This window comes from Furipterus horrens, unplaced genomic scaffold (genome assembly GCF_987537825.1).
Source record: "Furipterus horrens unplaced genomic scaffold, mFurHor1.1.pri manual_scaffold_10, whole genome shotgun sequence".
Taxonomy (NCBI): Eukaryota; Metazoa; Chordata; class Mammalia; order Chiroptera; family Furipteridae; genus Furipterus; species Furipterus horrens.
Window position 1 is genome coordinate 80,503,753 of NW_028327180.1, and position 71,527 is coordinate 80,575,279.

At 45.0% G+C, this 71,527-nt stretch overlaps 2 protein-coding genes and 1 long non-coding RNA gene across 3 annotated transcripts; 1 reads left to right on the forward strand and 2 right to left on the reverse strand.

Annotated features, from left to right (window-relative positions):
- Window positions 1-24,473: 24,473 nt before the first annotated feature.
- LOC150000825 (uncharacterized) lies at window positions 24,474-25,800 on the reverse strand. The gene is made up of 3 exons (XR_016513558.1): window positions 25,369-25,800; window positions 25,070-25,214; window positions 24,474-24,659 (listed from the first exon to the last, which is right to left on the reverse strand). It is a non-coding gene; the product is annotated as an uncharacterized LOC150000825 (long non-coding RNA).
- Window positions 25,801-28,819: 3,019 nt separating this feature from the next.
- LOC150000826 (unhealthy ribosome biogenesis protein 2 homolog) lies at window positions 28,820-37,430 on the reverse strand. Its single transcript, XM_090290257.1, has 4 exons — window positions 37,133-37,430; window positions 34,387-34,474; window positions 31,326-31,465; window positions 28,820-29,017 (listed from the first exon to the last, which is right to left on the reverse strand). Exons 1-4 carry the CDS (start codon window positions 37,163-37,165, stop codon window positions 28,820-28,822), a joined length of 459 nt encoding a protein of 152 aa, XP_090146383.1. The 5' UTR covers window positions 37,166-37,430.
- LOC150000827 (F-box only protein 38-like) lies at window positions 37,347-55,703 on the forward strand. The gene is made up of 8 exons (XM_090290258.1): window positions 37,347-37,453; window positions 46,589-46,689; window positions 46,928-47,030; window positions 49,956-50,122; window positions 51,441-51,586; window positions 53,144-53,247; window positions 54,631-54,744; window positions 55,525-55,703. The coding sequence occupies exons 2-8, from the start codon at window positions 46,618-46,620 to the stop codon at window positions 55,701-55,703; spliced, it is 885 nt and encodes a 294-aa protein (XP_090146384.1). The 5' UTR covers window positions 37,347-37,453; window positions 46,589-46,617.
- The last annotated feature ends 15,824 nt before the right edge of the window (window positions 55,704-71,527 follow it).

Consider the following 71,527-nt stretch of genomic DNA (forward strand, 5'->3'; position numbering starts at 1 on the left):
CAAGAAAAAAGTTACTAGACTTCTGAGAAGCATAAAAACATGACACATAACCAGTAGAAAAATCTGTCAATAGAAAAAGACCCAGAAATAATAGAGAAATGGAATTATCAACAAAACATTAAACAAATATTATAAATGTGGGATAGCTCAAAGAAAGTCAAAAAATAAAAGTGAGCATAGTAAGAAAAGAAGTGAAAGGTATTTAAAAGGAGCAAATGAGAAATACAACACCCAAAATAAAAGTTTTACTGAGTGAATTTATAGATTAGACATCCCAGAAGAAGAAAATCAATAAATTTGAATTCAAAATGAAGCACAATGAGAAACAATAAAAGGATTCAAAGGAATGGCAAGGGCCCCCCGCCATCTGTGAGACACCATCAGTCTGTGTAGCATAAATGTAAGTTGAACCCAAAGAAGAAAGAGGAGGATAGAAAAAATTACCTGAAGAAATCATGCCTGGAATTTTTCCAAAATTGATAAAAACTATAAACGCACAGATTCAAGGGCTTAACAAACCCCAGCCAGCACAATAAACTCAATGGGAACGACACCCAGGCACATTATAACCTGTGATAAAGAGAAACACCTGAAACGTAGTTAGAAAAAAAAATCAGTGCAGATACAGGGGTAAGGTTATGAATTACTACAAACTTCTTGTCAGAAATTATGTAAGCCTGAAGACACTAAAGTGCTATCTTTTAAGTGCTAGAAGAAGAAAAAAAAAACTGTTAACCTAGGGCAAAACTAAAAGTGAGAGACTTTCAGGTGAGCAATAGCTAAGAGAGTTCTTCAACAGCAAAGCAGCACAGGAAATGTAATTCTTCGTGGACGTCAGGCAGAAGGAAGCTAGCTGGAACTTGGGTCTACACAAAGAAATGAAAAATGCTCAAAAACTGTGATAATGTAGGTAAAATAGACTTTTTAAAATTTTAATATACTTGAAAGATAATGGGTATTTAAAGTAAAATAATAATAATGAGTTTTGGAAGTCCAACATATGTAAAAGTCAGCTATTTAAAAATAGCATAAAGGATAGGAAGGAGGAAATGGAAGTAAGCTATTGTTAGTTTCTTACACTATACTTGAAGTAGTCTAATATTATTAGAAAATAAACTGTCATAAATTTAAAAGCATATTTTAATCCTTACAGCAACAATTAAACACAAAACAGAGGAAAAACTAATAAGCCAATAGTGGAGATAAAATAGAATCCTAAAAATATAACCAGTTAATCAAAAAAGCAGCAAAAAAAGTAGAAAAAGAACAATATGGGATAAAAAGAAAACAAATAGCAACACGTTAGACTTAACCCCACCACATCAATAATTATATTTACAGAATCTAAACACTAATATCAAAGGGTAGATATTGCCAGACTAAATTTAAAAATGAAAACTGAATTATATGCCGTCTACAAGATATTCACAAGTTAAGTTACAAATAAAAGAACGGAAAAAGTTAAACCATACAAACACTACCCCCCAAAAAAGGCTGGAGTGGCTATATTAATATCAGAAAAGTAGACCTCAGAAAAAGAGATAGTACCAGGAATAAAGAGGGACACATTAAGTGATAGAGGGGTCAATTCATCAAGAAGACATAACAATTCTAAATATGAACTACCAAGGAAACTAGAGACAGACTCATAGTGAGAGGGCAGGATGACAGCTGGGGCGGGGGGCTCGGGGGTGCAGGGACTGAGCACAAAGGAAAAAGTTCTCATGGACGTGGACAACAGTGTGGTGATTGCAGGGGGAAGGGGTATGAGGGGACTAACTGGTAATGGAAAAAAAACACACAAATTTTTTTTAAAAATGAGCACTGTGAATCAAAGGGCCTCCGGTTCTATTCCCAGTCAAGGCACATGCGTGAGTTGTGTGACTGTGTGTGAAACGTCTAACCTCTCCAGACTTGCAGTACTGTACCCATAAAGTAGAGATGATGGTAGCAGGCTAACGGGCTATCACAGGATTAGCTGAGAGTGTCACCGACTTGCTGGTTTAACCACCTCTTTCCTGACCTAAGCCCACTGGCTGAAGCCAGCAGCTTGCTCGCAGCCCACAAGCCCCTCCCTATTCTTCTGTCCCAACAAGTGGAGTCAGAGACGGTCCAAAATGCATCGGGTACCAAACCTGCCGGTTAGTTGTACTTTATGTTATAATAAGGTGATTTAACTAAATATTACTTAAATCCATGAAATATGAGTGCAAGTAGAAAGGATATTATTGTTTCTATGAAAAATAATTTGAATGCCTTGGAAAGTCTCCAGAAAGGCAAGTTAAGATAAATTACTATTAGATTACATGCATGTGAAAGAGTAAAGGGCAAACCGTGAAAATCTAGAAACTGTTTGTCCCGTTGCTTCCACATACCTTTAAGACTTCGGTCTAATTTAAAAGATTCTAAACTGGAAATCTTAGATAATGGGTCACAGGTGTGATTTCTGCAAGACTAATGATTTAGAACTCGGTCAGGCTCCGTCTTCAAAGGAGGGATCTCAGTCTTAAATCAAAAGGTCAGCAAAGAAACGTTCACATTCATGTTTGAAGTTAAAGTAAAATGGTTCAAGTCCAAGTACATCACTTTGCATGATGCCCCACTTCAACTGACCTTTTAACAGACCTGAAGACCTGTCCTACTCACCTCGGGAAGAAGTGCTCCCAGTACCTGGCACTTGCTAAATGTTAGTTCCTTCTCCCCCACCCCCATCGCTTTGGAAGTTCCATTTGGTTTCACACCCAAATGCCATTTCTGTTCTCTAACATTTCACCCGCAAACACGCACGGCTGAAGTGTCTTCATGTTGCACCAAACTGGTGCTATTTGCAGAGAACATTTGAGGCCCAGGACCTTTCCATTTCACGCATTCCAGAGACCTCCCCCCCACAACTCAGCAGAATGCAGGGAGGCCTGGGGAAGGTGGGGTGCAGGGGGCACTCATGGATTGTCATCCAGCTTCCAATGAAAATAACACCCCGCAGGCCACCTAGCCTTTTCACAGCATTCCGGTGAGCCTTTTGAAGATGTAGGTGTGTCTCCCAGCATCCCTCTGAGCTGGTCAATGTGGTTCTTTTCCACTTGGAAGCGTAGGGGGTGGAGCACAGAAGAGTGAACAGAGTTGCTTAAGTCAGTACCATGAGTTAATAGAAGAGATGGGTGAGACTCCCAGTTGCTGAAGTCCCCAGCTGTCTGCCCTGGCCTCTCTTTTTTTGGTTTGGTTCCCTCCTTAAGGGCTTATGTGTGTTTGCTGACCACAATCATACCTGCATATAAAATGTGTGTGTGTGGACATGTGGGCAGGTGTTTATGCAATTATCCATATGTATCTTTGCTCCTTTGTGAGAAAACCTGGAAAAGAAATTGCGTGGGTAAATCACACTTCATTTTCTTCCGTCCCTCCATTGACTGGAAAGTGATCAGTCCTTCCCCAGGCTTTCTGCATTCACTGATAACTTGGTTCTCAAAGGAAGCAGCAGGTGCGGGGCCACTGCCAACCTTCCCAGTCTGGCCACAACCTTGGGGAAAGCCTAGAGGAACAGCGCCCTGGGTGAAGGGCCACAGCCTACAAAGCAAGTCCCCAGAAAGCCTGGCTTCTCTTGCCCTCAGCAATTCCCAGACCCCCCATTGTCTGTAAACAGGGTTCCCTGGTGCCTCTGCTCAACCCTACCCACCGCTTCGCACCCTTAGAGGAGGATCATAAACTGGGACATGGCATGAGGTGTTTTTTTGGAGGAAAAGTTAAACAAACATCAGGTCAGTTTGAGAAGCAAATTCAGGTAGGCCAGACAGCATACAAACAGGAAAGACTGTGAAGATCTTGTCACTTCTTCCAGGGCCAACCCTGAGCCTCCGAGGCCAACATTCACTCATCCACAAATGTCTCTCCAGCCTCCACCATGCACCGAGGACCGATGCAGGGACCCCAGTAACCAGAGGATGGAAGAAGAATGAGAACAGAGTCGGGAAACAAACGAGGAGACCGAAGGCAACGCTTGAACTTGGCACAGTTTCTGTGGCCACCTAGCATCGGCCGGCCGTCACTGGGCTGGCATGTCACTGCGTGCTGTCCCAGGTCTCCATACAGGCCCAGAGCTACTCCTCCAGCTCCTGTGCATCCTGCTTCCCTCTCAAACCTTAGAGACCTTCCAAGGGGGGGGGGGTGACCTCACCCCACCAGGCAGGTGGGAGTCTGTGTCACATAGAACGAGCCAGAACAAAATAAAATCACTGCCTCTGGTCTTGGCTGCAGGATACTGGGCGTGAAGCTCAACTACTTTGTCTCTTGATTAACTCCGATTTTACGTGGCCTACTTGTAATTTGAGATGGATTTAAAGTGGAGCCAGATCACTATTACAAAAAGAAAAAATAGCAAGTGTTGGTGGGAATGTGGAGAGAAAAAGAAACCCTTGTGCCCTGTTGCTGGGAATGCAGACTGGTGCAGCCACTATGGAAAACCATATGGAGGTTCCTCAGAAAATTAAAAATAGAACTACCATTCTACATATGGGTATTTATCCAAAGGAAGTGAAGTCAATATCCTGAAGAAACATCTGCACCCCCGTGTTCATTGTAGATTCGTTAACAACAGCCAAGACATGGAAACAACCTAAGTGGATAAAGAAAATGTGAGCTAAATACACACACACACACAGTCACACACACAGAGGGATATTATTCAGCCACAGAAAATTCTGCCATTTGCAGCAACATGGGTGGACCTTGAGGGCATTATGGAAAGTGAAATAGAACGAAAAATACTGTATGGTCTCACTTATATGTGGAATCTAAAAAGCCCCAACTCAGAAAAAGGGTAGATTGGTGGTTGCCAGGGGCTGGGGAGACAGGCAGATGTTGGTCAAAGGTTCCAAACTTACAGTGATTAGCTGAGTAAGTTCTGGCGACCTGATGTCCAGCCTCGTGACTTAGTCAGCAATGCTGTATCGGACACCTGAAGGTCTCTGCCAGTAGATCTAAAGCGTTCTCATAAGAACAAAAAAGATTAAAATTATGGGGCGGGGGGGGGGGGCGCTAACTAACATGGTGGAAAGAATTTCCCCATACACACATATATCAGATCATCACATTGTACCCCTTGAACTTACACAATGTTATATGTCAATTATATCTCAGTAACTCGGGGGCAGGGGACAGAGTGAGCCATGTCCTAGAAAGCTAACATTCACTAATGTGTCCTCCTTACTTTTTAAAAATAAAAACCACACATTTTGAAGGCAGCATTGGGGAGCTGATGAAATCCTGACCATCCTCAGGTTTGAGAAGACCAGGAGTCCCCGCTCTGTCCCAGATTAGTTCTGGGCCGGTTGCCTCCTGACGCGCAGATGCCTCAGTTTATTCATTTTCACCCCCACACGCCACGTGGGCATGTCTGCACTCCGCTCTGGATGGGAAGCGAGCAGCTGGAGAGGTGGTCAGGCAGCTGCCCACATGCACTTCTGTCGCGTTTATGTAAAAGGGCAACAGCCACGTGAGGGAGGCCATGGTGCCCCCAGGTCTGACCTTCTGGGTCAGGGCTTCAGGACATCGGCTGCTGAGCGCCCCACCTGAGGACTGTCCCTTTGTGAAGGAAGTGCCAGGGCGCCCGCTGACATGCCCCCCTGGAGACAGCCTCGCCCTGTGGGTCCAAAGGCCTCACTTTAAGGAAACTCAGAGGGTGGCCCCAGGAGCAGAGCCTCTGTGAGAAGAGCGGGGGCCTCTGTTACAACACCTCTTCTGCCTCCCACATTCCCTCCCAGGGCTGCCCCTCCCCGGAGCGCCCCCCGCCCCCCGCATCCCTGCTCCAAGTCTCCATCTCTGAGCCTGTCTCTCAGCAGAGAATCTAAGGCAGCTACCCAGGTACCCCCAGTGACAACAGGACATGTCCCTCCTTCCACACCTTTCAATGAAAGGATGACTAAATCCCTTTCTAGGTTCAGCTTTGGGTGTGCGTGCGTGCGTGTGCGTGCGTGTGTGTCCATTCCAGAGGATCTGAGAACAAACCAGGTGATGTCCTGTATGTCACTGGCTATGAGATTAGGTCAAGCTGGCTAATTGAGGCCCATTCACTGCCATCTCCCCAGATGAAAGCTATAGGGGTCCTGGCATGCAAAACAATTAACCCTACTTGAGTTCAAACAGCTAAACGTGAGGTGGGAGACCCCCTGTTTCCCTTCTGGAGCCATTAACTAATGAGTCTATTCTTCCCTCACCTTCCATTCCCGTTATAACTTCTTCTGATTCGCATGCTGGGCCATCCCCAGCTGACAGCACGAATGCCAATTTGGAGAGAGGATCGCAGGAGAGGGCGCGCTGTGCCCGGGGATGTTAGCATCTGCTTCTGTGGAGTTGCCCCTTTTGCTTGGAAGCATATCACAGCCCAGCTAACGCAGGAGCAGCTGTCTTGAGAGATGCCAGCGAGGGACCCAGAGGCACTGCAAATCCTCACTAATGTAAATGAGTGCGGCTTACACTTGGCAGGCTAAGTGAAACGGTGTGTTTGTAAATGAGAAGACCTAAAGCATTGTGGGTAAAATGAGACGCCTCCTTTCACAGGGATGCAAAGGGACCACTCAGATCCTGGTGATGGATGCGAAGGGCTTGTACTTGTCCACATCAACAGCGCTTTTGAATTCACCCGGTTATCTGCAAACAGGGTCACTGACAGGCACTTTTTCCCACTTTTCTTCATGCCTCTGGTTGTGATCTTGGATCTCTCCAATGCAGAAATGGAGAGCAAAGAGAGACGGTGGAAGGCTAGTTCAGCTGGAGGCTTCCAGGGATTCTGCAGAGCTTGGACCAGTCTCTCGGGGGACTAAGACACACCAACTAAGGCCACAGGAGACTGAGTTATAAAGGACAAAGCAGCAGATGCACAGCTAGGGAGTGAGAGAGTAAGGAGGGAGCCAGGCATCTGTACAGACAGAAACATTCAGATCCACGGTGCATTTCCTCACTAGCAAGTTGTCTGAAATAGTGGCTGGAAGATTAGCAGAGAATTAGAGCAAAGAGAGTGTTGTAGGTTATTTTACTCAGTCTAGGTAAGGTCATGGAGAATGATCTCAGAGTCACCTTAGAGCTTACTGTTCAAGAAACTGTCATTTTTTACCTCTTCTAAATTCCAAGTCTCCTTCTCTCCCCATTAGACAGTCCTAGATAAACACAAACCCTTTGCTTCTGAAATCTTCTTTTTCTAGGCTCCCTGTAAACTACCACTGTGTAGTTGACATTTACCGTAAAAACGTTGCTATTACCAAGATTACTGTTTATTATATAATAACTAATAAATTGACTTTGAATAATGACACTATCCCCGTTCTAGACTGTAATACTTGGACCCATGTGGTGGTCTTCAGAATGAGAAAGTAACATTAGAACTCCAACTGAGGAGCTAAGACAGAAAGGAACAGCATATTTAACAATAAGAAAGGGTAGTGGAGAAGGATGAATAGACAGATCAGGGGATATGTTGTTGAGAAAATGAGCCAGGATTCACAGTCACATGTTAAAGGAATTTGGAAGACAGAATGAAGAGTAAAGTGTGAAGAAAACCTTGGGATAGGACAGAGCAGGCCATACCACTGGCTGAAATTAGGAAGTCCAGAGTCCCCAGACCCATTCTCAATGGAGTCCCAAAGATTTCTATAGAAGACTGTTCAGACCCACACAGATTTTAACTCCGTCCTTAATTTTTTCCTATCTAGAGAACTAGGCTTTTCAAACTCCTTTAGATTCAAGACACAACAGGTTGAAAGTAAAAGGATAAAAAAGATATAACATACAGATAGTATCCAAAAGAGAGCTGAAGTAGCCATGCAGACAATATAGACTAAGACAAAAATTGTTACTAGAAGAAAAGAACATGTTATAATGATAAAAGGAACAATCCATCAGGAAGGTATAATAATTATAAACTTCTATACACCTAATAAGAAAGCTCTAAAACACAAAGGAAAACTTACAGAACTGAAAGGAGAAATAAACAAGTCAGCAATAATGGCTGAACAGTTCAATAACCTACATTCAATAATGGATGAAACACCGAGGCAGAAATGGACAAAGAAATGAAGTACAGGAGAAGAGATATTTCTTTCCTGGTTAGAAGACATTCTGGATACACCTTACCACCCACTCATGCCCCATGAGAGGGAAGAGAAAAAAGTGTCCTAAAGCAGAAAAGGGGTTCAGGAGTACTAGCAAAGGGGTTCAGTTCACAAACGAGTGCTTCCTTTTGAAGGAACAAAATGTTTTAACCTCTTCGTTTCTCTTGGGGAAGTCTGACCACCCCCCCAGCAATCAAGCTGTTTGCTGGTCCTTAATCCATCTCCACACTTCCGATCAGTAGGGTAAGGTGGGAGTGGGATCCTTAAACTTCCCTAAAAAATTAAAGCATGTCTTATCCTCATCTTTCTCAACAAGACTAACTACCTGTTATTTAGACAAATGGGGGCACAAGAAAATGACATCAGCCTCCCAGCGCTCCTGAAAATATCATGGCAGGACCATTCACCTGGGAAGGTAGGGAATATCTGGAAGTAATTATCAAACTGCCACCTTTCATTTAGATCCCTCAGTGTGATATATATGTTTTAAAGTGTATGGAAAAAGGACAGTGAACAAAATTTACTTGGACACCAATAGAAGAAAAATTAAAGAATTAATTTAAAGAATACTTCATTTTTACTAATTAATAAAATTAAAGAATTTTTGTCCCATTTAAAGAGGCCTAAATTTTTTCTCTTCATAAATACCTGAAAAAAAAAAATCTGGTGCTTTTTTTCCCCTCAAAGATTACACACATTTTTGCTACTTAACTGGGCAAACAATGACGAATTAATTTAAGTTTGACATTCCGCTGGGAAATGCATTGCCACATGCATTAAACCTGAGCTTCTGTTACCTTGTAATTATTGACTAATTCCTTCAATCAAGTCCATTTAAGGGCTTTAATAGATTTCTAGTATAGCTCACTGACTTCTGCTGGTGCCCTCCTAGAATAGTAATTTTTAGCATTCTTTAAACAACTTTACAATTTTTCATTAGTTAATCTCCACAATACTCCAATGAGGTTATAGGAGAATTATTTCGTTTTATAAGAAACTTAGTGGAGTGAGCCCTGGCCCGTGTGGCTCAGCTGGTTGGGCGCCATCCCGGAAAGTGAAAGGTCACCAGTTCGACTGCTGGTCAGGGTACATACCTGGCTTGCAGGCATAACCATATGGTACTTCTCACTTGGGTTTGCAGGCCAAATCCATACTATCTGTGTAATTTGAAAAATGTCAGACTGAGGGTATATATCTCCCCGGGGTTCCCAGTAGGGTCCCATGTGAGAGGCAATCAATCAGTGTTTCTCACATTGATGTTTCTCTCCCTCTCTTCCTCTCTCTAAAAAAAAACAATTAATGATGTTCATATAAGCATGTGCATCAAAACAATCAAAATTAGTTGTGAAAAAGTACTTTGATTCAATAGGTCTGATTAGCCCTAGGACCCTATACTTTTAAATAAGCAGCCCTGATGAGGATAATAAAGAACCACATTTTGAAAAACACTATCTTAACCCACAAATCTCCAGACAGAGAAATCTTTTGTTTCTGAAAATATAGCAGATTATCTACCTTGAATTCACCCCTACAACCCTCCTTTCATGTTATGTCGTAAAATAGCTTCGGTTCTAGATGCTATGTAAGACGACTTCTAAGCACGACAACTACTGGGAGAAATTAAGTGATGCCTGAAGGGCAACAACTCAAGAAAGTGAGAATTAAAGAGGAACTGAAACCAGTTTCCACCTTGGAAGCATTTGCTAAACCCGTGGATTTTAGTCTCAGTTTTCACACCCTCCAGGGACCACTAGACACAGAAGACAAAGACCTGGGTCTGCCCACAGTGGGAAACTTATTAGAAGATACCCCCATCATGCCAGCATCCCAAGGGGCTATACTCTCAAAGCAAGGGCGAATCAGAAGGAAACCTGTGCTCACCAGCAACATACTATGAGGAGGAAAACTGCTAATTCACATTGGCTCTGGATGCACAGGGAGGAAAAATACTGTCTGTCCTAAGATTCATAGCCATATGGTACTTCTCCCTTGGGTTTACATATATATAAACAGGTCCCGGGTCAATCCAATAGGAGGATATAACATTTGTAAATATTTATGTACTCAAAATAGAAGCACCTGAGTATATAAAGCAGATGTCAACGGATGTAAAAGGAGAAACAGGCAGCAATACAATAGTAGAGGGGGGGCTCCAATAGCCCACTTTCAACAATGGGTAGATCATCCAAACAGAAAATCAAAAAGAAAACATTGGCCTTAAATAACATGTTGGGCTTAACATATGACTTAACATATACAGAACATGCAATCAAAAGGCAACAGAACATACATTCTTTTCTAGCACACATGAGGCATTTTCCAAAATAGATTGTATGTTAGGCCACAAAACAAGTCTTAATAAATTTAAGAAGACTGAGATCATATCACATGTTTTTTCCAACCACAATGGTATGAAACTAGATATCAATTACAAGAAGAAAACTGAAAATTTTACAAGTGGAGCTTAAACAGCATGCTACTGAACAAACTGTAGATCAAAGAAAAATCAGGAGAAATTAAAAAAAAAATACCCACGACAAATGAAAATGGAAATACGGTACACCCAAACTATGGGATGCAGCCCAAAGTAGTCCTAAGACAGAAGTTCATAGCAATAAATGCCTACATCGTGAATCAAGGAAGTTCTCAAATAAACCACCTAACTTTATACCTCAGGAAATTAGAAAAAGAAAAACAAATGAAGCCCAAAGTCAGTAGAAGGAAGGAAACAACAAAAATCAGTATAGAAACAAATAAAAGGAGGACTAAAAAGAAATAGAAAAAGATCAATGAAACTAAGAGCTAGTTTTTTTAAACAAAGGTAAAAGATAAAGACTCACCAAAATGAAAGATAAAGACTCGTAAAAAAGAGAGAGACAGAGAGAGAAAGGACTCAAATAAAATCAGAAAGGAAAGAGGAATGTCACCAAAATACAAAAGGTTACACTACTATGAATAATTATATGCCAGCATATTGAACAACTTAGAAGAAATGGATCAATTCCTAGAAATATACAACCTTCCAAGACTGAGGCATGACGAAATATAAAATCTGAACAGACCAATTACTGGTAAGGAGATTGAGTCAGTAATCAAAGCTTTCCAATAAACAAAAGTTCAGGACCAGACAGCTTCACCGATGAGTTCTACCAAATTTTTAAAGAATACCAATGTTTTTCAAACTCTTCCCCAAAATAGAAGAGGAGAGAATACAAGGCCAGTGTTACCCTGATACCAAAACACCACAATAAAGGAAAATTACAGGCCCATATCCTTAGTGAGCGTAGATACAAGAAACCTCAACAAAATATTAGCAAAGTAAATTCAACAATACATTAAAAGTACCATACACCATCATCGAGTGGAATTTATTCCAGGGGTGGAAGGATCATTCAACATACACAAATCAATCCCTGTGACACACCACATTAACTAAATAAAGGATAAAATCATATGATTATCTCAAGAGGTACAGAAAAAGCAATTGAAGAAATCAACATCCATTTATGATAAAAACTCTCAGCAAAGATGGTTAGAGGAAATGTACCTCAACACAATAAAGGCTACATATGAGAAGACATTAGCCCACATCATACTCAGTGGTGAGAGGCTGGAAGTTTTTCCTCTAAGATCAGGAACAAAGCGAAGGTGCCCATTCTCGCTATTTTAATTCAGTCTAGGATTGGAATTCCTAGCCAGAGCAACGAGGCAAGAAAAAAGTAAATGACCTCCAAATCAAAAGGAAATAAATAAAACAGTCTCTATCTGCAAAACCCTAAAGACTCCACCGAGAAAACTCTTAGAACTCAACAAACGCAGTAAAGTCGCAGGATACAAAATCAATATGCTAAATTCTGTTGCACGTTCATACACCTCTGCACCAAAAGAGTAACTTCCTACCACTTGCCTTTTCAGGTGCTGGGGGCAAACCTTGAAACTAAAGGCCTGACTTCAGCTTTAATGGAAAAACCCAAAGCACTCTGTCTCCACAAGACCAGACAGAGGTTCATCAGATCTGACTGCCTCTCCCAGGTGCGCTGCTCCCCAGGAGGGAGGGTCTCATGGGAACAAAGGGAGGAGGGCGATAGCCACTGTGGCCCCACACCCAGTGCAAATTAACCCAGGCATTGCCATGGCAACTCACCGCCTGGCCGCCAGGCCCCAGCAGTCGCAGCCTGTTAGTCCTGATGACAGCAGTCTCCTTGTGGTCCCCAACAGTGTGACCAGGAAAGGGGAGCATGAGCGTGCGTCTGTGTCCAGCCCGACTCTCTGGCTCATGCTGCGTCTTCATTCAGCTCTGAACTCGCCGTCCACCTGCAGCCGACACAGGCCAACCTCCCCAAGTCCTGCCCTCGTGGAGAGAGGGGACGCCAGACAGGTTCTCAGCCCTGGCTGCCAGGATGGCCTCGGGAGCTCTGGTCCAGAGACTGGGTGAGCCCGCCCCCTCGGCTGTGGCCCGCTTCATCACCTGTCTCGCATTTGCCTCCAGCTGTCCTGCGTTGGGCCTTTGGAAGGACATTCGGGAGAGAAGTTAGCCCCTTCCAGCTCCCGCTAGCGAAATAAGCTCTTCACATATGCCAGCATTACGCACTCCGTACTTTTCCAAAGAGCTTTCCCACGCTTGTCTCGTGGGACCCTGTGCAGGAGGAAGGCAGGCATCAAAAGCCCCCACTGAGCTGAACGCCACTGGTGCCTCCAATCAGCAGCCAGTTCGAGGCAGAGCTGGCACCGGGCACCTGGTGTCCCTGGCTCAGGGTCGGCTCGTTTCCCAGTCTGTCGCTATGCTCTAGGTGGACGACAGAGTCTGTAGCCAGCTAGCAGGTGGCGAACCCCCCGCTTCCGCGGAACAGACCTAACCCCGCAGAGGCTTCTCCGCCTCCCCAGGAGAAGCCGCAGCTGGGAGGGGGACCGCTGCAGCAGGCAGGCTATCCTTCAGTCGGAGATTAAATAACAAACGGGGAGAGCATCTGGGGGGAAACATCAGCCGAAGAGCCTGGGGAGAAAATGATGCGGGACTGCTGGAACCTGGGACACTTTTGGTTGAAGGGTCAGAAACTCACACAAGCTACCTCAAGCCAAAGGTTTACCTTTTTCCTTTAGAATGTAAGCAATCTAACAGGCACAGCTGGGCCTCCAGGAAACCAGGGAATGGCTGAATGAACCTCTCTCTCTCCTGTCTCAGCTTCTCTCTGTATGCCTGCCCCGCCTCCCTGCTCCCCCGTCTCCCGGTATGTGGGTCTCCCTGATGGCTCACGGTTTCTGCTCCCCCATCATATCAGCCTGCTTCCGTCTCACTAATCCTCACCCTGCGTCTGGCTCCATCTGCGGACATGCCAAGTAGCCAAGTCAGACCCTGGAGGAGGATGTGTCCCAATTCCAGGTGCTGGGAGGCAGGATCTGACTCTGCAGCTGGGCTGGAAGGGTCTTTCCCCAGTTCAACTGTCTGACTCCAGGGGGACTGACTGGGTCACGAGGGGGGCTGCCTACATCTGCGCCTCCAGGAGAGACCACTCCTTAGAACTAAGCCTAGACAAACGCTCAGATGAGTCTGTCTCATGAAAAAAGGCAGGGCCTCACTTATAGAAGCCACAAAACAAATAGTTTACTAGCATGTGTTGGAAAAGGGGTTAGGAAGATGAACAGTTTGGTGGGAAAGACCAGGACACAGAATCTGTTAGACTACATTCTCACCGGGGAAGTGATGGTCTAGAGCACTGGTTATATAGCCATTAATAATAGAAGAATCTTCAAGTAGAGGCAGATGCCTCAATTCCCAACAAAACTTACTAGAAAAAGGCCCCACCAGATTCAATGAGATGATGAGCCTGGAACGTGGAGAAGAAAAACCCTGAATGGAACTCAGGAAACCTGGGCTTTAATTCAGGTGCTGCTAGGAATTTTCCGTCTGGTGTCCCTCCTTTTCCATTTTGCTAACCGCTAATGTTCACGACTCAACTACGAAAGTCGCTGCCCTGTGCTCGCACAGGATTCCCTACATGCCCCGTCCTGCGACCTCGCTTATCCCGAAATCATTTGCTTACCATCTCACTAGAATTAGGTTTCTCTAGCATGAAGCGGTCTGTTTTATCCTCTGTTAAATCTCACGCCTTCCCCAGTACTTGACAGCCCGTCAGTACTCAGTAAATGTTTTTCAGCTGAACTGATTTTACCACGAGCCTATCTGTGCTGCAAATAAAGGCCCACACACAGCTACCTGGCTGGAAACCCTGGGGCTTGTGATGGGAGAAGGGTCACCACCCTATGGACGTTGCAGGGATGACAGGGATGACTGTGGAGCAGAGCCAGCCATGCCTGGGACACTGATGTCTCCACCTGCCATTTTAGAAGAAACTGCATATTCTTCTACTGGGAATCAATACAGCCATGCTCTTTCTTGCTCTCAGATGCTTTTCCAGGCACGTTTTATTACAAACGGGAAGCCTGGATGTGAAAGCAAATAGCGGAATGAGGTCAGCAAGGTGGCAGTCTAGGAAGCCACGGGCTGTGGGTTTGGTCCCCATCAGGACATGTACAGGAGGCAACCGGTAGATGAGTGTTTCTCACACTGATGTTTCTCTCTCTCTCTCCCCAGCTCTCTCTCTCCCTCCCTACCCCTCTCTAAAATAAACATATCCTCAGGTGAGTATTAAAAATAAATAAAAAACAAGCAGAAACTGTCAGAAAATAGTTTTTTAAGGACTCTGGAAAACAGAAGTTTACAGCCACCAGGTGAGTGCTGAATCAAGAAAAGGGCCTCCAAAAACGCAAGAAGTTTTTCTAGCTCTTCTGAATGCCCTTCCCCTACCCCTTCTCCTAGTCACCCTGGTCTTAAAGTGGCATCTCTCTTTCTGAACATCCGCTTCCTCCTTCTCCTGCTCATGGACTGGCTTTGCCACTCTTCCCATCTGTATTGTACAAAATACAGCCAATGACGTTAATCACGTTTTCACATTACTGGTCTAAACCCCACTCTCTCTGTCTTTGTCCCCATTCCAAATTCTAGGAAGACACATCTGAGGATAAGTATCTGCCCATAAATTCTACAACTCTGGCCTAAGTAAGGGATAATAATTGACCTGTACTAGCTGCCTACTCCCGGTCTAATTAATTGTAACCCCGGGGACACAGTCACAAAGCACAGATAGCTGCTAAGAGCCCACCATGGCTTCTGTGCGGATGTAAGAGGTGGAACAGCAGACAAACCAAGAGGCGCTGCAGTGGGGGTGGGAGCATCTGAATGTGATCAGTAACACAGTGCACTAAGGCTGGTGGTGAGCACGGAGTACACAGGCCCAGAATCCATGTGGTTAATTAAAGTGCTACGCACAAAGTTGAGCTGTATTTTTTGCTAGTTTGTTTTCATTTTCTAAAACCAAAATCAAGAAAGACAGGTCTAGCAGGGTGCAGCTGGGAAACTCAGGACCTGAGGAGCCAGAAGGATTCATAGTTCAAGGTCACACAGCAAGTAAGTAACTTGCAGGCTGAATGCCGAGACCAAGTCCACCCAGTTCCAAAGCCCGTGCTCTTTCCTGCTCTCCTCGCTGTAATTCTTTGGGTAAGAAAAGGTTTTTGCCAGTCTAAGCACATGTGAAAAAGAAAAGCTCGTAAAGTTATTCACTTGCTTGTTTGCTGATATTATGTCTTTTTCTAAAAAAGCTTTGAGACGCATATAAAAATACATAATTCTCAAAAATTACTACACGTTTTCCATGCGGCAGAACCATGCAAAAGTTCTTGCCTGCGCTATTGCATTTTATCTGTACTAATCCTTTACAGTAGGTAGTAGCAGTACCTACATCTTTTTGGAAGAAAAACTGGGAGTAAGAGAGACTTGAAGTAATTTGCACAATATCATACAGCTATGAAGTCGCAAAGCTAGAATTCAAGTCAGGTCTGAGTCCTTAAGCCCTAGCTGAGCACTTGAAGTAAAAGAAAACTAGGACTAAGAAATTACAGCCTGATTATCCCCTACAATTATATCCCATATTGTCATGATCAGAAGCCAAGAATGAGCCCAAACTATTAAATGTTCCTAGTGGACAAAGCAAAAAAATTTTATAGCTTAGTATTAGCTTATAAGTCACAACATTCTTAAGATAAAAACAAATTTAGGATAGCCCAGTTTTTCTGATACTGAGAGAATTTTATCCGCGAGTTGTCATAAAGACAATAATACTGTGTGATGTCATAGATAGTCCCAACAACCTCTTTACGATAAACACCGTGATGAGTTTTCTAACTCAGATGCTTGTAATTCACATACCTCATTGCATTCAGCGTAAAACCAAAGAACACGTGAGTTTAGGAAGTTCTGTGTGAGGCCAAAGTAATGCAATCTAATTCACAGCTTTCAGAAGGCCTGGTTAGAACCCAGGGCAGGGCGGGTGGCTGCAGCCGAGGTGTGTGTGCGCGCGTGCGCGCTTCCTTCAGGGGCTCCCCTGTATGTATTTGAATAAGATTCATGCAGGAGTCTGAGTTTTGCTCTCAGAGATGAACCTGGAGTGCAGAAAGTCTATGTTGCTGATTAAAAACAGCCTGAGAGGGAGATGGAATTAAAATTAAGGAACTAAGATTTATCTGGATGGATGATCACCCTACCTACATGGAATAATTTGGTTTTGATCCATATTATCTCATAAATACTATTTTTAAATATTAATGAGCAAAATTCTATGAAAAATTAAGAACATGTGAAATACAAATGTACATGCCAATGCTATTTTGTGTTCCCCAAATTGGTTTGAAAATAAAAAGTGATTCTTACTGTTTAATTGTAAATAAAAAATATTTAATAGTCTAATAAACAATGACCAGTGTCTGCAATCAGATAGACAGAAGCAAATGAGGCAGCTCCCTTAAAGCTTAGCTTTGCTCATGCAATACCAAATTGCTGAAAGATTTTCCTCCCTTTTTTACAATGGAAATAAAGTACCTTATAAATGAAGATTTTATTGGGTAGTGAAAGAAAGCAAGAAAAGAACTTGGGATGAAGTATAATTGGTGAAGTAGACGTCTTGGTAGAACGTACATCAAAATATATGAAGACGTCAAATAAAATATTACTTGCAATGTCAGCCTCATACAGAGAACAAACTATTCAGATGTTTCCATTTAAGTTAGGAATAAAACGAAACACTAATATGCCTACTGCCATAAAGAATGTACAATTTGGTTCATCAAAAGGTATTCCTGGATTTCAACATAGAAGTAAAACTATTAAATTTATGTAAGAATTATCTGTGATAGTTTTTGCTCAAAAAAAAAAAAATGGCTTTCATAATACAGATAGAAAAAATGGAGGCTAAGATCCAAGGGCTCTGTAAGAGTGGAATCTATTGAGTGCAAATCTCAACCAGAAATAAGAAAAGGGATGATGACTATTGAAAAGGACTAATGTCTTTGTAAAATTAATTACAGAAACCAGGAAAAGTTCACTCAAGAAAAATGTGGGCCTGTATCAACTTTTTAAAAGACACTTTTTAGCCCTGGTCAGGTAGCTCAGTTGGTTAAAGCATGGTCCCCAAACACCAAGGTTGTGGGTTCGATCCCTGGTCAGGGCACCTACAAGAAGCAACCGGTGAGTGCACAAATAAGCAGAACAACAAATCGATGTTTCTCTCTCTCTCTAAAATCAATATAAGAAAAATTTTAAACACTTCACTGCTGTGACATATGGTAAAGAAATTATATATTGATGTTGAAGTTATAATGCTGATTTTACATGAATTGCTCAATTTCAGTATCAACTAGAACTGAAATAATTTGGTCAAAATACTCTCCCTTTTTCTTCAGCCTCCTTTACGTAGGCCTTTGCAGTCACGGCTGAATGATACATTACTGCCCGTTGCTTCCCCGGAGCGGGAGCTCCATGAGGGCGGACTTGTCTTTTTCCTTCACCGTTGTACGCCAGCACCCAGGAGAGTATGGTACATCATGCCGCTCAAGAAGTATTTGTTAAAAGAATGAATACATTCTTTTGAAAGAATGAATGAATATCCTTTAGAGGCAGAAGTCGATGGCCTCCAAAACTTGGTAATAAGTTTACCTTCTGGGGAATAGTAAATAAATAAATGGAGTTAATAATAAGATATACTAAAAGACCATAGCTATCTGTAAAAAGAACCCCAAATATTGCCTATTAAAGTGATAATGAGGATATTTGGGACTCCTTAGTTTCAATCAAGGGATGTGGTACTGTATCAGGGAGCTGTGATACAAACATGATTGCAACCACAAAAATAGAAGGTTAATTTTTTATCTGTTGCTGGAAAAAATGATGCAACAGAGTGAACTCTGGGAAATAGGGAGCCCAGAGATTATGATTTTCCATTTCTCTAATTCCCTTACTAGTAAGAAAATAGGCAGCATGAGGGCAGAGTTTTTTGGGTGTTTTTTTTGTTTGTTTGTTTGGATGAGTTGGTGGATGTATGGATGGGTGGGGGAGTGAATGGGTGGGTGGGTGGATGGATGGAGGGGTAGGTGGATGGGTGGGTGGGTGAATGGATGTATGAATTTATGGATGAAGGAAGGGAGGGGTGGACAGACCATTCATTCATTCATTCATTCATGTACTGAAGAATTTGTCCGTGCTAATCCAGCATGACTCAGGAGAATCAGTACATGTGTCAAAGAAAAGGCTTCTGGCCTCCAGAATGACACTCTATTTTGGAATAGAGATGGTCTCCCGACTCCCCCCGGCTTTGCTCAGTTAATAAACATTTCTTGGCCACTTTCCATCATGTAGTCCTCAAAAGAGATGTCAGGACTCTCGGGTGTTCATGAGAATATAAGGTCAGTTGGCTGTGATAAAAATAAAAAACAACAGAGACCTAAACAGGATGGAATTGTATTTCTCTCCGACAGACACATCTGGACTGCATGGTGGCTCAGCTCCAATAGTTTGCTCCATAAAGAGCCGGTGTATTACTCAGGTTAGGTCAAACTATGCTGCTGGAAAAACAACACTGAAGTCTCAGTGGCTTCAGAATTCAAAGGGTTTTGGTTCTTCCCTGCTCACAGAGTGGCTGCTGGGGTCTGTTTGCTCCCTGGGAAAGCTGCTTTCAAGCAGTGGCACAGGATCTGAACGAATCAATCTTTTTGTCAAACAAGCACAAGGCCGAGCAAGTCCCGAGGCCTGGCAGATTCTGCTGATAAAGCAACAAAAGCCTTTCCTGGTTTGGATCTTTTGCTACTTTGCAGTGAGGAGGAGGACCCAGAGGTGCCTGCTCCCAAGCGCCTTGTCCCACTTCAAGGATGACCCTGAAACAAGAGGCCAGGTGCCTGAAGCACAGGTGTGGGTCACCCAGTGACTGAGGAGCCAGGTGCTTTTCTGTCCCCAGCTTTATTGAGGGGCAGCAGCAGAAAGCCCCACGCTGGGGACCCAGAAGCAATGGGAAACCACCTCGCAACCCAGTGGCAGTGGGGAGGCTTGGGCAAGGGCCTCAGAGGCCTCCACCCAAACCTTCCATTCTCTCTTTTTCCAGAAGGATCCAGGTGTGCCGGTGAGACTTCAATTCACTGCACGTCAAGCCTCTCCTGACCCGGAGGGGAGGAACGGACACTGCAAGGTTGTGCATGCTTCAGCCCAGGAGTGAACCTCTGTCCCAGGTGACCATGGCTCTGCCTGACTGCCCGGGAAGGTGGGGCTGGAGGTGTTGGTGAGCAGTGATAGGCCAGTCTTAGCAGGTGCAGCAGTCCAGACACAGGACCCAGGCTTTCCCCCTGGCCGCCGACTGTCCTGAGGGTATTTGCCTTGTCTGCATGGTCCCAGGTGGCTACAGTCTAGTCTGCAGGAGAGGGAACCCATTTCCCTTTCTTTTAAGGGAACAGGTACGAAGATGAGCGCACTGGTCCAGCTCATGTCTATGTGGCCACCAAGCGAGGCTAGAAAGTACAGCCTTCATGGTCAGTGGCCACATAGCTTGTAAAAGTCTGTTACTGTGGAGCAGGGGACAGATACTAGGGGCAGAGTGCAGAATTGGTCCCAGGGGTGTCAGCATCCTTCATAGGTGTTTTCTGGCTAATCTGGCACAAATAAAAGTTAAAATATTGAAGTTTGTGAATGATTTTTTGCAATTTGCAAAATGTGTCTCTCTTTCATTGTCTTTCATTTCAACATGGTGCAGAGTGAAGACCAAGGTGCAGAGCTGCAGCTAGACGTCCGGGGCAGCGAGCATAGCTCTGGTAGACCATGAACTTCAGCAGGCAATGTGTCACAGCAGGGGGAGGAGGGACAGAAGTTCGGAACCACTCTGAAATTAGAGCAAACCAGCCTGGGCGCAGGTGCAGAGGCGTGGACTGGAAAGCCACGTGTGTTAAGTCCAAGCAGATTCACCGGTTTTTGTCAGCATTTCAGGTGCAGAGAGCTGGTGTGGACAGACCTCTGTGAACTACCCTTGGGGACCATGCAGCTCCCTTTGCGCAAATATCATTCTCACCCAAGATGATGTAGCAGCTTCCTAAGGCCCCTGAAACTGGGTGGAGCTTAGTGCCTTTATTAATAGATTAAATGTGGTTGTCACTGTCCACGGATCTTGTCCCTTGTAAACCTCTTTCAGGTTTGGTGATCATGCCATTGTGAGTTAGCCCTGAGGCTGGGCTCACAGGGACAATAAAGTTTCCGAAACTGCCAAGTGAATGCTATCACCAGAACACAGGGACCCAGTGTCAGGTGCCTGCCTGCTGTGAGCCCTGCCCCTGTGGGGAGCCACCAAGCGCCCCTCGGCGTTTCTACCACGGGCACGTCTCTAGGCAACCGGAGACTAGCCTGACACTGTGCAGCCCCGTGGCTTAAATATGCACGACTCCCGCCAGCTAGCAGGTGCAAGGTGACAGCAGAACATGTCCACACAGCTATCCATGGGCAATAGGAGGTGCTACCAAAGTCACCAAGAACTACAGAGTCTTAGGGCAAATAAACACAGAAACCCCCAAATGTCTTTCCCTAGCAATAAAAAATAAGACAGTTCTGGTGTTTCTGAGTTAACATCTCCAATTTGAGATTCGTAATATCAGCGGAGAGAAAAGGAACAGACCCCTTGACAATATGCTACAATGGAAAATATAATAACAAAACTTTACCAAAAGCCCAAATCAGAAACACATTGTAAATATAATCAAAGGTAGGTACTGCCCTGCCTATCAATTTTCTTAAGTAACCTTTTCATGTTCTGTGGAAATTATAGACATAGCTATTCTCAATAAATGTGTAATTTGGATGGCGAAAAGCCCAGAGCTGACATCAAATTCATTTTAGATGTTTCTAAAACAAAACAGAGTAGAAATCATTTCAAAGCTCTGAGAAAATGAACTGTTTCGAAGAGGTGACAAACATAGACGAAGCACCTGCAAAACCTTCAGAGGAACGTCTGTAGCGTCACCGCCTCTGGCCACCTCCCAGGATATTGTGACTCCAGTAGAATTGTGTCCGCTTTAGAAACCCAAAAGGTCTTTTTCTTTTCTGTGTTAAAATACCCTATGTAGCCCCAAACTAGGGCTATCACCTAAGTCTAACGTCCCAAGGCCAACGACCTCAAAGAGAACAATGGCTAGGAAGGTCAAGGCTTTTCTTAAATTTCATTATGTATTTTATTATTGCTGGTTCTATCATAAACCCAACTTCTGATTCTTTCGAGACCAGTGCTCACAAAGAAAACCGACCAAACCTGCCCTGACCAGTGTGGCTCACTGGCTAGAGCATCATCCCATAACTGAAGGATTGTGGGTTTGATTCCCAGTCAGGGCATGTGTGCTTGCAGCCCACGGTCCTGACACAAATGGTTTCTGGTCCCAGCATCAATGTCTCTCTCTCCCTTCCTCCCTCATTTCTAAAAAAAAGCAAGTGAGCCCTGGTTGGTGTGGCTCAGTGGATTGAGCTCCGGCCTGTGAACCAAAGGGTTGCTAGTTTGATTCCCAGTCAGGGCACAAGCCTGGGTTGCAGGCCAAGTCCCCAGCTGGGGGCGCACGAGAGGCAACCACACATTTGATGTTTCTTTCCCTCTCTTTCTCCCTTCCTCCCCTCTCCCTAAAAACAAATAAATAAAATCTTTAAAAACAAAAGAAAAAGTAAATGAAAATGTCCTCAGGTAAGGGTAAAAAAAAAAGAAAAAGAAAACCAACCAAACCCCATTTCCATGTCATGTGATCTCTCAACAGAAATGTCTTTCTCCTTGTTCCTCTCTGTCCCAGGGGGATGGAAGGGCTCTCATCTGATCACCTAGTGACATCTTAAAATGTCAGCATTCCAATTTCCATGGAAACCTAAGAACCACCTCTAAGAACAGTCTTCTTAAGCTACCTGGATGATCCTCATCAAATGCACAGCTGCCCTTCACCATCCAGTTCTCACTTATCCTTGGTGATAACAGGGTCTAAGATGGTCTCTTAGGACTTTTTAGTTGGTGATAGTGCAGGGAGATGTTTGGTTACTTCCCTTAAGGACCCAATCCAGATGCAAGTATTGCTTGTTTTATCTCTGCAGCCACTAAATCTAAAAAGATCTCTTTGCCATTTTCTTCCTTTCACGACACTGTTTGGAGAGATTTTTAGAATGTCACAGACTTCTGGTTTTATCAGATTATTTCTCATGTCACTTATCCTGCTCCTCAGTTCCTTTCCCCTCTGCAAGGTCTACAGCAGTGCTGTTCAATAGAAATACAATGGGCCACATCTACATTTTCAAAGTTTTTAGTAGCCACATTTTTAAAAATTTAAAAACAGGTGAAGTCAATTTTAATAGCATACTTTAACTCATATCTAATATCTTATAATTGCAACACAATTGATATTTTGAAAATTATTAATGAAATATTTTACACTGTTTCCTCAATACTAAGTCCTCAAAACTTGGGGCTTTTATTCTGAAAGCAGATCTCAACTGGGACCAGCTACACTTCAAGGACCCAGTAACCACGCATGGCTGGCTGGTGATTACCATCCTGAGCAGCACCAATCTAGTGGCTGGATTAGACTGCAGGTAGAAATTTTGGTGACAGTCTCTCTAAATGATGGCAGGTAAGCAGACCATACCTAGCGGTATTATGTTTATGCTAACATGGCCAGATCTCTCAGTAATAAAGCTCCCTCCCCACCCCTGTTTGAACTCAGTAAATAACCCTTGGGGTGATACTTTGGTACCATGCAACGAGTCTTCTTGGGAAAACTGGAAATATTTGAAAGAGACAGGACATTGGATGATTTTATGAAATTATTTTGATTTTTCTTACGTGTGATAAGAGCAGTGTGGCTATGTAGGAGAATGTCCTTATTATTAGGAGCAGAATAAAGTTTTTAGGAGTGAAATATCATGATGTAGGCAGCTTCCTTTCACAGTGTTTAGCAAAAATTTCATATATGGATATTAATAGGTTGACGGAGAGCAAATATGTCTAATATTTATAATTTCTGAATCTAGGTGGAGAGCATATGGATGTTTGTTGTGTTACATTTTCAATCTTTCCATAATTTTGAAATTTTTTATAATAAAAATTTGAGGACAAACTTTTTGAACTTATAATAATAGCACTTCCTCCCTTCCAGGGACCATACTAAAAGTCTCATACATTATCACATTTAGTCCCTAAAACAACCATATAAGGTAGGTGCTATAACTGTCCCACTTTTCCTGACAGGGACACCAAAGAACAGAGAGGTTAGTTAATTTACACAAAGACACACAGATAGTTTAGTGAAAGACAAGTAAGATTCTAATTGAGTGGGTGTGACTCCGAATCCTGGTTGTGAATCACGTAAGTATATTGCATCCTCAGCATTCAAAAGAAAGAGTTATAGTTCAGAAAAGTCACTCCTGGGCCTTTGTTAGCACAATCTTTATTCTAAAGACCCAGCAGCAGTGGGATGTAAACTTAAGAGAAACTAGAGCATTGATCAGGACCCCAACAGGGAGCCCACCCACCAAGATCGCAGCAGAGGGTGCTGATCTACTCAACAGGCCCAGACCCGGACGGCCTTCCCACATCATCAGGACTTCACCCTCACTCAGCCTAAGGTCTCCGATAACTAGGAGGATTTCTCCCAACCAGCCACAAGCAAAGGACCAACACAAGTCATTGCAAATACTACTTGCCCTTAAGCAGGGTGGGATTTCAGCTCACTTCTCTATCACTGGTTATAGAATAACAATGATCATAATAACAGATGCTATTTTTGGAACAAGCTATGGGCCAGACACTGTTCAAAGTGCTCTTCATACAGTACTTAACATAATTCTCTCAACAAATTCACGAGGCATGTGATCTAGGAGGAAAAGGAGTCGCAGAGCGTGGTGGCAAGAGACCCTGGGCAACACAGTCCCAGAGCATCCTCCGTGGGACGCGCCATCCAAGAGCTTGGGGAAGGCCAGCATTATGGGCGGGGAAGAACACCCCCACCTGTTGAACGCCTTCTCCTCGCTGGTATTGGGTGACATCCTTTCAAATCCATTACCTTGTAAGGCGCAGGGCTGCTCTGCAGTAAATAATTACCATCTCCATTTCACAGAGGAGAAAGTGAAACTCGGGAAATTAGGTCCCTTCCAGGAGCCCCACAATTAGGAAGTGCTTCCTGTGAGAGAGAAAAGCTAGTAAGTGTTTGCTAAATGAAAGCACACATATATAGATTCGTAAGTTAACAAATAAAAACACAGAGGCTGTCAGACACTCCGTAAGTTAGATGGACTTGTTTGCCAAGGGGGAACCGTGGCCCGACCATGGCCTGTTGCCCAAGGGTCCTGTCCCAACAGAGGCAGCCTGACACTGAGGTGTGGCTGGGGGCACCCAGCAGAAGCAGGGAGGGAGCTGAGGGAGCCAACAGGAAACGGGGAGACCCTGGGGCCACATGCTCGCCCAAGCACGCACAGCAAGTCCAAGGCAACACCACCTGCCTCCAAGAAACAGTGTGGAAGGAAACCCGGGGCGGGTGGGGAAGGGAGGGGGCCCATAAGCAGCGACTCCGCTCACGAGCAGGTGTCTGACCTGTTCATCAAGGTGTCCTGGCTGGGTCACAGGGCATGGCAGCATGGGTGGCATGAGGGACCCACTGGCCACTTGGAAAAGCAGGTGAGCAGAAGCCCCTCAGAGCTGATAGAGAAAGGCACCTGTTCTGGGCAGGTGTGGATCCCTGGGGAGGCAGAGAGCTAGGTCAGGTGACAGGCCCCGGCTGCTCCCTCAGCCAGGAGCTCTGGGCAGTGTACACAGCAGCCCTGAGTCGGTCAGGTAGTTGGGGAATCTGCATCAGACCCCGCGTGGCCTGCTCCAGAGCCTCTGCACCTCACCTTTCTTCGTACAGCTCCGTGTGGACCCAACGAGCGGCGTGACTTTGGAGGACGGCAGGGAGCCAGCCCACGTTGGGGAGGGTCCTTTCTGACAGCTGGGAAGGTGGTAGACGGACTGGAGTCAGAGCAGAGCCCCTGGTTCTGGGATAAGGGCTTCGTCTGTAGAAGAGGAACAGCCCTTGAAGATTTTTCAGCAAGGCGAGGCGCCATCATTGGGGCTGAGCAGGAACAGTGTGTGGGCGGGTGGCCAGAGGCAGACGCAGCAACACAGACGCGGTAATGAGCGCGCAAGCCTAGGGGAGAGCTGGACACTGGAAGACGAATGCGACAGAATCAGTCTGTCCTTGCAGGCTGTCAACTCAGGGCAAGGCAAGGTGATTCAATCAGTGGGACCGGGAAGTTTGAGAGGGACTTGCAGAGGCAGCTGGTGACCTCAGAGGAGGGAGAGGAGGAGAGGAGGTGGAAGGGGAAATGAACAATTGAGTTAGTTCTGCTGTCCCCTCCAACTGCCCCCAGCCCAACACAAGGAGGAGCCAGCTTGCGCTGGCCACCCACGCCGTTCTCTCGGCCACGGCCCCAGGGAACTGCTCTGAAAGAGAAGGGGACCCGTGGTCCCTGCCCTCCACTGCAGGCTCCTCCGGTGTGCTGGCTCGCCCCGCTGATCCGACGCTTCCGTCTCTAGGGTCCCGGGTGTCTTCAGCTCCCCCTTGCCCTCACGGGCTCCTTTCCGCTCCCTTCCCTGACACAGCCGCTTCCCTGAGGATCCGTCCCTATCACTCTGGTAGCCTCAGCTCAGACGTCACCTCCCAGGACGGCCTCCCCGCTCCCAGCGCCTGCACTTGTTTCCTGTGCCTCCCGTCCCTGGGACCAGCCTCTGGGATGCCCAGTGTCCCCTGCCAGAAAGCAGCTCCGTGAGCGCAGCCCCAGTGCCTGGCCCGGCACCCAGGAGCGTGAGGCCCACGTGTCAAACGAAGGACCACGGGCGTGGCGCCACAGCAGGTCGGGTGGGTCTCGCTCACTGCCACCCCCTCCGCCCCCACGCTGCCCGGGCCAACCCTCTTTGCCCGTGAGGCCCGCTCTAGCAAATAAAAATGAACACAGCATTATCACCACCGAGAAAAATGTTTCCTCTTCCCCACTATTCAACAAAATAGAGTTGAAAACTATTCTTTCCCGAGGAAGGTTTAGCGTTCAAAGAGCCGTGACGATGAGATCAGAACAGCCCCTCTCAGGAGTGGGGACGCTGCAGAAAGGACGAGGACTCGCTCCTCGCCCCCCTCTCCCAAGGCTCTGCGCTCCCTTTTCCAAGCAGCGAGGGGCCTTCGGTGGCGGCCCAGCAGCACCACCGTCAGTCCGCCTGGGGAATTGCTCCGTGTGCCTGCACCCCAAGAACCCTCCTGAGTCGGGGAAATCGCGTTACTGCTAACCTCCAGCCTCTGTGAACTTCAAGCGGAGAAGAAACTGGCCCAGTTCCACGAGGGCTTCTGAGAGCACTCACCCTCCCGTCTGGGCCCTGGACCAAAAGGGCAAAACCAGAACTGTGGTTTTAATTCCAGCTCTGTTTACAACCTGTGTCCTTGAAAGGTCACCTGCCTGCTCCAACACACCATCTCCGGGTGCGGACAAGGGGTAATGTCATCAGTCGCTCTTAGAGGGCCCTGTGGGGGAACTCAGAGCACAAGGAAAATTTTGTCAATACAGGGCATTAAGCAAAAAGACGATGCCAGACCGCTTGAATCCACTGCTGGTGTTCAGAGCTTAGAAAAAAGGCTCTGCACACACACACACACTGTGTAGACACACACATGCTGTGTAGACGGAGGGAAGGACACAGATAGACCAAGCGGCAGGAGAAGCAGCACTGGCTCCCCAACTCAGTACGCCAACGCAAGACACACCAGCAAATCTGGGGCATAAAAAATACGCTATTTCTCTTAGGTAGTCAAATAAATCCATTTTTGTATTATCTGCTCCAAACATGTGTGTCCATGTGCTTTAAAAAGTTGTGTTTAAAAAAATGCCTTTTGTTTACAGACGATCCTTCAAATAATTTGTCAATATTTTGACTAAAAAAGGGGTATGAGAATTCCAATATAAATGCCACAAATATAGTAAGAAAAAAGCAAATATCCTAATTCAGAAACAGGCAAGCATTACATAATAAACATAATTACATAAACATAATTTGTAGAAGAAATAAAAGTGGTACTATAAAAAATGTATAATTTAGTAATTAGAGAAATGCAAAACAAAGTAATATTTTGTCATCAAGGAAGCATAAAACAAAGAAAATCAATAATATTGAAGTTGATTCACTAGTGGAAAAATAAATTAGTATACATTCCGGAGGGCAAGTTGGCAATATTTATATAAACTTTTAAAAAGTGATAGGACTTTTTGACCAACAATACGTGTTATGGAACTTCATCTCATGCAAATAAAGAGAGGAGAGACTCAGCTGCAAGCACCACGTGTACAAGGAAATTCGGAAAGACCCTGGGGATTAAAGGAAACAGCTACATCTGGTAAATGGGCTACTATGAAGCCATTAAAAGGTATATGCCAAATGCCTTTATAGATCCAAAGATGTCACTGAACTTTTACACAGGAAAAAAAGGTAGCTAAAACAAAACAAAACAAAATTGTAATTATGATCCAATCTGGCAACTACCTAGCCATTTATATATATCTCAAAAGGTGAAACAAAGTACTCCAAGGAAAGCAGAGGCTGAAAAACTAAATGCTTTTAAAATTCTTTCCCTTAAAAAAATAAGTTGTTTTCCCTTTCTTTTGTATTTTCTGAGATTGTTATGATGAAATATATTGCTTAGGTAATAAGAAAAAATAATTAGGAGTACTTCTTAGACTAAATAGGGAAAAACATTCTAAAATAAACTCAGAGCTGAAGCAGAAAGACAGGCAGGAGAATGGACGATCTGACCCGCCCCTGCACTGACGGGCACCCACCTGCCAGCGGGAGCCGCTCCCCTGCCCAGAGCAGCCCCCTCAGCTCACACGGAGCCATGGAGCTCCAGCTTTCCCAGCTCCATCAGAAGGCACTCAGAAAAAGTGCCATTTCAACAATACTTCCCATGTTACTCAAGGAAGATAAAAGGCCAAGATATTTAAATGGGACTTAATTACAGAGCCATGTGCCTGAAGTAAAATAACCAGTTCTACAGAGGTCCTCGAGGAGAGAGGGGATGAGGCCAGAACTGCCTCTGGAACGGCCACGAGAGGCTCAGCCATTTTTTATTGAATGCACCTCATTCTAAGATGTTATTTTCAGGGTTCTATTGCAATACTTACTACACAGAGAAATATGTTAAAAAATACTCCGCATTGACAACATGACTGTAAAATACAATATGTACATTAAACAGTCCCAGGAGGGTTTCCACTCATCCCCACTGTGAGTGGGACACCCGACGCCGCCTCCTGCCGCGCAGCCTCAGACCGTGTACCGCCTCTCCCCCTCGTGCTTCGCCTTGTGGTACTTCACGTAGTCGTGGTGCAGCTCCTTGAAGACGTCTCTCACTCCCAGCGGCAGCGAGGCCCGCAGGAACTGCACGTCCGACTTGGAGCAGAGGTCCAGGAGGAGGTAGATGCCCTCCTGCAGGGGCCCTTTCATAGCCGGGGACAGGGTGACCTGGGGAAGGACACACCGTCCGTCAGAGCAAACAGGCTGAGGCCGGGCCCACAGGAGACCTGACGGAATTCCAACATCCGCCTCCAACTTGAGAAAAGATGCTTCTTTTAAAATATCATGTTGCATACAACTTACATGACTGAATATTCATACCTTAAAAGTTTATATTTTGGGGAAATAGAAGCCAACTCAAGTGAACAGAGACCTGGAATAAAACACCCCAGGGGCAGCTTTGAAAAGACGAACATGATATCTATTTGTTTAACGGGGGCATTTAAAAATTGGTCTCTACATTTAAAAATCATAGGAAGAGCCGCCTGCACATGGTGTTAAACTCTTCCACATGGTCAGTCCCATTGGAAGCTACATTAACCAGAAGCAATGTTTACTACTGTGACTGGCCCCTCCCCCCAGGGCAGGGCAGGCAGGTGAACAGACAGGTGAACAGGCAGCTCTGACACTCTCCAAGTAGATCACTGACAGGTGATTAGCAACTAGATCACCTTACTCCACCCTGCATCAGAAGTGATTTGATTACCACTTAATGGATAACTTTATTTCCATCTATAATAGCACAACGGGCCCAAAGTTGCTAACTGCCCCAGAATGGTTGGATTGGTCCCTGTGCCTAAAGGGACCAATTTTTTTCCTGAAATTCTGGGTTAACTAAAATCTGGAGCACAGCAGGGTGGGTGGGCAGTCCAGCCCCAATGCAGCCGTATTAGATATCATGCACAAAGTTTCAGATCAGAGATTCAAACTAGTATCTAGACAACAGGCCCAGAGACAGGCCCCACTCAGGTTTCAGCTGAACCTGGCGCTGAGCAGAGTCTGAATGGCCCAGAAGCTGAAAGCAAAAAGCAATCGAGAGGTCCCAGCTGAGAGGCCTGGTTTGTGGCTGATTCTTGACTCATGTCATGATGACCTACAAGAGGTCATCTACAAATCACAGCTTCCAGTGGGGCAGAGCTTATTAACTGGGAGGAGTCTGCGTCACCTAGGCAACCACTGGGCAACAGATTCCTAAAGAGGCCATTTGTGTTGGCCACTAAAAAGGTACTATTCTTCAAAGTCATGACCATTTTCATCTGACAGTTCAAAAACTGTGTGGCAGACCACCACCTTAAATTGGACTGTTTTATAAGTAAAAACACTCAAGGATGGAAGGTGCACTGCCATATCTGTGACTTCACAGTAAGGCATTGGGGAGGGAAAGAAAAAATAAAACAAAAAGGACAAATGAAAAACAAAGGAAGTCCTTAATCTCACCAGTGGCAGGGTGAGCACGTTTTAAGGTGACCATTCATTCGTTCATTCACTCATCACACACTAAACAAATAACTCCACTTCCAAAGGCAAAAAGGCGTGAAACTACTTCCCCAGCGGGAACACTGAGGCCGCGACCCAAGCCCACAACAGTTCCTTTACACGGGTGGGACCTCACTAGTGCAGCGCAGAGCAGAGCGCTCTGGTGGGTGACAGGAGGCCAGTGGCACCAAAACCACACGACCATCACATCTTTAAGTTTCAGACAACTTATTGTAAAGTAAGAGAAAAAAATCAAGTCCTACAACATGAAGATCACTGGCCAATAAATGAAACATCTCTGAGCAGCTTTTAATACTCACTCTAAGCCATCATACAGGGACAGCTGTAAATCTGATCTATGGGTACAAGAGAAAAGTGACCATAATTCCTTGACTCATCTCCACTGTGACACATTACTGCATGGAGGGGGCAAGATCTGCAGAGTCGCTCGCTGCCTCTGCTGAAAGACACGGTCCTATCAGGTCATCTGCTTGAACTGAACGAGCACCCCACTCCACAGAAACACAGGGGACAGGGGCAAAGGGGCTTCCTCAGCTGTACTTGCTCTCCAGCCATAACGAATGTCAGCAATGTCTTTCTGGTTTAGAAAGATGTGTGGCTCTCTCATTAGGAGCCTCTAATGCATACGGAATACTTTGTTTTTTACTAAACTGAAAAACAAATGAAAGATAAAACAGACTCTTGTTCTTGAACCTGGGGACCACTCAAGAAACTAACCAGAACAGGCCCCAAGATTCGCACTAGAGCAAGAAGGAGACCTAACAGTTACTGAGTGTCTTCCATGTACAGCACCACAGCCCCCTGAACGTCACTTTGTCCCATCCCCGACAGCTCTACGCCACACCTGGGGACGGGCAGGACACCCTGCCACAACAGAGGAGCAGCAGGCCCAAAACGGCCCCTGCCATTTCGGTTGAGAAGCCCTGCTACAGGGACCCCACACGGAAGCCCTTGGTGGGAGGCCGTCAGCCCAGCTTACCTTCTGCACCTCCGTCACGTACTGGGCCACCAGGAAGGGGGCGACCACTGTGAAGCCCTCGGCCTGAGCTGCGACGTGGCTGCGCATCCTCTCCACCAGGCGGGCACACTCCAGGGCCACCGGCAGGCCATCTGTGCTCCCTACAGAAGCAGTGTTTCCAAACCGTTAGTTCCAGACCATGTGCTTTAATTCTTCCAACGTGATACCCTTCCTGTGGCCCCAAATTACTCAGAGCCTCCACTCTTCCCGCCCTTGAATTAGCTTATGTTGCGCACAGAACGAGGGAGAGGACGTGTCCAAATATTTATCTCCATAACAAAGGGAAGAACACTTACACTAATCAAGAGTACATGGTTTGTATTGAGTTTATTGAGACTAATCAAGATTTTTTAGGATGAAATCAAGAATAGCTATTGTATTTAAAGGCAAGACGGATTTCTACAAGGCAGGCTTAAAATGGGAGGAAGAAATGGAAAATTCTCTCTGAAATGGTTTCTAACATATGATTTTAAATAAAATGGCCTAATTATGTCGCTGCCTCCTTACACTTCAGAAAGTGTAGAATTTTTCTTTTTTACGCAAATACGTATGTAAGACTCAATCATCATTACTATCTTCCCAGAGTTATTTCTGATCCCTACTTCTTTCCACCTTAAGGCGCCAGGGCCATCCAGACCCTTAAGAAACCCCACTCAAGAATTTAAACCAAGCAAGGGAGCTAAATCGAGAATTCGGAAATGGCAGCCCCGGCCCAGGTTACAGCTGCCCCCCAGGCCTTCACAACAGAGCCTGTGTGGGGAGCCCCTGCACAGACCAGAGAACCCGCCCTGGCTTTCACCATTCACCAGAGCGATATGCTCACTTGTATAAAATTCTAGAAAATGCAAACAGATTACAGTGACAGAAAGCAGATCAGGGGCCGCCTAGGGCTGGCACCAGGCTCAGGGAATGGACTGCAAAGGGAATCTTCTGGGAATGATGCACATGTTCTGTATTTTGATTGTGGTGGTGGTTTCCTGCATGTAGTTACCTATGAAATTGCATTAAGTTGTATACTTTAAATGCATGCTCTTTGTTCCTCATATATTATGCCTTAGTAAATCTGATTTTTAGAACGTACGGTGTCTTTCTTAAGACCTTGATCATGCATACAAACATCTATGTGCAATTGCAATTTTTCTAGTTCAATGAAATTTCATGAAATCCTGTAAACTGTTAACATTCACTTGGCTCTCTCAACAGGCAATGTACTCTAGTGGGGCACTTGAACGTGTAATATACAGCATTCCTGCCTTCTCTCTTTTGAGATTGCTCCACATACGCAGGCAATTCACAATGCGAATGCCAGATTTAATGTGTGGTCAGTAAAGAGGGCATCAGGTGCCAACCAAAAGGGAGTCAGTAATTAAAATTCCACTCAGTGAGGCCACGGATACAGCAGAGAGCCGAGTCCTGGCCGACTGGAGGCGCCTGGGCTCGCACCCACGCGGAGGCCACAGGGCCACGCAGCACACAGCCGAGCAGGAGCACTGTACGCCTGTGCTCACTGGGAACAAAGGACACACATTCAAGGGCACTCAGGCCACCCCCGTGCCAGCGCGTGACGAGGGCTCCGCTCCACAGCCCGGTGAGGCTGGCCCCAGGGCCTTCCCTGCACTGCCATGTCCCACCTCCTGCCCAGACGGCCCTCACGAGCTGCAGAGCTCAGAAATGGCCTTAGAGGCCGCGACACGGCCCTGTGGTCAGCTGCCACCAGCTGCCCAAGGCCAGAGTGGGCCCAGGAGCCTGCTTCCCATCCTGCTCCTAAACATGTTCACAATATCACAGTGAGGCTTATTCTGCACCAGGCATGAGAGAGACCCAAATACCTGCCCGTGTAATCCCAGACTGACCCCCCAGGTAGGCAGATTAATTTGGGAATTACAGTGCAGTGTTAACTACACCTTTTCCCTTCCCACAGAAGTTAGCTGGTTTAAGGAGTTACAGCTTAAATCTACACGTCTGACCCTATTAGACTGAGTCCCACTGGCAGGGGGAGGAGCTGAGCGCCACTCCTGGATCCCTAGTCAGTCCCGAACCCCAGCCCACGGTCTTCCCTGACGCTCTCCGAGGTGACTTAAAAGCCCCTCCTTTGAGGCCAGGGCTCCCCTCACACCCTATCCTCATGCTTAGCACATCGGACAGCGTGAGGCTGGTCCACACTATGCCAATTAGAAATAGTGCCACAGTCTCACTTTGTAAGCAAATGTTTAGTTAATGAGACTCTTCCACGAATTAGAAATTTAGCATGAAATCAACAAACTCCAAGGCTGGAAAACAAGCCATGTATGTAATTTATGCTACTGTCAATGGCAGCTTGCATCACTGGTAAACAAACAAGACTTGGCTATGACGGGGCTGGAATGGGGGGAAGGGAGCAGGAGGAACTCACCCCGTTTATAGGGTGAGATGGCTCCACAACTGCCCGTTCCTTTGTAAGGTCCCCATTAAAATATGAAGCCCTGCCCTGGCTGGTGTGGCTCAGTGGATTGAGTGCTGGCCTGTGAACCAAAGGGTTGCCAGTTTGATTCCCAGTCAGGGCACATGCCTGGGTTGTGGGCCAGGTCCCCGGTTGTGGGTGCACAACCACACATTGATGTTTCTCTCCCTTTCATTCTCCCTCCCTTCCCCTCTAATAGAATAAATAAATATTTAAAAATATATATATATATGTATATATATATACATATGAAGTCCTTAAGACCGAGAATGGGATTGTAGTCACTTTTACATCCCCCTTTTATGAGAATAAGTATTTCTTGACTCTAGATCTTTTTTCCCCCAGGAAAAATAACTATTTCAATTAGAAAATATCAAATGCGTTCACTGTTCTAGATACAGTAAAAAATTGTGACAGTTTAAAATTTTTCAAAAAATTGTTTTGAGTATTCATTTGATGATCTGAATATTTCTCTTACTTAAACTCAACTGGGTGGTTTTACTCTCAGTAATATATGTGGCCAGAGACACTGCAAGATAAACACGTCTGAAATCGTGTCGCTGACACCGTGACTCCCATTACCTTTATCTTTCTGCCGTCCTTCATGGATAACTGAAAACACCAACCTATTAAAACAGTTCAAGAAAGAAGGGACGGCTTTCAGCATTACCTGCAACAATAACAGACAAGAGATATAAAAATACGTAGGTAACTGTTTGTTTCAATTTCTCTTTAAAGAAGCTCATCTTTATTTCCCTCTTAATCTCATCTATCAGGATGCTCAAAACAGTTGCGGCAACCTCCTTTTCCCTGGACTTTCTGGGGAAATCGCTCACCCACCTTACCTGACTCTTTCACATTTAAGGTCGGAGGTGGGGCTTCCATGCTGTATAACGTTAAGAATGTAATGTGGGAATCCTGCTTTAGAATTTGCTAAATCTGTGTCTTCGACTGTAAGCTATTACTAGTGTATTCTGGAAATGGGTAGAGATAAATAATATAAGAAACAACAGCCAATGTATTTAAATATAACTGGTACTAGAAAAAAAGATTACATAAAGCAAACCCATTTAAAGTAAGAATCAAAACATCTCATGTTTTAGTAATGAAAAGGGCTGGCTGGGGCTTTATCTTGGAAAATGATACAAAAATTATAAAACATGCTTCTTTTATACTCAACCATCCTTAGATCATGATCAAAACAGCATACTGCCCAGTGAAGCAGCCACAAACAAGCCACATACATGTAGCTACTTATGAGTTAAAATTAAAATTCACTTCCTAGTCATCTAGCTCCTAGAGCACATTTCAACTGGTCAAGACACGTGTGGCCAGCGGTTACCAGCTGGACAGTGCAAATCCAGAACGTTCCTCCCAGCACTGAAACGTCTCCCGGACAGCACTGCTCTAATTCTTAGAACAAACGAACAGTAAAGCCAGTGCCGGAATTCTTCTCTTTCATATACTTTATCCAACCTAATTCTTGGTAACATAACATCACATTCTTTTCGTCAAATGATCGGCTTCTGCAATGTGTTCAGAAAAAGGTCATTTTTGCAAAAGTATTCCAGACATTCATCAGATCTTCCAAGAAATCTGTTAATCCTCTGCTATCATATAATTAAAAGTGCACAAATCCAGGGCCAGACTATCTGAGTTCAAGCCTGGCTTAACATGAGATCTTGGACAGATGACCCAACCCTTCTCTGCCTGCTTCCACATCTGCAAAGTGAGAAAAACCAGTCGTGAGAATGAAATAGTTGTAACGTGTGACATGCTGAGAACCGGCTGCTGATCGTTCAGCTGAGCGCTCCACCCGGGCTCGCTGCCCGGTGCCTGACGCCTTCGGACCCACCTCAGCAGGTCCTGGCCTGGTGCTTTTATCGACGCAGACCCACTACGCGCAATGCCGATCCTGACCATGCACCACATGGAGCCCCTCGTCGCGCTCTCTACCCGACGGGCTAGATGCGGGTGAGCAGCTGTGACTGGTCACATCACCCACTACTGCAATACCACATCAATATCCTCGTCAATTCTCTCATTCAACAGCCCACTTCTGCTCAACGGTCGTTTGTTACTGGTCTTGCAGATTTACACAGTCAACATTACTTTCATCAGTTGCATAAAATCCTGAATCTTCTGCAAGGCTGCAGTTTCAGTCTGTAGTTGACTGCTCCTGCATTTATATTGTGCAGTCACATAGAACTCTAACAGTCTGCAGAGAGATGTAATAACAAAGACGTGGACAAGACAGACAGCGCCAAAAGCAACTGTTACATGAGGAAGGCGTTGGAGTGAGGCCCAGTATCGTGAGTGCTTACTTTGCCAGAGAATAAATGTTTTCAAAACTGCTCTGCTGGCAGGTCTCTAACCTCAGAACATTAAAAGACTCAAAACTATGTGAATATGCCTGTGGATACGGGTCTCTCTTCCATATCCCATGCACCCCACGTACAGAGATGGCGCAGTGAAAAGAACACTGGCCAGAGAAATCCAGTCTTGAATCTTCGCTGACGACATCGGTCAAGTTATTTAGCGACTCTGAGACTCTGTTTCTTTATCAATAAAATGGGATTACCACCTACTTAAATTTGCTGTAGTGGTGAAGTGAGACACATAGCAAATATTCAATAAATGTTCACTGGCCCTGGCTGGTGTGGCTCAGTGGATTGAGCACCAGCCTGAGAAACAAAGGGTCACCAGTTCGATTCCCAGTCAGGGCACAAGCCTCGGTTGCGGGCCAGGTCCCCAGCTGGGGGCGCACGAGAGGCAATCACACATTGATGTTTTCTCTCCCTCTCTTTCTCCCTCACTTCCCCTCTCTCTAAAGATAAAAAATAAAATCTTTAAAAAACAAAAACATAAATATTGGCCGAACTAAAATCTGTTCTCTAAGGCACTTGTTTCCAGTGTCAGTTTAATTTAAAAGGCAGCATGCTAAACACTGGAACTTAGGATACCTCGCTCTCTAGATCCTTCTGAATTACAAACCCAAGAACAAAGCTAAGCCAGTAAGTGCCATTTAAATACATGATCTACAGAAAGAGTAATTCCTAATGAGTTTCCTTAAATAGCTCGTACACCGTTCCAAGTGTCATATCCAACAAAGATAAACTCACCCAAAGGGCCCAGTGGGAAGGTCAAGCATTCTTGTGCCTGAGAAGCCACTCTGGCCCTGGCAATGACTGCAGCCAATTGTTTACTTAGCAAATCGTTATTTTTATTATCTTGCAACAGTGACATTTTACTACTGCTTTCCTAAAGGCAAAATTACCCTGCACACAACGGACCAGCTGCCTGGCACCCTGGCGCGCCTCCCCCTCACCTTCGGGTGGCATTGCAGGATGGAGAAGAGCATGTTGTGCACCCTCGGGAAGATGCTCCCATACTCCGTGGGCTGCAGGTGCTCCAAGGGGACCGTGAGCAGGATGCTGAAGGCCAGGCTGACGTGGTGCGGGTTGCGGATGGCCTCCTCCCCCTGCCGCAGCAGGGCGGCCAGCGCGTCCAAGATGGGCTCCACCACAGCCGGGGCCGCCGGCTGCTCCTGGCACGCCTCTCGGTTTTGCAGCTACAGGCCAAGAAGGAGTCACGGAAAGAAAATGAAGGTGATTCTCAAAAGAAGTGACAAAAGCTGAAGCCAACAGAGGTAAGAACTGAAGTGACAGAGGTAAGAACGTCCAAACTCCCAGATACACTGATGTGGTCGGTGGGGAGGCTGAGGTGACAAGGAGGCCAGGGTCCTATCCCTCAGGGTGACCATGGACTTGGCCGTTTTGGGCCACACTTTTTGTGGGATTCATCTACCATGAGAAGTAATTTCTCATCAGGGAGTTGATTCATCCAATTTCTCAGAACAAGAAAACGTCATATCAGATGCAACAGAACAATATTTTTCTAAAAAGAGCATTAGTTCTACATGTCTGTAATCAAACTTCATTTGTTACATTTCTTAACAATCAGCTCTAGTTGAAGATGTTCAGCTATTGTCCTAGATCACAGAGAGAACAGGCTCCAGATCTGGGTGGCGAAGCCTTCCCTACGTAGCCTGGGAGCACTCACCTGCAACCCCCACCCTCCTACACAGCCACCTGTAACCAGCACCTCTGCTGAGGCCTCCTGAGGCCTGTCTCTCACAATGCTCATCTTTTTCTGGGTGCTCTGGCTGTGCTGACTCCGTGCGAGCCCATTTAGATTTATCTAAGCCGTTTCTAGCCTGGTATTTATATCAGCGCAGACCAAGCACGCACACAGCCAACACTGACCATGAGCCACGAGGCCCCTCTAGTGGGCCCCCTTCTCCTACTCTACCCATCCCCTCGCCCCGCGCGCGCACACACACACATACACACACACACACACCTCCTCCTGTGCCCCCCGCCCCCCAGCCCACACACAGGAAGAGACAGGATTTGTCTACTAAAGCAGATTCCCAGGAAAACAACTAAGCAACAAGACAGAAAAACAAGAGAGAAGAATAAGTCACACCATGGCTGGGTGGCTCAGTTGGTTAGAGTGTCGTCTTGTACACCAAAAGGCTGCAGGTTTGATTCCCAGTCAGGGCACATGCCTAGGTTGCGCGTTTGATCCCTGGTTGGGGCATGTATGGGAGGCAAACGATCAATGTTTCTCTCACGTTGATGTTCCTCTTTTTCTCTCTCCACCTGCTTTCCTCTCTAATATTAATAAACTTTTTTTTTTTAAGAAAGAGTTTTAGACCCTGCACCCTGAGAATATGCTAACCCAGGGCAATTCTTTCAGCACTAGCTAGCATTAGAGCTGATAACAATGGTAAAATGGATGCTGACCTTTTGAACTGAAGTAAAATACTGATACCAGACTCTTCAGAGAACAGAAACACTGAGTCCCAGTCTCAAGTCGGCTTTTGTTCTAGTGAAACAGAAAGTCCTGTCACCAGGGGCCAATACATAATGTTTGGGTGGACTTATAACAATAATCTGTCTGCAACATTACTATATCATTCTATAAAGTCATATTTTTTCTCAATGTATCAGACTTCACACACACACACACCCAGAATAAATGAATGTACTAAACTGACCACAAAATGTTGTGGGGACAAAGAAAGCTCCAGGATGCCTTCTCATCTTATCTAATTTAAGCAGGCCTCCGCAGCAGCCTCCTCTGTCACCACATTCCTTCTGATGCTGCCTGTCTGGAGAGTAACAGCCCGGCCAGCGAGGCAGGAGCTTCTCACGTCTGGACAAAGTTACCAGCCAGAACTGACGGGACACCTCCTGGATGTTAATGCCATTAAAACCAACACTGTCACCCAGTAAAAAACCAAAAGCGAATGCTTCCTAATGCTCAACAGCCCTACATACCCCCTGTGCGCCACATCTTCTACGATGACCCTATGTGTAGTACAGACAGGCAACAGGACACCTACAGACAGACTTGCCCTTGGCTGACAGCCAACTTCAGGACGCAGCCCCTGGATCACTCTGCATAAAACCAGAGAATGGCAGAAGCAAACACCGCCTCCATCTGGACGGGAAGAGGGGAGTCAGGTGCCGTACTCACAGTCAGAGCCGTGATTATCTGGGGGCATGCACGCAAGAAAAGACTTGCTTTCTCTCCACTAAATGGGCAGTTCAGCAGCAACTTGATCAATGTCACAGATGACAAAATGGCCTAAGGAAAAAGGGACAAAACTTAGCAGAAATAGTCAGCTCTCTCTTAGGAAGAAGCCAGTCACTGGTACCGAAGTCACAGAGCAGAGCCTATTAGAACCCAGCTGTCACCCCTGGCTGGTGTGGCTCAGTTGGTTGGAGCATCGTCCCTACCAGATGGTAGGCTCGATTCCCAGTCAGGGGACATACCTAGGTTGCAGGTTCGATCCCCAGTTGGGGTGCATACGAGAAAGCAAACAAAGATGATTCTCGCTCACATCAATGTTTCTTTCTCACTCTCTCCCCATCCCGACCCTCTCTAAAATCAATGAAGTGTCCTTGGTGAGGATAAAAAAATTAAAATAATAACAAAAAAAAACAGAACCCAGGTGTCAGGGGCATGGGCGTGGCCAGGCTGGGTCAGGTCCTGAGTGTGATGCTCCCCCATCATCAAACAGGGAATAAATGAGTGAGAGGAGAACTGGGGCAAAATTGAAGGCTTTCGACAGCCTCGCTCGCCACCAAGCACATGAAGGTGTCAGGACAGTGAAATGAATGGGCACAAATGGGACAGCGATCTACACGGAGACCCCATCTCAGGAGGGGTTCTGTGATCCTACAGGTTTGGAGCTAATTCTCAGCAGCGATGGGGGAGGGGAGGGTGTGTAAAACAGCTTGTAAAGCATCCAGCTCAGAAAAACTCAAAAAGTTAAGTTTCTCAGAAAAAAATACCACTGTATACATTGACCCCAATTACAACACCGATTCTGATGTGTAAGTTCCAGTAGATAAACTCTGCTCACATCCCACACTTAGGGAAGTCTTATTGTGGGTGAAGTTTTGAACCTTAGCCAGGAGATTAGGACCTGAAGTTGCTGGGGCTGGAACATATGTGGGTATTACCCCTGTATCTGCCTCTGCGGTTGCTCAGTAATTTTTTTCTGAAGCCTGGTTTCATCTCTAGTTAAGTTTGCCAGGATATAAGCAGGTGAGTACTTCAGCTGAGAATTATTTCGGTGAAGATATACTGAAAGCATGTATATGTATATAATATCATTAACAGTATTTACAGCGTGTGCACCAAGGCATTGTGTTGGATGAGGGTGAGCTTATTTTCTTAACCATAATTCTGTTCATGTATCTGACCTTGTTTTTAAGTCATCTCCTCTGCCTTTATTAAGTCATGTATGCCTGTCAATGAATAATAATGTATTTTAATTTTATCCAAGTCTTCCTCAATTTCAAAATCTTAACATCAGCCCCAGAACATAGAGTCAATACTTTTTTACATACTAAGTAGAACTGATTTCATCATGTGGAATTAAACTAACAAAAATAAGCTTTTATAAGATGAATATGAGAACTTATGTGCTAATCATCATAGCCTAAACTCATATTTAAAGATAGAAATTTTAATTGAAGATTTCATTATGCTTTGCAAAAATGAGTTCCACTGTATGATGAAAACACTTTTTCCCAGCTTCAAGTTTAAATGCTTTGTGATATTTTTATACATAACAAAAATTACCATTTTAACCATTTTGAAGTGTATGGTTCATTGGCGTTGAGTATCACACTGCTGTGCAGCCGTTACCGCCGTCCACCTGAGCTTTTTCATCTTCCCAAACTGAAGCTCTGGGCCCTTTAAACAGAAGCTCCCCTTACGACCCTTTTGTTGCAGGTGTTTGTTTGTTTGTTCTTTTTTTTTTCATATTTGTAAAGTCAGATCTCTGTGTTTGTTTAGCTTTATGATTTTGTTCTTTATTTTTATGCTGTGGAAGGCTTTCCCTACAACTGTTTCAAATAATTGTTCACATCTTTGAATTTTGTTTGTTTATTTTAATCTGTGGGATGTAACTTGACTTTTTTTTTATTCCAAATTATCACCAAGTTGTGTCAATACTGTTAATTGACATCCATTTCCATGCCATTATTTTGAAATGCTTTTTTGTCATGTATCTTCGGTACACCTAAGTTTATCTCTGGGCATTTGGTTCCAGTGCTCTGTCCTCTTTTATTATTCTGTCAGAACTTCCTTGATTAGTCATATATTTATTATTTCTTTTTATAGGTATATTTTATAATTTTGTCAAGCTCTAAAAACAAATCTTGGTTTTTGTTTGGAATTCTGTTACATTGATTGAAAAGATTGCCATTTTTCTAGCATTGAGTCTTCCTATTTGGAGACTCTTTTGTCTCCTATTTTTTCTTATGTCTCTTGGTAATACTTTATAGTTGTTACCATTTTGGGGGTCTTGTTTTGTTTCACTTTTGTTTTTAGCATAGATCCTTTATGTTAACCGCAGGGGACTTTGACTTCTTTTTGTGTGTTCTGCTATCCCTTTTATCATTTCCTTCTGACTTGTTTTGTGACTAGAACTTTTTTTTAGGTTAAATAATTCCCTAGAATTAAAAAATAATAATTTCACTGATATAGTGCTTTTTACTTTTTTTAGTAAATTTTATGTTATGTTGTGATTTTTTTTTCAATTTGAGAAGACTTCTAATTATGTAGCTAATGTGCATATAGTAGGCACATTTTGTTCTAATATTTTTTAAACACAATACAAATGTCCATTTACTTTCAGTAACAACTTTTCTGGAGAAATGTCAAAGTGCTGATTTGAATATTATCCAGATCTCTCTTGGAAAGAAGAACAAGTTATATGGATGGTTTTCAACTTGTTATTTTTAATACAGTGTGTGTGTGTGTGTGTGTGTGTGTTTTAAGATTTTTTAAATTTATTTTTAGAGTGGGGGGCAGGGAAGGAGAAAGAGAGGGAGAGAAACATCAATATGTGGTTACCTCTAGCGCACTCCTAGCTGGGGACCCTGGCCCACAGCCCAGGCATGTGCTCTGACTGGGAATCGAACCAGCGACCCTTTGGTTCACAGGCCAGCATTCAGTCCAATGAGCCACACCAGCCAAGGCTAATCTAGCATGTTTTTGATATCTATTGCCATCCTGCTTTAAAAGTTTTAAGGAGAAAAATCCAAACTAATAAAGGAACAAACTTGGATTGAGTTTTTAAATTCCTTTAAAGAAAACATTTGAGTTTTTTAGTTTTCAATTTATGGCCTTATGTACTGTTAAAACCATGTTAGAAGGTAATATAGTTATTTGTCTTGTGGATTTTTATTTTGGGAATAAATGCCTATAAGTTTTTTTTTTTTTTTTAAATCCTCATTGTATAATACCTTATACAATAAATAGCACAAAAATAACTGATTGGATTGTCGAAGAATAACATTTAGGATTAATATGTTGTGGTTCTCATAAATACTAACCTTTTTCCTGAACAGCTGAGATTGGTCTGCTTTTCTGTGTTTCTGTAGCATCTTCTCTGCTAATGTTAGCTATAATGTGTTGTCATTTTGTGTATTACTCTCTGTCTTTCAAGTAGACCATGAGCTCCATGAGGGCAGGGACAATGTCTGCTTGTTCACCATTATATGCCCAGCTTCTAGAACAATGTCTTTCATGGTGTGGGACACAGTGAATAATTGTGAACTTAAAAGTGGTAGGACCCAGCATATGATAGATGGTAGATGTTGAAATCACTTAACAGTTGTCCCTAAACAAAGAGAGAGGCATTAAAAACAAACAAACAAAAACAAGATGAACTCTGTTTTCCTTTTACATTGGGAAGCCTTTGTTTTTCAAGATTATCAATGTATAAAGTGTAAAAACATAAACCGCCAGTTTGGGCTCTCTGGAGAGCAGGAAATTGAGCTTGGAACCCCATATTCTAATCGGTTAAAGGGGAGGGGAGAGAACAATCCAGGAAGTGGAGAGTTTGAAAATTGGATCTTAAAAGGAGAATGCTAATAGAGGATTGTTATTTGAACACTGTCACAAAGGAATGGAAACCAACTTGCTTTTGTATGTTTGTTTGATTTCATTTTTGTGGACATGGAGAGGGGAACCAGGACCTATTACTGGTTGTAACAAGTGTGTGAATTACGCTGCCTTTAGGAGATGCCTTGTCAATGAAGCTAATTAGATTTTGCGTGAAGTTCCTGCAGGAATACAGTGGAAGGTGGCCTTCACTGGGTTGCCTAGCACAGAGTTTTCATGTATTTCAAGAACCCCAGGTTTTGCTTGGATTCAGGGACATTGTTGGAGGTTTGCTGGGCTGAACTCTTGGGTTCTCTTTTAGGCTTCAACCAAAGAAGCTACTTTCATTTGTTCTGCGTAGTAAGATTTCACAAAGGTTTCGGGAGGTGAAGGAACGGCCCTGGTATATAAAAAAACAAAACAAAACAGAAAAAACATTTGGACTAACTCTAGAGTTTTCATCTAACCGCAAGCCTTTGGGAATTTGCCTATTTGCACCTTGTTTCCCTGTCTTCCTTAGTCATCTGTCATGTTTGAAGTTAGAGAATTGCCAGGTGAAATGTCATCATCTGGTAGTGGTATGTGAAAGAGTCATATGGTGGGATTTTACTCACGAAGGTCAGTCTTCATCAAGTATCTGCTCTGCTGCAGAATGATGATCAAAAATGAGGACCGACTTTTAGTGTCTTGTCTTAGAATATATCCGTGCTTGTTAAGTTCTACATATGAGTTTAGAACTTGTGTGTGAAATCATATTTGCTTTAATAATTAAACTGTATGTTTTAGAAGCATTCAGCCTAGTGGCGCGCGGCGGGGCGGCCACCGGTGGGCGCGTGAGCAGCGGCGGCAGCGGCGGAAGTGACCGGCGGGTCAGGTCCCTGCCGACATTATGGTGAGGGCAGGGCGATGGCGAACTCTCATCCAGAGGCGGGGGACGCGGCCGCCAAGGCTCCTCGGGGCTGGGGCACGAGTAGGGGCAGCGCAGAGCAAGCGTCTGATCTGGGCCTCGAGTCGTTCCCCTCGGCCCAAGGCAGGGAAACTGACTGAGTCCGGAGGAGGCGAAGGCTCTCCTAGGGTATCCAGCGCGTCGGTCTCCGGGTACTTAACTTACGGTTGAACGAACGTGTTGTCATTGTGTAGAGGACTTGCCGCAGTTTTCCCATTTTGCAGATAGGGAAGCTGAGGCCGGAGAGAAGGGGGACCCGCCAAAGGGCCCGGCGAACGCATCAGAGTTTGACAGAGAGGTATCCCCGAGTCCATCCCACCCAGTCTGACCTCATATTGCGAAGCTGGAATGCCAGGAAGTGGGGTACCCGTCTGAGTTCTCAAATTAAACCAGTGTTGCGGATTTCAGGGGTTGCAAGGCCCTTAGAATATTAGCACAACTTCCTGTGCCTCTCGTTTTCAGGCTGAAAAACAGACCCAGAAAATGGGTTTTCGCCCTGGATCACACAGCAGGCGGAGGGTGGGGGGAGGGGGACGGTATTTTGAGCCAGAAATGGACTAATTGCCCCCTCTCCATTTACAGAAGGAAAAATTTAGACCCTGACAGGAAAGTGGAGGCCCCTCACAGAGGAATTCAGAGTTGTGCCTTGTGGGAGTATGCTTGGCCCATCAACACCTGGGTCACTGAGAGTGTTGCTGCATGTTCCTCAGGGTTAGTGAAGGTTCCCACAAATACTGCTCACTAGTACTCCACCGTGGACGCTAGCTCGGTTTTACCCTGGCTGGTTTGGCTCAGTGGATTGAGCGACGGCCTGCGAGCTAAGTGTCGCTGGTTCGATCTTCCAGTCAGGGCACATCAGAGAAGGAAAACTCTGACTCCAAAAAACCTCCGCTGCCTTGTGCCATACCTCTTCAGGGGAAAGGCTAAGGGAGTAAACCCCGACAGAAAATCCGGAGCCGGAGTCCCTAAGGCGGTTTGACGTTGTAGTCAACACCGGCAGCTCCTGCGGCGCACCTGAAGCCAAGCTGTATTGACTCCGTCTTTCCCTTGGATCCTTCAGCTGCGAAGAGATGGGGGGTCTGCTGCATGGGCAACAGCAGACCCTCCATATCACCCTGCCCAGGCTCTGTAGCTTCAGCTTCACTGGAGAGGACACTCCAGCGTCATCGCAAGATGTCGATTTAACACGGGAGGAGACATACCGTGTCACTCCCGAGTTGGACTGCACAGCCATTCTCGGCGGTGCAGATAGACTCTTAAGAAGCTACACCATCATCTCTCGAGATGGACGGCTGCCAAGATGTTTTAGAAGAATACCGGTAAATGGGTTAGGGTCTTTCTAATGAGGGCTTGGCAGATGAAAGAGTGCAGGTGCTGTAGCGTAGTGACTGCCACCAGATTGCCTGGGTTTGGCTCTTGGTTCCCCCAGTTTTACCTTTTCAAACTTCTGATGTCTTACTTTCCTAATCTGTAAAATAAGGAGAATAATAAATTATCTCAAAGGGCTGTTAAAAGGATTTATTACTTTAATACTAGTGAAACCCTTAGAAAAGTGCCTGACACACAGTAAGCGCTCATTAAATATTTGCTATTATTATTACATCGTTTATGTATCTGATGCATTCATTCATTCATTCAGTGAATGCTGAGTGCGATTCATTAAATAAATGTCCATTTTAGATCATTGCTATTGGCTGACATTGATACAAAAATGAAAAGACAATGTTGTTGCCCTCAAGGAGCTTCTTAGTTTAAATGGAGTTGTAAAAGAAGTATACAGGGAATTACAGAACCTTATATAATGTTTGGGAATTCAGGTGATTTGTCAGAAGTGGTGGCTTTTGAGATGGTCTTTTCAGGGATGGGTAGTATTTCCAAAGTGAAGTCAGGGAAGTTGTTCTGGGCAGAAGGAACTGGAAAGGTTAATGGCTTCAGAGGCATCAGCAATGGGAGCTGGCTAGGATATAGGATGGAATAAAACTGAGCAGATGGGCAAAGCATAGCTCTAAAGCTCAGGCGTTGCAATGCATTTATTAAGCAGTAGTCTAGAATTTAAAGTTGCTTAACAGGAAATTGCTGAGTTTAATCCACCGGTGATGTTTCAGATGGCTTGAGTGCCTAGAGATGGGAATGTCATTTAGATTGTTGGAATGGCCCAGGGGTGAAAGGGATACTATGTTGGAGGTAATGGAGGGCGGTCTTGTTTTGGAATAGTCAGTTGGAAATAGAGGTCTGTCTATTACATTGGGGACCAAGTAATAGATCTGAGAGTTGCCTCGATGTAGTTGATACACACACAATTGGATGTGCTCTCTTGAAGGAAAGAAAGCAAGGCTAAAATTTGCATGTTCCTCTTGCTTTTTTTAGAGGTTGCTAAAACAAAGCCACGCCATTCTATGAAGCGGAAGAGGACAGCAGATAAGTCCACCAGTACCAGCGATCCTGTGATTGAGGATGACCACGTGCAGGTGAACAAAAAGCCCACTTACCTCTCAGTCCAGCCAAGGTCCTGAAAATGTTAAGAAACCCAAGTGTACATGATTATATACCTTCTTTGCTCTAAACAGAAGAAATTGGTAACAGCGACTTCTCACTTGTGCCAGTGAAAACATTTTAAGTTTTCAAGAGAAAGTATAGAAAGAGACATCTAACTTCAACTTTTTCTCCTCATAGGTCCTTGTATGAATAAAATTTTTCTCCTCATAGGTTCTTGTATTAAAGTCCAAAAATCTTGTCGGAGTCACTATGACCAACTGTGGAATCACAGATCTGGTGCTAAAAGACTGTCCCAAGATGATGTTCATCCATGGTATGTACCGAGGCCCATGTCATGCAAGAATTAAAAGAATTAACGACTCATACACACTACATTACTGTGTTGTTTTTCAAAGGAATCATTTTGTCCTGTTCTGTAGTTCTCAAGTAATTAGTATTTGTGAGGGGCCATGTATCAGACACTTGTTGGTTCGTCTTTTAAAATAGCCTCTCCTTCAGTTTCCTCTAAATGGTACTTGCTACCTGATCTGATCAAATCAGATAGACCTCAGCCTGAATCCTGTCTCTGCCATTTGCTAACTGTATGAAGTTGGACGTGTTTTATGTGTAAATGTTTTTCAGGGGGAGTGGTCACTGGGCCTTAACTGCTCTTGATTTGACTGACGTGATTAATTATAACCTCAATTCATGGCACATTATCATTAGTCCAGTGGTCCCATTTGTCCCTCGTTGCCAGTCCCATCGACATCCACCCCTATACTCGTGCATTTAATGTAAGTCCTTCCAGTCCATCTTTCATGTATTTACTTATATACATGTTTGGCTCTGAAAAATTGTAGGGTGTTATTTTGTGTGAGCTTTTAAAATTTGTAGATATAGTGTGTCCTGTATACAATCTGTTTATTTTTCTATTTTCACTCATAATTATATTCTTATACCTATCCATGTAAAATTATGAAGATCTGACTCATGTCTTGCCTTGGGAGAGTTATATAGTATCTGTTTATTTTTTTTCAATCTGTAAAGTGTGCTGGTGATGCTTACCTTATGAAGCATTTATAAAAGTTAAATGCTGTGTTTGACGTGTGCTTACGTGCATGTATGCATATACATACACACACAGTACAGGGCCTGACCTCTGGTAAACGCCTAATAAGTGTTAATTTGTGTTATATTAGTATTGCAAAAATAATTAGGGGCTTTCTTTTCTTGCACTTCTATAATAAACAAAACAAGAAAATTGTTACCATTTTGTCATAAACTGTGAGAATCCCAGAAAGGAGAAATAAAACAGATTTAAACACATAACCTCTCCCCTGAATTCTAGAAAACACCAGACTTGGGGAACCTTAGGCCCATTTGCACCCTTGAGAGGTGGTACTACTCCATTCCAACCAATGAGGTCTTAAAACATCTACTAAATAACAATCTCCTATTGTAGTTTCCTCCTCAAACATCAGGGGCCCATTAAAGGCTCAGAATCAGAAGGTCATAACAGCAGGGGAACTCAGCCTGGCTCACGGCAGCAAATAAGGGCTTTCAGCTCTGCCCTCTGAGGTCTCAGAATCTAACGCTCACTCCACCTTTGTACTCTGCTGGTTGATTTCTCATCCCTTTCTCTACTCTGATTGCTCTGAGAATCTGATTGGTTGTCACCACTGCACTTGACTCCATGAGTCTCTGTATATCTTTGGAGACCTAGTGATGTATCACATGACCTCAGGCTCAGCCTTTTGCCCTTAAACCAAATTTTTTAGCTAATGGGACAGAGGACCTTAGATAGTAGCTCAGTTGCTAGAAAACAGCTAAGTTATGGCGGATGAGATGACTAAATGAAATCAGAATTGACCTTGGCCATGCCTGGTTTTACAGCAGAGAACCGTTGAATCCTGATTACCATCTAGTCCTCTCTCTGTCTTTCCTCCTTTCTTGTCTCCTCTCTCCTGCCATGTCACAGAAGGAGAAAATGAGTCTGAAAGGCAGGAGACTGACTTGCTCGTTGTTCAAAGATCAGGTTAGTTGCAGGGCCAGAGTGCTCAGGACGATGATATTTGGGTTAAAGGTGTTACAGAAGATACCCTTAATGAGTTAAAAAGAGCAGACATATCAGCCTTATGGTTATATAGCACCTTCCATCTGATTCTCTCTCTTGAGTTGGACCAGGTTATAATCTATGATAAAAATTAAATCAGATTGAAATTTGAGATGAAAAAAAAAGAGGAGATTTTTTTTTTTTGAACTTGGCATACTATTTTATATCCGCAGTGTTTGTCATGGTAACCAGTGGCCACATGTGACTGATGAACACTTGAACTGTGGCTAGTGCCTGAGGAACTGAATTGTTCTTTAGTTAACTTATGTAAATAGCTACAAGTGGTAGTGGCTACCACATTGGACTGTGCACCTTTAGACCAATGAATACAAATATTTCTGGGTCTTTTAAGGTTCTGCTTTTATACTTGTGATAGGGATTAAAATCAGCTCTACTCATTTTCTGTGGGTGAGTGTAAAATAATATATGTGTTATTCCAGGCTTATTTGATCATTGTCATAAAACTGTAGAATTTAATAGTTACCATTATTCATTCTTTTCAATAAATATTTCCTGAACAGCCCTGGATGGTATGGCCCAGTGGACTGAGTGCCGGCCTGGGAACTACAGGGTTGCTATTTCGATTCCCAATCAGGGCACAAGCCTGAATTGTGGGCCAGGTCCTCAACTGGAGGCATGTGAGAGGCAACAGATGGATGCTTCTCTTGCACATCAGTGTTTCTCTCCCTCTTTCTTCCTCCCTTCCCCTCGCTCTAAAAATAAATAAATAAAATTAAAAATAAAAAGAAATGATTATTCTTAAAAAAAAGAGAGAGCTGTTATTAACTATAAATATATATATATATGTATTTCCTGAACAATTCCTATGTTTGGGCAAGTCATTCTATGGGACTTAGATTCCTTGCTGGTAAAGATAAAAAAAGGTACCTGAACATCCACCCCTCTAGCACGTGGGTGGGCCCACCTTTTGAACAGGGCAGAATCACATTTTCAAATTATTTCGATAACGTCAGTTGTACTTTATGATAGTACATTATGTTTGTTAGAGATGTTTATTACATCTGTAGAATTTTTATGCTAAACACATTGGGCCAGTTCTCCAAGGATGCCTCCAGATAGGCTATCCATTGCTCTATGACTTTGCATTAATTATTTGTAGAGTTTACCGTTGTTTTCATTTTGTAGCTACCAGGTGCAGGGTACTGAAACATTTAAAAGTCGAAAATGCACCAATTGTGAACCGATTTGACTATGCACAATGCAAGAAACTAAACATGGATCAAGTACTAGACCAGATACTCCGGATGCCTCCTGAGAGAAACCGCATCATATACCTCCGCCCGATGCAGCAGGTACCGGGCTCGGCCCCTTCCTCATGACACACAGCAGTGACATTTCTTCTTAGTCTTCAACCTTTATGGGTGTGGCATTTACTCATTTGCTCCGCCCGCAGTGGGGGTTCTTTAGGTTCTACAGCGTTCTCGTAACCGAGCTAGGTGACCTCGCCAGTCTTCCGTCATTCTTCTTTGCTAGATTTTGATGGATTTTTAAGAAGCAAGTTACTCAGCAACTTTTCTTACCAACTGGAAGTTGCCTGTGGTTAAGGGAACAGACTGGTTTCTGCCTGACTGATGCACATTCTTGTTCACTGACCTGTAGCTCGTTACTTAACTTCCGTCTCAGTTTCTTCATCTGTAAAATCAGGAGAATAAGAACCTGGTGGTTAAATTCATACATGTGCTGAGCAGTTGTTGGCATGTAGTAAGCAATCATAGGATAGCTGCTATTATTACTGCCACTTTCATTATTATGAAGAACAAACATTTAATTTTACCTATACAAAATTATGGATGTTAGCCAAACCTTTTGGGCTAATCATTTCACAATATTCATAAACCAAATCAACATGCTCTATGCCTTTAAGTTATACAGTGGTGTATGTGAATTATTTCTCAAAACAACAAAAAATATAGAGTAAACATTATATATAAGACTCTCTGCTTGATGCCTAAAGAATGTTTAGAGGAACTATTAAACAATCTTTGCAGTCAGCGTTGGAGTCTGGCCCCCAAAGAGGCATTTGAACAAATTGTTTGTTGAGTGTCTGTAACATGCTGGGGCTGAAAAAACAGAGGACATCATCCTTCTTTCAAGAAGTTTGTCTTCCCTAGGAGGAGGTAGACGTGAATGCCACCAAGATGGCAGAGTGGGATTTCACAAGTAGAGATAAGGAAGAGGGCATTCCCTGAGAAGACAGCAAGGTGAATAAAGGCTACAAGGGGGCAAGGAGCTGGGATAGGCAGTAGTCAGTTTGCATAGGGCATAGAGTCCTACACATTCATGGTTCTATAATGCAGTCAATACTGAAACCTATGAGGACCTGCTCAGAAGTACATTCCTGGGATCGGTTGCCTGATTCCAGGTTCTCTTGTTCAGTGGGCATTTCTGTAACCATGGAATGTAAATCCCTGAGCTTCCTAGACAGAAGAATTTGCAAAGCCTCACCGCCGGCATGGTAAGCTGTATTCGGGCCTGAATGGGACATTTGATTTTCTATCAGCCAAAGATTTTAAAACCTAGGTCCCCAGGAGAGATTGTTCAAGCTTTAAGATGTAGATTTCTAAGGTATTCAGTTTTTTGGTCCAAAGCTCTCTGTGATGTCTTCTGTAGGTGGACACACTAACGTTGGAGCAGAAGCTATTTAGTGGTCCCTACCCCTATCACATCTGTATTATCCATGAATTCAGTAACCCTCCCAACGTCCGGAACAAGGTGCGCATTCGCAGCTGGATGGACACCATAGCAAACATCAATCAGTAAGTCCCCTGTTGCCCCCAAGGCCCTCCTGCCAGGGCTCTCAGAAGCAAATCCTGTTCTTTATTTTAAATGGTCTCATCTGGGTTTTTTCAGCACTGAAACACATGAAATATAACATGTGAAAACCTGAGTGAATGAGGACTTAAAACTAAAAAGCCTACATGTATTTGCAGCTTTTTATTTTCAAATGTAAAGAAAAATTCCAGGAACAGACTATATGTGCGGTTGACTCCCTTTCTTTAGCCTCAGGGCATGGGAAAGAGCAGATTTTTTAAAAACTGATGTTTGACATCTTCATAAAATCGGACTTCTTAGGCATTTGTTATGTAAACATATTAAGCACCAAGACATTTGATTAGAGAGTGGCTTGCTTTCTTTACTGATGTGATTTTTTTTTTAAGTTTACTTTTAAGATTTAATTTGCACCAACCAGCTCAAATATTATTGGTTTTTAGGTATTACATTTCCCTGAATGAAGTGCTTACTTTCTTTCTATTTATTTATTTATTTATTTTTTTGTTTTTCAATTACAGTTGTCCCACTTTTCCCCCATTTCTCTCCCCCACCCAGCCCACCCCTTCTCCCACAATCATATCCCTCCCCGTTGTCCATGTCCATGAGTCATTTATACACGTTCCTTGACTAGACCCTTCCCTTCCTTATTCCCCTTCTCTCCCTCCCCCTCCTCCCTATTGACTGCTGTTCTGCTCCTTGTCCTATTTAGTTCATTTGTTTGTGTTGTTCTTTAGTCTCCTGTATCAGGTGATATCATATGGTATTTTTCTTTCTTTGCCTGGCTTATTTCGCTAAGCATAATTCTCTCTAGTTCCATCCATGTTGTTGCAAATGGCAGGAGTTCCTTCTTTCTCTCTGCTGCATAGAACTCCATTGTGTAAATGTACCACAGATTTTGATCCACTCATCTACAGATGGGCACTTAGGCTGTTTCCAGCACGTAGCTATTGTAAACAGTGATGCTATGAACATAGGGGTGCATAAGTTCTTTTGAATTAGGGTTTTAGGATTCTTCGGGTATAATCCTAGCAGTGGAATCGCTGGTTCAAAAGGCAGTTCCATTTTTAGTTTTTTGAGGAAATTCCATACTATTTTCCACGGTGGCCGCACCAGTCTGCATTCCCACCAGCAGTGCAGTAGGGTTCCCGTTTCTCCACATCCTCGCCAGCACTTGTTGTTTGTTGATTTGTTGATGATGGCCATTCTGACTGGTGTAAAATGGTATCTCATTGTGGTTTTTATTTATTTGCATCTTCCTGATGGCTAATGATGTTGAGCATTTTTTCATGTGTCTATGGACATTCTGTATGTCCTCTTCGGAGAAGTGTTTGTTTGATGTGATTTTGAAGATAGTGAAGAAAGTGCTTTTGACCTGACTAGATATGTATTGTCTATATTGAGTCTTCGTTATGTATTTATTATTTAATTTGAGATGTTCATTACAGTCTAGGCCTGGCGCAGTTTTGAGAGTTTCTTTCCACTCCATACCATAATGTAGTTTCCAGTTTTGTAATTTTTTGATATTTTTGTGTTGCCTCCAGAGAGCTCATTAAGTATGAATTCTTCCCGGAAGCCACACGAACTGAAGATGACTTGAAAAAGTATCCCAGGTACCCCTGGGGCAGAGACATCTATACTTTAGAAGGTGAGCAATTACCAATTGTTTGGAAAGATAAAGAGCTGTTAACTAACTAGATGGAGAGGCATGTCCTAGGGAAGACAGGAATGAGTCTTACAGTTCATCCAAATAATGGGAGCTTTGACCATCTGCAGGTGGCAGGGACCAGGTCAGCACTGCCCTCCCTGCAGGTAGCGGGGGCCGGAGAAGTACTGCCCTGCAGGTAGCAGGGGCCAGGTCAGCACTGCCCTGGAGGTAGCGGAGGCCGGAGAAGTACTGCCCTGCAGGTATCGGGGGCCAGGTCGGCACTGCCCTGCAGGTAGCGGGGGCCAGGTCGGCACTGCCCTGCAGGTAGCGGGGGCCAGGTCGGCACTGCCCTGCAGGTAGCGGGGGCCAGGTCGGCACTGCCCTGCAGGTAGCGGGGGCCAGGTCGGCACTGCCCTGCAGGAAGCGGGGGCCGGAGAAGTACTGCCCTGCAGGTAGCGGGGGCCAGGTCGGCACTGCCCTGCAGGTAGGGGGGGCCAGGTCGGCACTGCCCTGCAGGTAGCGGGGGCCAGGTCGGCACTGCCCTGCAGGTAGCGGGGGCCAGGTCGGCACTGCCCTGCAGGTAGCGGGGGCCAGGTCGGCACTGCCCTGCAGGTAGCGGGGGCCAGGTCGGCACTGCCCTGCAGGTAGCGGGGGCCAGGTCGGCACTGCCCTGCAGGTAGCGGGGGCCAGGTCGGCACTGCCCTGCAGGAAGCGGGGGCCGGAGAAGTACTGCCCTGCAGGTAGCGGGGGCCAGGTCGGCACTGCCCTGCAGGTAGGGGGGGCCAGGTCGGCACTGCCCTGCAGGTAGCGGGGGCCAGGTCGGCACTGCCCTGCAGGTAGCGGGGGCCAGGTCGGCACTGCCCTGCAGGTAGCGGGGGCCAGGTCGGCACTGCCCTGCAGGTAGCGGGGGCCAGGTCGGCACTGCCCTGCAGGTAGCGGGGGCCAGGTCGGCACTGCCCTGCAGGTAGCGGGGGCCAGGTCGGCACTGCCCTGCAGGTAGCGGGGGCCAGGGAAGCACTGCTTTCCCTGTATGAGTCTTTACCATCCCTAAGATAATTAGAAGCAGTGTTGAAACAAGAGCAGAAGAAAATTGAGTCTTGCTACAGTTTGAGAGTTGGAAGTGACTTGAGAGTACCTGTCTCAACCTCTTTATATACATAGAGGGAGAAAAAAAACATACTGAGGCTTAAGGAGAGCAAAGGATGACCAAGATCCCGTGACCAGATAGTCAGGTAGAAGCAGAACCAGAATTAGAATTTACATCTCCCGGTCCGGTGCTTTTTTGGCTAAGACGACGAGAGCACATGTTATGTTCTGCTTACAAAGACCGCGCGTTGGGCCTGCTGGTACCGCCGCAGTAGCACTGTTGTCGTCTTCCTTCAGGGGTCGTGGACGGCGCCCCGTACTCCTTGATTTCTGACTTCCCTTGGCTGAGGTCACTTCGGGCAGCAGAACCCAACAGCTTCGCCAGATACGATTTTGAAGATGATGAAGAAAGTAATTATGATCTGATCTGATTTGTGTTCTCTGGTTTGAGCATGTCCTACTGTGTTAGAGACTTATATCTTGTTTGCCAGTTAGGAACAGTTCAGTTTCTAAATCACTTCCCATGTAAATGTTTTTATTTGTTTCTTGTTGCTGTTTGGGTCTCCTACAACAAAAAATACCTCTGAATTTGTAAAATAGATAATCAGTTGACTTACCAGTGATCGCTAAAGGTTGGTGGGAAAGGATTCCTTCAGACAGGTTTTCCTACCATGATTTTTTTATTACCTGTTTATAACTGTTGCTCCTTATTGTCAGTTATATTATTTCAGATTTATTCCAGTTACAGTAACTATTCTTTTGCTACTTATGAGCAACTTCTTGTTGGGTAGCATGGAGGAACTTAAGACTTGGGTGTGGATATTTGGGGGGAACTTGAAGGAAATTTTGAATGTTGTACTTCTAGGTGTTGGCCCACTTGAATGTCTACTTGTAGGATGTTTTCAAAAACGATTTTATGAGTAAATGAATTTTATAAGCTACACGTACATCTACAACTTAACCTCTCGGGTACATTTCCACCTCTGGCCTTTACCCATGTGTGCTGTCTTAGACATCAAACGTGGTTATGTAACTAAACTGATGGGGACCCATTCCATGATCTGTATGTACATCAAAGGCATTGCATTACTGTGTACGTATAGGCATATCTCAGGGACCAGCTTAATCGAGTGACTTTCCAAAGGAGTTTGATAATCATACATGTCTCCCCTTTTCTTTCTAATTTCCAAGGCACTATCTATGCTCCCCGAAGGAAAGGGCAGCTGTCTGCAGACATCTGTATGGAAACAATAGGAGAAGAAATTTCAGAGATGCGTCAGATGAAGAAGGGTGTGTTTCAGCGAGTAGTGGCCATTTTTATCCACTACTGTGATGTCAATGGTGAGCCGGTGGAAGATGACTACATCTGACTGGGCACGGCCCTTCCCAGCTGTCCTGGCAGAAAGCCGCTGGGACCGTCGGCAGCCGGAGCGCTGCACGGGGCCTGGGGCCGCCGCTCAGTGTGGTGCACGTGAAATGTGTGAGGAGCCTTGAAGTTGTATGCAAAGATTTGTACATAAAGGAACTATACAAAGACACTTCCTAAGTACCAGCTTTATATCATATGTTTATACAGTTTAATTTAAAAATTCATTTGAATGAAGGCAGATCATTGGAAAGAGTTCATTTTTTCTGACTCAGTTCATAAATGTCACTTTTTGGCTGAGCCCCCATTTACTATATTCTTAATAATCACTGTCATCCCCTTAAATCTGTGCCTTTTTCTTCTCGAGCGAAGCAGTTTGAGTAAATCTGTTGAAGAGTCTTTGTGTCTTGAGTGCTTTTTTTTGTGTTACCATTAGAAGACCTGAACCCTATAGTCAGAGGTGGCTATATGTTTCTGTATAAAACTGTGGTTTTTTTATTTTCTCTTGGTATTATAGTTGCCATATTTCTTAAAATCAAAAAGACTCATGAATTTAAAAACAAAAAAAAACTGAGTTTTGAGGGGGAAATGGAAAAGTTTCCAAAGCATTTCTAGCTATTTATTTCCACATTCAATTGTGTATATGCTTTATCTTGAATATAAAAATAAAAGTTTATTAAAAACTTTTTGCCTTGGACCTGAATCCCTCTTTTTAAAGAAGAACAGAAAATTATACAGAAAAGGAATGTTTAGAGTGGTGTCTGAGTCAGATTCCAGTGTAATTCACTTTACAGTCTCGCTTTTTTAAGTTCAACTCACAGAACTCAACAGGACAGAAAGAACACAGAACAGCATTTCCCAGACTGTCTGGTCACTGGGAGATGGCCTCTCTCCTTTCTTAAGGAGAGCAATTAACCTGACATGGCAGAGATCTCTGCAGTTTTAGAATATCAGGTCAAGCCAAAACAAAAAAACAAAACCCAAAACAAAACCCAAAAAACCCCAATGCCTTTTTAGAGCAACATCTGCGTCTGAGGGGCAGCTTTGCCGCGTGCCAGCTGAGTGAGCTCAGCAGACCGCTTAACTGAAGGTCTGGGGGGAATGTTACAGAGTCTTCACATACAGTGCTGGGCAGCATGACAGCATTTCAGTCGACGTTATAATGGAACAAAAACGTTCCTGTCCCCTAGTGATGTCGTCATCTGGTAACATCTCAGCCCAACTCATTACTGCTGTGGAAGCCCTGGCAGGTTTTTCTTGTCTTTTCTAATGAGAGAATGATGAAGTTTTGCCTGCAAGGCATCCATCTCAAAGATGGCTAATTAACCCTCCTCAGCCACAGCACCAGATCAAGGAGCTAGGCCGCGTCCCCGCCTCCGAGGCCCCTTGGTTTCAGTGTCCTCGGTTGACTTCAGTAACTGACCACTTGGGCTACTTGATCTTTTGGTCTTCCCATATTATATCCCTGCTCTTAAGGTTTAAATTCACCAATAAAGGAGACCTTCGAGACCCTGGACGCCCACCCTGAACCCCAATTAAAGCAGAACCTCAGGCCCATGCTGTTTCTCTCTACCCTGGAACTTGCCGTGTGGCCCCAGGCATTGTGCATAATTTCCTGGTCTTGGAATAAACCGCATCTTCAAGTTTACCTGGTGGGCGTTGCTGAGGGCCTTCTTGGGATTAGAAGAACCATAAGCCAGTCCAGTCGCAACACTGGTCGCTGATAGGCTGAAACCAGCACAAAGCAATTCCATGTTTGCTGGTGTAAACAAACCTGTGCTGCTGCCCGTCTTACAAAAGCATAGTGGGTAGTTTGTATAGTTACAGCAGTAGCTATAGCATGCAGGTGTGTGTAAGTGCACCCCGCTGTCTGCACAGTGACAGAATTGCCTAACAACACATTTCTCAGAACATAACCCCCTTGGTAAGTGGGGCGTGATGAATATGTAATTATGGGCTGTGTGAGGGGAAGGGCCCTTTATCGAGTACAACTCCCTCATTTACAGATTAACTGAAGCCCGGAGGGAAAAGCTCACCAATGGTCGAGAATTGTAAGGACAGATAGGACAAGAATCCAAGTGGGATTCCCATCCGGGCTGCCTAGATCTTATCAATGTCTATAGAAATTAAAGGATACCAGCAGCTTTTCCTAACACTAAAATATTGTGAATGATAATCAGTGTTTCTGCAAAGTCTTCTACAAGGCTTTAGAAATTTTCCTATTGCATTTGGGACAATGGTTGGTACTGCATTCAGTCATCTCTGTAGTACCTTGTTTTTAACTCAGAAAACCTCCCTTTTAACTAAGAGAATGATCAACAAAAGGCAGGAAAAAATATAAAACATTCTGCAATACTTCAAAATAATATACAATACCCCAACCCTCAGTTTATTCAATCCAGACTTTTTTCACTGTAACCTAACTAATGCTTAGATGAGCCACTAGAGGTAGCTGCTTTCTAACTTGATCCGTTCCACTGTGTCACTTAGTGCACTGTTAGAACAAGTACAGCAGGGGGCGCTGGAATCACTCTCCAGTTGCCCAGACAGGACCAGCTGAAAAAAAACGAAACAATTTGGAAGATACCTACTATAGACGGCAGTCGGTCATTGTCTGTGGGTTCAATGGCTCCATAGCGATCGTCCTACAGCGGAATCAGCACACTTTTTATGTATTGAGCCAAGTAGTAAATACTTTAGGCTCAGTTGTGACACCTACCCGCTCTCGTGGTGAGGGAGCAGCCATAAGAGGATCTATCAACAAATGGACTTGGCTGTGTCACAACAAAACTTTATTTATGGACACAAATTTGAATTACACATAATCTTCCCATGTCACAAAATACCTTTCAATATGCTCCCAGCCGCTTAGAAAGTAAAAACCATTCTTTGCTTACAGACTGGAGGACGTGCCTACACCACAGAGAACTGAGTTACTCTGTGTGTCCATTCAATGGTGTGGAGCCGGCACATTTTTTTAAAAGGCCTTAAGGAATGTTTCGTGAGTGGATTCATGAATTCATGCCCATGTTAGAGAGAGGACTGGGTTTCTCTCATAGTGCGTGTGAGTCCTAATAGCCTCTAAACAAGATCTGGCACCTTAGTTCTTTCTTAGAGAGCCTTTGCATTTGGACTCAGAAGGCCAGGCTTCGGATTCGGACTCAACTGACTGATGGGTGACCTGGAGAGGATCACCAGCCTGACTCTGGAGCCTCAGTTTCTTCATCTGTAGAATGGTTAACAGTGAACGCTATGCCCACTGCACAGGGCAGCGGGGAAGGTCCAAAGAGAGCCATCAGTACATGGAAAGTGTAATGAAGTGGAGCTGGTATCGCTCCCACTGTAACTCCCTTTATTAGGAAAGGCTTTCTCTTCTTCTAGTCTTTCCATAACCTTCAGTCCCTTTGACCACGTTCCAGGATGGTGGGAAGCAGAGAGAGCTGGTGATGTTATTCAGAGGAAATAATGATACGATGAAAGCGTTTTTAAAAGCGTTGGTACCAAGTGCTTTCTATACATCCTCATACTAACACTTCAAAATATGTCTGGTCCTTATGTCTCCTACTTTGCTGTTGGAGAAATGAGGGTTGAGCAGATTAAAAATCTTGCTCAGAAACACACACATAGGGCGTGGTGGAGCCAGCGGTCTGACTCCACAGCCAGTGCAGATTGAGTGCAGTGTCTCAGCCCCTCAAAGGGAGGGAAGGGGGAGGGGGAGCCAGGCAAGGGCCACCCTCCCCGCAGGAAAGCTGCCAAGTCAGAGGTGCTGCCGGTGCTCAGACCTGAAACCAGGCCAGCTGACCTTCATGTGGTCAGCACAGTCACAGAGGAAGGAGGCCGCTGATCATCCGATGCCTGCAATACCCCACTCATACACGGGGTGCAGCTAGAACATAAAAGACAATACCACCCACTATACGACATCTATCATAGGAAATGCACACATGGCCCCTAAAAGGAATGAAGAAGAATCACATGTTGATGTGAAATGATGTGGCAGGTGTACCGTTGAAAAAGGCAATTTGTAGATTATTATACACAGCCTCATCTTATTTCTATAGAAGAACAAAACAAACCCTCCATTTTGTGTGTACACTTATACATGTGTAAACACACAGAACACCATCTTGAATGATAGAAGCCAGGCAATAAAAGCAATTACTTCTTGGAAGAGGATTGAGTTGGAGTCAAAAGGCATTTTGCTGTATCTATATTATAATTTTTTTATAATGAGAATGGATTGCATAAATACATTATTTGTATAACCCATCATTTATATAGCCTTAAAATATAGAATTTGTATATTTAGAAATCAAATAAATTTAAAGCAGAAGAGAAAGAAAACACTGTTAGAATGAAGTGACCTGAAGTGTTTTAGTCTTGACTTCGGTCCGAATATACACTCTGCATCCTTGTACAAAGTCTGTTTCCTTTTCTATAAAACGAAGTCAATAATGCCCCCATTCAAGCTGCAGGGAGAGGCTCAGAGATCTCATTTTGCAGGTACAGTGAAACCAACGTGAGCATATCCACCATGTTCAGGTTCCAACTAAAAAGTGGGATGTCAAAGTGCCTCCCACTGGGGACCAGCAGTCCCAGTAACAGTCTGAAATATAGAAGCATTAGCTCTCCTTTGGCTCACACGTCTGATTCTCATGGTTCACAGCTGGTTACTCATGACTTCAGGCTCCTACATACTGAAAAGGCTGTGAAAGATCCATGCGGAAGGGCCTTTCCTGCTGATCAGTAATCTACCTGTCTCTCTCCATTGTTTGAAGGTGGAAACAGACAGCAGTCGGGTGCAGAGGAAGGCAACAGAACAAGGGAGAGGCAGCGTTCCCCCCGGGACCCGGCATCCCCCAATTGCTCTCCGGATCCCAAGCTGATGCAGAAGGGAGACGATGCTCAGGCGACGTGAGATGAGGGAGACGACCACACCTGGCTTGTTTGCTGCTGCCTCCCAGCATTGGGTCTGACGTGAATGTGGAATAAATGAAAAGCCCAACAATGAACAGGGCTGTGGACTGGAGCATGAGACTGCCAGGGGTCACAGTCAATTCCACACTTTCCAGGTCTGTGTCCTTGGCCAGCAGATCTCTCAGCCAGGGTTTGTGCGTCTGAAGCAGGGGTGATTTTGGTATTTACGTTGTGGAGTTTAATTGGGATTAAATAAATGAATCCATGTAAAGCATTTACCGCAGTGCCAGCGGAAAGGAGCTCAGTGACTGTTAGCCTCACTTCTGATTGCGACATTATTATTATTACTACTAAACCAAGAATTGTTCGTGGTGAGCTGAAAAAGGGAAAGAGAAATCAAATATAATAGTAGTTAAAAGATAAGTTTCACTTCCCTCTGTGTTTCCAAAAAGTGTGGAATACAACTTGCAATGATATCGCATTAACTGGTACAGTTTGGAACTTCATCTCTGGCAAGTTCTCTCTCAACCCTTCCTTGCTAAAGAGTCCTGCACCAGAGGTGGGTGCCTGGCCAGCTCTCTGACACCCACTCAGCTCTCCAGCACCCACTTGTCTCACTTTTCACCCTGGGAGCTTGGGCACACTCCGAGCACTGGCTTCTCTTCAGAATGGTACGGCCTGGCCTTGTTGCTGTGTATCTCCACGGCTGCTTTCTATTTATGGCAAGTAATACTAATTTTCCCTTTTGGGTACCAACACAATGTGTCCTCCTAAAATAAATTTATGTGAGTGAAAACTTGAATTGACTTAAAGAAAAATATTACATAAATCACAGTACCAGTGGGGCACATATTTGGTAAAAATCCTAATGGTGGCCCTCAGAGAAAGCATGTGGGAAAACTCACAACAGCCCTACCAGCTCTGGGATTTTTCTCCATTTTGTGGACGAGATGAGGGAGGTGAGTGCCCAAGGTGACGCCCTGTCCCACGCTCAGGCCTTCACCTCCACCCCTGATTCGTTTAAATTCAAGCCAAATATTCAGCCTTGGTTTTCTAGGCTGGAGGAAAGAGACGGCAAATTATGGCCAGGAGAGGTCAGTGCATTTGCCTTGTTCTCCCTCCTCGATTAGCTGTTAAGGGAAGGATTCTGGCCAAGCAAAGCTGAGCAGTAGAGAAAAAGAGTAAAACCACACTGATCTTTTAAGAAACAGAGATATAACGCTAAAGAGAAAAATGGGCAGGCAGACAGCACAGCACCAAGATGACGTTGCTGTTGTTCTGAACACAATATTAAAGGCAATTTAATTACAGCCTCTTCTGGTCCCTCCTTGGATCCCTCCCTCATCCACCCAATACCCACCCCCCCCACCCCAGCTAGACAGTAATTTTCTCAGGAAACAGCAAGTTAGCAGCATGAAGAGGACATGTTGGTGAGGTGATGTGAAATCTCAGTTTTTCTATAAATGCATACTTGGGTGCCAGTTGAAGAAGTTGGTCTTTATCTCTTGTTTTCTAGCTGCTGACTGTGAGCTGGACAGGCGGCTTCTGGGCTGCTGCTGGGACAGCCTGCAGGCTGGAGAGTCAAGGTGAGAAGACGCACAGTGAACCCCCTTTATCCCAGGCATGGGGCAGTCTGGTGGCAGCATCTGTCATCCCAGTGATGGTCAAGGCCCCTCTGCCCCTCCGCCAGGGAGCATGTCTTCTTGACCCTGCACACTGCCTGGGAAATGGTGACCTTCTCAGAGAAGAGGGCCAGATCAAGGTCTTCCTTCCTTGGATAAGCTCCAAGTCTCCCTCTGCTGAGTCTTCCCCACACGTGCTCTGTTACCTGGATTCCCAGAAGCCAGAAACTGAAGTACTGCCAGGCCAGCAGTTGTCCAGATGGAACAAATCTGCTCCCGTCTTGGGAACCACCAATATGGGCCTTTGAAGCATCACCACATCATCCCATCCCTGGTCCAAAGGGACAGTCAAGTCTGCTGATGACCCTCTCTGCCAAGGAGAGCATCTTCTTGACAATGACCCACCATGGCTGTCCTTTCCCTGGTCTGGGGTAGTTGTGACCTCTACAGACCTCGCTCATGGACTGGCCCACAGAAGTGTGTCCAGAGAGTCCAGAAGATAAGGACTGGTGAAATATGGTAAGATCTCATTTTCCTACCTATATTGTAATCTGTGGGTCCCTGTGCATCCGAGCTGCCCTGTAAGATGGCAAACTTGCCACTGAGAAACAAGATTTTATATAACGCTTGCTAAGCTCCTGGGACAAGCAGCATTTCAGAGGGAAGGACTCCTACTGTATTTACGTGTGTGTGTACGCACATCTGTAGTTAACAGCAGATCCTATCAACTTCGGGGGCATTAAAGTTTACCAGGTGCCTCAAAGCACTGAACCTCTTCCTTCTCACTGTGATCTGGTTCTTATGATCTCTGTCTTAGTCCTTCCCAAAGAAGTGCTTTGTGATTCCAGAACAGAAACCACATCCAGGCAGCATGTGGACCCCCAAATGCACTCACCTCTGCCTTTTCCATAAAAAAAGTGAAGAAAGGAAAGCAAGCCTGAGGAGGCGTATTAGTCCTTAGCACGGGGAGGGTCCCATCAGGGGGGTAACCAAGCAGCCCAGTTTCCTGAGACTAATGGGTCGTTGGGATGTGGGACTTCCAGTGTTAAAATCAGGGTGGTTGGTCACCCTAGTCCTACGTAGAGTCTGACCATCCTTCTTACCACGTCGGGACAGAGAGAAGAGGAAGAGATGACGGGTTCTGCCTTCACGGACGAAATAGGTGATGAGGGGCAACTCTGGCCACTGAGATTACTCAGAAAAGAAAGCAGGGTCAACAGACCAAGTGGAAGGACAAGGGGAGATGGTGAGGTTAGAAACTTGCAGCACATCTTTGCCTTGAGGGGTGTCTCCCAAATGCACCCCACCACCACCCATACTGTCTGCTCCCAGGGCTCTTGTAAGGGCCAACGGTCAATCCTTTCAAGGGGGCTTTGATCAGTAACCGAAAGAGAGTCCTCTGAGCCTCAAGCTGGTGGCATAATTCACCCCAAGAGGAGGAATTGGGTGGTAACTTTGACACTAGGGAGGCATCTCGTCAGGAGCCTGGACAAGGGGAGATGCTGGTGAAAGATGTAGAAAACTGGCAGCCCAGCAGCTTCCTTGACAGGGCCCAATGAGTCTTCCTAGAAAGTAAGTTGGTCCGAGGCTCTGTCTCTGTCTGCAGGAGCAAACTGCCCCAGCTGAGACGAGGCGCTGACTCAGCACGGGGCCCTGAAAGCCCCTAAAATGTGTGACCAGAGCGACTCAGTGTTGCTCCCCAAATCCAAGTTCTAGAACCATTCTCAACTGACATCCTTGGTAAAGGTGCAGGTTCCTTTTGCATTGCCATGGAGGGGAAATGAGTCAAGGTTCATTTAAAATGACCGCAAAGCCAATATGCCAATGGGAAGACTTCACCTTTAAACAGATGCGCACAGCACACCAGCTATAAAGATGCCTTTTGGTGACGGATCTGAAACCAACACCAAAACAGTTTCCAGAGTCAATACATAATTTAAAATAAAAAATAAAAGACAAGAAAAATGTTCATGTCTATAAACCAAAATACATTGCTGCTTCTCTTGTCAGGACTTTGGTGCTTCTGGACAGCCCTCTTGGCTTTGATATCAACCTAATTTTGTAAAAAGAGCCTTGGTTAATTCCGACACCAAAGCATGTCCAGAAGCAGATGGCCAGAATGGAGAGAAAACTGAAGCTGTTTAGTTTAGGAAGAATTAAAAGGGTGAGTGGGTGGCAGATCACTGTCTTCTGAGATCTAAGAGTTCTGAAGAGGAAGAGGTCGCCAACCACATGCCCTCAATGGAGCAGTGACAGACTTGTGCGCCAACAAAAGAAAGAACCTCCTCTGATGAGAGCTTCCCCGCAACAGAAGGAACTGCATTAGGAAAAATGCAGGTACCCGAACCTCTATCTCTGGGGGTGTGCAAGCAGAGACAGACTACCTTCCAGAGGTGCCGTGGGAGGGTGCTACTCCTGCATGGGGTGGGAGGCTGGACCTGATGATGCTTGAAGTCCCTTCTCCACTCTGCGATCTCCGGGCTCTGGCCTCCGGTCCTGTCCCACGCGGTGCTCCACGTACCTGCCCTGGGCCCTCGGCCCCACTGCGTCGTGCCTCCCTGGGGGTGATGAGGGTCAGGAGAGGTGCCAGGGTGTCCTGTTCATGCAGACACGGATGGGAATGAACGGCTTAGTTGTGAGCCACGTCCTCAATCAGAAGCAGGATTCCAGGGACTCTGGGTCTCTGTGTATGGGCAGTTTCTCCAGTTCTTGGTGATGTCTACTGTGCAGAACTGTGTACCTAGGAGGAAGGACCAAAAGCGTGAGAGCTCAACAGGCATCTGTCAAGTGCACCAAACAGAGCACTCGCACCAACCCTGACCTCCTTTCTACTGCAGGCTTCTGAGAGCACGGTGTGGCGGGGCTGAGTATGGTGGGAACGGGCACTTCACCAAAGCGAAGTCCAAAGAAATGCTTCCAAATAGCTCACTTTAAAGCTGAGGAACTGAAGGCCTGGAGGAAATAACAGGCCCAGGGTTACTCAGACAGTGAGTGGCAGAGCTGAGACTAGAACCCAGATTTCTTTCCTCCCTGCAAAGCCTGGGGTTCTCATGTTACAAAAATGGACCCTATGTTCCACCTCAAGCTGTACCCACATACCTCCACCAGGGACGGTTCTGGGTTCAGCAACCTCAAAGTGCTGACTGAGGTCACTAAGCCACTCAGAGCCTGAAAGACAATGCCACTGCATTTGTTCCTTTGATTCCTTTGGGTGATATTTGGATCTGTAAACCCATTAGATGAACCAAACAGCAAGCTGACTCTAAGCATCACAGTAAAACTGATTACTTGACAAGCGTTTATTATTTTTCTGCAGGATCACACAGTTGCACTCAATATGTTAATTGCATTTAGATCAGTCTCAGTTGCAAGCGGGTCTTGTCATCAGTAACCCAGATTTCAGCATCTGGCCGTCATTGTTATGAAATTTCTAGAGACTTCAGGGGTCCCACTGCCATTCACTCCCCTGAGGCCAATGTCAAACCCATTCAGTAACACACACACACACACACACGCACACTCAACACTCACACTCACACACACCAGTTAGTTATTAGACTTTGTATGTTGACAACGAATTTGATGGTTTGTCATGAATTACATTAATGCTTTGCTTTGAATTATAATAAATAATTGCTGACTTGTATTGATTGGTTGCTATGTATCAGGGACTGTACTAAGCCCTCTCCATGCATTAACCTTATTTAACCTCACAGCAGCCCTATGAGATAGTATTAAGTTCATTTTTCAGTTAAAATGACAAGGGAATATAGGTAATATGTGAAGATACAGCCAATCATACCAGGCCTCTCTGATGACCCCCATACACTTACCTGGTTCCCACATAGGCATGGACCAGGTGTGAACTTAGAAAAGTGAGTCTCAACAGCCGCACTGAGCAGGTATTTCTGGTTGTCACGGTAGGGGCAGTGCTCTTGGCATCTTATGGGTACCAGGGAGGCTGCTAAACATTGTCTGAAACTCAGCACAGTCTCCCACAACAAGGAATTATCTGGCCCCATATGTCCATAGTGCCAGGACTGAGAAACCTTGATCTAGACCGAGTTCCCAAACCAGGCTCTACCACGTATCGGCTTTGAGATATTGAGCAAGTTACTTCCTATCCCTCTGCCTCCCTTTCCGCGTCTGTAACTGAGGGTGAGGATGCCTGCCTCACAGTGCCGGTGTCTGGATTAAACGGTGCCATGTATGCAAACATTAGCACAGGGCCTGGCACAGAGTAGCATCTCTATCTACCGAAGCTAAAATTACTCTATGTATTTCTTTCCCTCAACATCTCATTTAGTTGTCAGTGTGTAATAATGATGATGATGATATATGTACAGCAGTTTATTGTTGAAAAATATTTTTCTCCTTTATTTCCTTTATGGTAAAACCTGAAAGACATAAAAGACTACTGGATGTTGTTCTCTTGTTCCCTGACCAAAGTTGCCAGTCCTTGCTTAGCAAGCTGGCATATTAAAGCAGAGATAATTGATTTTTCCACTCATGACTCCTTTAGAAGTTGCTCTGCAGGCCAGGCCAGGCCAGGCAGTAAGACGGATTACAAGGAGGAGGAAGTGAGGCTGGCGGCAGTTGAGTATTTGGGTCCCATGGTAAGTGAGTGGCAGAGCCTGGCCAGGACCAGAGGCAGACTCCTGCCCACTGCTCCTGCCCCATCAGTGGCTCTCTTAATGACTTAAATACAGGTCTTCAAGAAAGGGCTTTGAACTTAACACCCCATGAAATGGGGCTGCACTGCAGTATGAGGTACAGTTTTAATTTGGTATTTTCCCTTTGGTAGGCCACCTTATAAATCCACATCATCTTGTGAATTCAGGTCACATGTGCATTCAGGTTCCCCCCTCGATGTTGCAGTGACAGTGGCTGACTTTATGCAGCATTTCTCTAACTGGGGTGTATGAGCCCCCAAGCAGTCCACGGGCCATCTTTATGGGGACCTACACATCTCCAATTTGAGCAATAACGGGGAGAAGAAAGTACACGTTACTGCAGGCGAACAGAACAGCATTAAACTCTGACCCTACCATTGTCTAGTTGTGTGACCCGGTCAAACAGATTAGTTCTAGGGTCCTCACAACTTTGTTGTGGCAGTAAAATTAACATCTTTAAGGGGCTTAGCAAAGGGCTGGATATAGAGTGAGTGCAGGAATCATTACTGTTGAAAAAAAACAAGGTTCAGAAAATGTGACCTTCCCAGGGTAGAATGGGTAGGAGCACAGACTCTAGAGGCAGAACGTGTGGGCTGACATCCTGGCTCTGGCGCCGATGAGCTCTGTGCTTATCCCCAGCGTTCTGCGTTGTCGTGGGCGTTACATGAGATCATGCCCATAAAACGTTTATTAGAATAGTGCCAACCAACTGGTAAGTCCTCCATAAATGTCAATCACTACTGTTGCTAGTTAATGATCAAGGTGAGGCTCAAATCCAATACTTCATTGCTGATTCAGTGCAGAAATCCATTCCTTAGTAGTTGAACAAATGTTTGTACATTCAGCAATTGATCATAGGACTGAAAGAAACCTTCAAGATGACTTTACAGATTGAGAAATAACCCCCCACAGAGGCTGGCATCTGTTCAGAGTGGCAGTGTTGGGTCTCTGTTTGGTGTAGGGTCTTACTTACAGTCCTGCAGCTGCGCTGGTGGAAGGAAGACCCCAGAGGTGTGGGTGTGCCCGGACAGTGCCAAGTCCAGATGAAAGGCAAGGCAGGAGGCGGCTCCCTCCCAGCTGGGTTCTTCCTCTCTTTGCATTCATTTACTCAAACATGGCGGGAGCCACATTAGGTTTGGCAATTACCTGATTCTACTATTCATTCACTGAGCAAATTAGCTTCGCACTCAGAGCAGTCTGCACGTGGTAATTAGTGGCATCCTAATAGCCCCCTCCTCCTGCCCAGCCTGGCATTATAAGGAAATGATTAGACTTTATTTCATATCACACCCTTACAGCAGTGATCACACAGGGCTGCTTGTGAGGAGATGTTTTAATTATTAAAATATAAGGGGCAGAGATTTAAAGAGATTCAACCCTAAGGCAGAGTTTTACGGAAGCTGGAGCCCCAATACCTGGAAACAAGGATCTCACACTGGGCGTTTTCTGGATGTTTGGGAGGAATGAGATGTTCAGATCCTAGACATTCATTCATTCTGTCACTTACTTATTTAAAACCATAGTTTGAGTGCCTACCACAGTCCAGGCACTGCGCCATGCCCTGGAGCTATTAAGGCAATTAGAAAAATCAGCACTGTCCCTGTCCTTGTGGACCTCATGGTGGAGTATGGGGAACCCACAGGTAGATGCAGAAGTGCAGCCATGAGAAGTGTTAGGGAGGAGAGGCAGTTGGTGACACTGTGAGAGCATGTCACAGGAGATGTGGCCCAGGGTAGCTCAGTGACCAAGGAAGTGATGGAGATGAGAATTGAAAGGTGGGTAGAGGTTAACCAGGCAACAGGAAGGCGAAAGCCAGCAAAAGGGTAGCATGTGCAAAGGCCCCCTGTGTGGGGCAGAGGGCACTGAGGGACAGAACAGGGCAGTGCCAGTGTAAGGTGAAGGTTAAGACTCGGGAGGCTCCCCATGCGAACGACTGTTGTGCTCATCCTAGAAGCGGCAGGAGGCAGGCCAAGGCTGTAAGTAGAGTGGGTTCATGAGGACTTCATGTTCAGAAAGGACAATCTAGCTGCAATGTATAGCACAGACTGGAGTGAGGTTGGCATGGGAGCCCAGAAGAAAATTAAGAGGTACATTAGCTTCCTATTGCTGTTGCAACAAATTACTGCAAAGTTATTGGCTTAAAAGAACACAAGTGTATTATTTTACAGTTCTGGAAGCCAGAAGTCCAAAATGGGCCTCAATGAGCTAAATCGAGGTGCTGGGTAGAGCTGTAGTCTTTCTGGAGGCTCTAGGGGAGAACACTACTCCTTGCCCTTTCCAGCTCTTAGGCTGCCCACATTCCTTGGTTTGTGGCCTCACTGCTCTGACCTCTGCTTCCATCATCGCATCTCCTTCTCTCTCTGACGCTCTGGCCTCTCTATGACAAGGATGCTTGTGATTGCGGTGGGCTTACCCACGTAATCCAGGAATATCTGCTTCAGATGAGTAGCTTAATCACAGCTACAAAGTCCCTTTCACCATCTAAGGTGACATAGTCCCAGGTTTGGGGGATTGGGGTATGGATCTTTTTGGACAGCCGTTATTTTGCATGTCACAGGTGATTTTCAAGGGGTCCAGAGGTGTTGGGGGCTCAAAGATGTGGAGAAGTAGTCAGACTCGGGGTGCATCTGGAAGATAGAGCTGGTGGGACCGTTGATGCATTGGACATGGGGGCAAGGAGGGCATTGGATGGATGACACAGGCTAGGCAAAGGCACAGAGGCAGGCAGGAGCCCCGAGCAATGAGGAGCTGTCAGCGCTCTAAGAGTGTGTCCGACACAGTGTGACGCTGATGATATAAGGGTTCTTATAAGAAGAGGAGGTGAGACCAGAGCGTTTGCACCCTCCCCACCAACCCCACGTGAGATGCAATGAGAAGGTGTCTGTCTGCCAGGCAGGAAGCACGTTCTCGCCAGGAACTGAATGTGCCAGCACCTTGATCTTGGACTTCTCAGCCTCTAAAACTGAGAAATAAGTGTCTGTTGGTTAAGGCCCCCAGTCTATGGTATTTTGTTACAGCAGCTGAAGCTGGCACATACATGAGGTCTCAAGGAGTCAAAGAAAGAATGTATATGGGGACAAGAAACTCAATCTATGACTTCTTGCCCTTAGCTATTAATTTAGGAAAACCTGAGTCATCAAGAGAAAATGAACAATCAGAAGGGCATGTGTATGCATGTGTTTCTGTGAATCATTCACTAGCACCACTTGATTTATTCAAAACTCAGACATCTAGTGACCTTAACTATCCAGAAACCTGCCCTGAGCAGTTTTGTTTGTTTGTTTGTTCTTTGGAAAGGTCTCTGAATCATCAGAGTAGTTGTCACAATGAAGCGGACTTTTCTTGCTGCCTTCCTCTGTTTTTCACTTAGAGCATTGAAACTTGCTTTGCATACAGCTGCCCAAAGTTTGGCTCTTCCACACACAGCAGCACGGAGACCAGGAACTAGCAGGGACATACGCAATGCAAGTGGTGAAAGAAGTGATTACAGGAAAAAATGACAGTCGCTGTGTGCAGTGAGAAAAGGATCAAGAAAGTCAACCAAAGTCAACACAGCAAAAGCAACAGGGGCCCGTTAGAGCAGAGGAAAATATTTCAAACATCTCTCAAGGGCATTACTGTGTGTAGAACAACTAATATTAGAAATTCAAAATAATACCTTTGAACCATGTTTCTTGAAGTCAGATTTGTTACTGGGGGAATCCAAGTCAAGTCTGTAGTTCACTTAATAGTATCAGATAAATGCTAATTTTCCAGCTTTGATAAACATTCCATGGTCATGTAAAATGTCAGCATTGGGGGAAGCTGTGGGAATGGAATGCCCATACTATCTCTGTACTACTCTTCTACAGATATAAATGTGTTTCAAAATGAAAGGGTTTAAAAAAAAACAGTGTTTAAAACTTGCCCTGGCCAGGTGGCTCAGTTAGTTGGAGCATCTTCCTGTACACCAAAATGTTGCAGGTTCGATTCCTGGTCAGGGCACAACTAAGTTGGATGTTTGATCCCTGGCCGGGAGGCAACTGATTAATGTCTCCTCCCCCTCCCCCAGTGCCTTCCTCTGTATCCTCGGGTAAGGATTTTTTAAAAGTTTAAAACAAACACAAAACAACAACAATCAAAGTTTAATCACAATCATTTGTTTGAAAAAGATGAAGGAATTCACCGCCGATAGACAGTGAGATTCAGGATGAATTGGGGATACCCCAGAGGAGAGAAGCTCTGAGTTCCGCGATCATACTTGCTGAATTCAGCGTCCCCAGAGGACTTGGGAGGCCTGTGCTCCCAGAACAGGGGAGAAGCCCCAAAACAGAACTGAAAGATTAATGGGTGTAATAAAGCTTCCAAAGCATATGAATCTTTAGCCTTCAGATCAATAGTGATCCAGGCCAGGATGACCTCTGGGCTTGACGGGGTTGCTGCCTACGACCGTGATGCTTCCACGTTATGTGAGGTGCCCACTGGACTCAACCTGGTCCCGGGGAGGACAGAAAAATACGGAGAATCCAAGGATATTTTTGTAGGAAGAAGTGAGTGGACAGACACAGACAGATTCACAGCACAGTGACAGACTTACACAGCACGCTCAGAGTTAGACAGGAGCTGGTCTATTGCAG

What these genes read in the sequence shown, in the direction of transcription:
- LOC150000826 (XM_090290257.1), bottom strand. Translation starts at nt 37,165, where the DNA reads ATGCTCTTCTCCATCCTGCAATGCCACCCGAAG. An exon ending in TCCTGCAATGCCACCCGAAG is followed by an intron (nt 34,475 to 37,132) that starts GTGAGGGGGAGG and finishes TTATTGTTGCAG; the next exon opens with GTAATGCTGAAAGCCGTCCC. An exon ending in AGGACGGCAGAAAGATAAAG is followed by an intron (nt 31,466 to 34,386) that starts GTAATGGGAGTC and finishes CTGCTTCTGTAG; the next exon opens with GGAGCACAGATGGCCTGCCG.
- LOC150000827 (XM_090290258.1), top strand. Translation starts at nt 46,618, where the DNA reads ATGAAGCGGAAGAGGACAGCAGATAAGTCCACCAGTACCAGCGATCCT. An exon ending in ACCTCCGCCCGATGCAGCAG is followed by an intron (nt 50,123 to 51,440) that starts GTACCGGGCTCG and finishes TGTCTTCTGTAG; the next exon opens with GTGGACACACTAACGTTGGA. An exon ending in ACCATAGCAAACATCAATCA is followed by an intron (nt 51,587 to 53,143) that starts GTAAGTCCCCTG and finishes TGTTGCCTCCAG; the next exon opens with AGAGCTCATTAAGTATGAAT.